The sequence below is a fragment of the Uranotaenia lowii genome, chromosome 3 (assembly GCF_029784155.1).
Source record: "Uranotaenia lowii strain MFRU-FL chromosome 3, ASM2978415v1, whole genome shotgun sequence".
Classification (NCBI taxonomy): domain Eukaryota; kingdom Metazoa; phylum Arthropoda; class Insecta; order Diptera; family Culicidae; genus Uranotaenia; species Uranotaenia lowii.
Genome location: NC_073693.1, coordinates 142,941,509 through 143,011,701, shown reverse-complemented (window position 1 = coordinate 143,011,701; position 70,193 = coordinate 142,941,509). Strand labels below are relative to the sequence as shown.

At 39.0% G+C, this 70,193-nt stretch overlaps 7 protein-coding genes, 4 long non-coding RNA genes and 1 other non-coding gene across 13 annotated transcripts in view; 7 read left to right on the top strand and 5 right to left on the bottom strand.

Annotated features, from left to right (window-relative positions):
• Positions 1-4,197, top strand: part of LOC129751831 (uncharacterized protein K02A2.6-like) — a 7,726-nt gene extending 3,529 nt beyond the window's left edge. Inside the window, exons 1-2 of one of the 2 annotated variants that reach the window (XM_055747566.1) lie at positions 1-1,141; positions 3,826-4,197. The exon at positions 1-1,141 is cut by the window's left edge and continues 3,529 nt beyond it. In XM_055747566.1, coding sequence (XP_055603541.1) covers positions 1-501 — 501 coding nt within the window. In that variant the 3' untranslated portion in view covers positions 502-1,141; positions 3,826-4,197. The other variant, XM_055747567.1, reaches the window with a different exon arrangement.
• The window catches only part of LOC129751848 (uncharacterized), a 39,438-nt gene extending 33,250 nt beyond the window's left edge, over positions 1-6,188 (bottom strand). Inside the window, exons 1-3 of the mRNA XM_055747599.1 lie at positions 6,032-6,188; positions 5,732-5,972; positions 5,487-5,668 (exon numbers count right to left, since the gene is read on the bottom strand). Of these exons, the coding sequence (XP_055603574.1) occupies positions 5,492-5,668; positions 5,732-5,972; positions 6,032-6,051 (438 nt within the window). The 5' untranslated portion in view covers positions 6,052-6,188 and the 3' untranslated portion in view covers positions 5,487-5,491. The remainder of the gene's footprint in view (positions 1-5,486; positions 5,669-5,731; positions 5,973-6,031) is intronic.
• LOC129751840 (major royal jelly protein 5-like) lies at positions 2,827-5,215 on the top strand. Its single transcript, XM_055747591.1, has 3 exons — positions 2,827-4,020; positions 4,082-4,693; positions 4,818-5,215. The coding sequence occupies exons 1-3, from the start codon at positions 3,637-3,639 to the stop codon at positions 4,956-4,958; spliced, it is 1,137 nt and encodes a 378-aa protein (XP_055603566.1). The 5' UTR covers positions 2,827-3,636; the 3' UTR covers positions 4,959-5,215.
• Positions 6,189-6,645: 457 nt separating the features above from the next.
• LOC129751839 (FGGY carbohydrate kinase domain-containing protein) lies at positions 6,646-8,992 on the top strand. The gene is made up of 5 exons (XM_055747590.1): positions 6,646-7,001; positions 7,083-8,099; positions 8,174-8,248; positions 8,371-8,589; positions 8,650-8,992. The coding sequence occupies exons 1-5, from the start codon at positions 6,819-6,821 to the stop codon at positions 8,794-8,796; spliced, it is 1,641 nt and encodes a 546-aa protein (XP_055603565.1). The 5' UTR covers positions 6,646-6,818; the 3' UTR covers positions 8,797-8,992.
• LOC129751843 (mitochondrial E3 ubiquitin protein ligase 1) lies at positions 8,228-10,213 on the bottom strand. Its single transcript, XM_055747594.1, has 3 exons — positions 9,990-10,213; positions 9,757-9,923; positions 8,228-9,687 (listed from the first exon to the last, which is right to left on the bottom strand). The coding sequence occupies exons 1-3, from the start codon at positions 10,092-10,094 to the stop codon at positions 8,946-8,948; spliced, it is 1,014 nt and encodes a 337-aa protein (XP_055603569.1). The 5' UTR covers positions 10,095-10,213; the 3' UTR covers positions 8,228-8,945.
• Positions 10,214-11,649: 1,436 nt separating this feature from the next.
• LOC129751845 (ubiquitin-conjugating enzyme E2 J2) lies at positions 11,650-13,772 on the top strand. Its single transcript, XM_055747596.1, has 4 exons — positions 11,650-11,854; positions 11,934-12,052; positions 12,122-12,385; positions 12,452-13,772. The coding sequence occupies exons 2-4, from the start codon at positions 11,983-11,985 to the stop codon at positions 12,883-12,885; spliced, it is 768 nt and encodes a 255-aa protein (XP_055603571.1). The 5' UTR covers positions 11,650-11,854; positions 11,934-11,982; the 3' UTR covers positions 12,886-13,772.
• An 818-nt stretch (positions 13,773-14,590) lies between these two features.
• Positions 14,591-36,594, bottom strand: LOC129751834 (calcium homeostasis endoplasmic reticulum protein). Its single transcript, XM_055747574.1, has 10 exons — positions 36,410-36,594; positions 35,675-35,845; positions 35,317-35,588; positions 29,675-29,837; positions 29,183-29,255; positions 28,859-28,933; positions 16,576-16,652; positions 16,303-16,501; positions 15,833-16,235; positions 14,591-15,768 (listed from the first exon to the last, which is right to left on the bottom strand). The coding sequence occupies exons 1-10, from the start codon at positions 36,432-36,434 to the stop codon at positions 14,659-14,661; spliced, it is 2,568 nt and encodes an 855-aa protein (XP_055603549.1). The 5' UTR covers positions 36,435-36,594; the 3' UTR covers positions 14,591-14,658.
• Positions 36,595-38,209: 1,615 nt separating this feature from the next.
• On the bottom strand, positions 38,210-38,835 carry LOC129751856 (uncharacterized). Its single transcript, XR_008738812.1, has 3 exons — positions 38,652-38,835; positions 38,460-38,587; positions 38,210-38,366 (listed from the first exon to the last, which is right to left on the bottom strand). It is a non-coding gene; the product is annotated as an uncharacterized LOC129751856 (long non-coding RNA).
• A 1,399-nt stretch (positions 38,836-40,234) lies between these two features.
• LOC129751852 (uncharacterized) lies at positions 40,235-40,776 on the top strand. The gene is made up of 2 exons (XR_008738807.1): positions 40,235-40,436; positions 40,530-40,776. It is a non-coding gene; the product is annotated as an uncharacterized LOC129751852 (long non-coding RNA).
• Positions 40,777-41,705: 929 nt separating this feature from the next.
• LOC129751851 (uncharacterized) lies at positions 41,706-42,248 on the top strand. Its single transcript, XR_008738806.1, has 2 exons — positions 41,706-41,907; positions 42,002-42,248. It is a non-coding gene; the product is annotated as an uncharacterized LOC129751851 (long non-coding RNA).
• Positions 42,249-48,081: 5,833 nt separating this feature from the next.
• On the top strand, positions 48,082-49,849 carry LOC129756076 (uncharacterized). The gene is made up of 3 exons (XR_008739388.1): positions 48,082-48,403; positions 48,469-48,613; positions 48,672-49,849. It is a non-coding gene; the product is annotated as an uncharacterized LOC129756076 (long non-coding RNA).
• Positions 49,850-55,190: 5,341 nt separating this feature from the next.
• Trnak-cuu (transfer RNA lysine (anticodon CUU)) lies at positions 55,191-55,263 on the bottom strand. Its single transcript has one exon. It is a non-coding gene; the product is annotated as a tRNA-Lys (tRNA).
• Positions 55,264-70,193: the final 14,930 nt, after the last annotated feature.

Here is a 70,193-nt window from a genome sequence, read left to right as displayed (position 1 = left end):
ATCGTTCACCTCAAGACAGCACCATTCCACCCGCAATCCAATGGATTAGCAGAGAGGTTTGTCGACACTTTTAAACGGTCGCTCAAGAAAATCACCGCAGGGGGGGAAACCCTCGACGAAGCCATCGACACTTTTCTGCTGTGCTACAGGACCACACCGTGTCGCAGCGCTCCTGGCGGGAAATCTCCTGCCGAGATGATGTACAACCGGAACATCCGTACGTCCCTGGAATTACTTCGCCCGCCTACGCCGTGTCACAAATTGCCAAGTACCGACCAGGAAGAACAATTCAATCGCAAACACGGCGCGAAAGCTCGCATCTACGATCCTCAAGATCTCGTCTGGGCTAAGGTCTACGCCTTCAACAAATGGACCTGGCAGCCTGGAATGGTCATCGAGCGCATCGGTCGGGTGATGTATAACATCTGGCTACCATCCAAACAAAACCTTATCCGATCCCACTGCAACCAACTGCGGACTCGGTACGAAGCTGAAAAGTAAGTAAATTCGGAAGCAATACCGGAAACAACTCAAGTACCGTTGTCTATTCTCCTGGACAGTTGGGGTCTTCGTCCTACACCTGAGCCGGAAGTCGAACTGCCGGCCCAACTCCAAGAAATGCTACAACCATCGAATGATCGTCGACGTCAACGAACTCCCCTTAGCAACCAACGTCAAGAACCGATTCTTACTCGCCAGTCTTCGAGAATGCGAAGACAGCCAGCGAGGTATGATCCGTACCATCTTTATTAAAACGGGGGAGGTGTTGGGAGGACAACTCACCAACCGTCAAATGACGGCACAATTTACCAGTGGGCCTCTACAGCTGACGGCTGTCAGCCTGACAGATGCCGCCTGATCGTGTGTCATCATCTCCGTGATTCAGCATATCTTCAGTTCAACTCCAAAAGTAATTGCGATCAGCAGCTCGTGCTTAAAGTTTTATTATATGTAGTCTTATCGTTAAATACAAGTTTTATGTACACTACTCGCGAGTTGCTCATTCATTCCCCAAACCACATATCGCAACAGAAATCAAAAACTGAAATCTGAAATTTCATAATCTTAAGATTTCCCTGCTAAAAACGGCATCACTTGTCATGGATAAAGCCGATAAATTAAATAACAAACATACGTTACGGTGATTAATCTCTTCATAGAATCTTAAATCTAAATCTGAATCTGAAATCTAGATCTTAAATCTAAATCTGTAATCTCAATCTGAAATCTGAATCTACCATCTGAATCTTAAATCTGAATCTGAAATCTGAATCTGAAATCTGAATCTGAAATCTGAATCTGAAATCTGAATCTGAAATCTGAATCTGAAATCTGAATCTGAAATCTGAATCTGAAATCTGAATCTGAAATCTGAATCTGAAATCTGAATCTGAAATCTGAATCTGAAATCTGAATCTGAAATCTGAATCTGAAATCTGAATCTGAAATCTGAATCTGAAATCTGAATCTGAAATCTGAATCTGGAATCTGAAATCTCAATCTTTTTTTTTCTTTTTTTTTTAGTACGTTTTATTTAAAGAGGGATTAATAAAAATCTGAATCTGAATCTGAAATCTGAATCTGTAATCTGAATCTGAAATTTGAATATAAATTTGAATCTGAAATCTAGATCTAAAATCTAAATCTGAAATCTGAATGTTAAAATTGGAATCTAGGATCTGAATCTGATATCTAAAATCTGTAATCCGTATCTGAAATCTAAATCTCAAATCTGAATCTGAAATCAGTAACTGGAATCTTAATCTAAAATTTTTATATGTGAATTGAATCTGAATCTGAAACCTTAAATCTGAAAATAGGAATCATGAATATGTAATCTGAATCTGAAAAAATGAGAATGAAAGAGAAGGAAGATCATAAGCCGTAAATATCACGAATCTTTCGAAAAAGATACAACGGCTCATCGCCAGGACTTGAACCCGCAATCTCCGCTTCAAGTTCAAGTCCTGACGGTGAGCCGTTGTATCTTTTTCGAAAGATTCATGACGGCTTATGTTTTTCCTTCTCTTTGATCCTCGTGTTTCTCTTAAATTATCCATCATCTTGAAAATTTTACTGGAATCTGGAATCTGAATATTAAATATGATATTTAAAATCTGTAAACTGAATCTGAAATATGATTCCAAAATCCAAGGTTGCTAGCGATTTGAAGTTTTTAAGTTCCAAAGTTTTCCCAGATATTTTTCCCGGTTGAAATGATGATTTTCCTACTATTTATTATAATTGAATTTAAATTAATGTAAAGCCCTTAAGTTTCTAACAATTGTTTCCCAAAACGTCGTTTTACACGTAGGCTTTTCGCTTCAAATTCACAGGTTTTCATAATTTTTCGGAACGAATGTAACGAAATTGGCATTTATCTATTGTTTTGCTCCACAATTTCAACAACAATTATGCAAAAACAAAATCCGGTTACGTGATTTTGAAATTTCAATAAATTTTAATGTTTTTTTTTGGTCTTTTGAGCCTAAGGTTTTTTTAGGTCTTTTGTAAAAATTTCGATTCTTCTGAAACAAATTCTGTGGTTTTGGAAAAAAAATGTATACCTGACCCGGCAAACTGTGTTGAGCCTTTGAATTTTCACAAAAATAATGTTCATGTAAGTACCTATTTATGTTCATGAAACTGGATTTGTACTGAAAAACGGGGTGGATCCGGTAAAGTTTCCGGATTATTTTTGTAATATTCTTGCGAAATTACATAACAAATTATATAACAAAACTTAGCAAAACTCAATCATGTTTTTACAATAAATTTGTAAGAGCAATTTTTGTTCACTCCCCAAAGTGGGGAAGATAGAGACAGTGGCTTAACAATTAAGGAATAGGTTTATTTGGGTTTATTTGAGCTTCGATCATATCGAACGCGGATCAATGCGTTGTTTATCTCTCGAAATTTTTTTATCCTTTAATATAGAGACTTTCAGCCTCGGACTGGTTCGTCTCTTTACCTCTCTCGAAAATATTTTATTGTTAATTCCAATTTTTGTAATCACTTTTTTCATCACTCGAAGAATTAGTAATGGTGATGCCTACCACCAAGGGAAAAATTATCGTAGAAATTTATGTATCTTTATTTCTTGTTGAAATATGTAGAAAATACATCGAAGTGTATAATGGCAAATCAGCTTGTTAACTTGAATGGGGATTTGTCTTATAAAACTAAAAATCAGCAGATAGCAGGAAAGTATTCAGCTATTTTATAAGTACAGTTATATTTTTTTGTACAAATTTAAAGACATGTTTTAGAAAAATAAAAACTTTTTTTTAATACAAAACTATAAATAACTTTTAATTCATAAGCACATTTTAAACCTTAACTGAACTCTAGAAGCTTGGAATTGAAAACAACCTGCTTAAGTAAAATTATTTACATTTTCTTAGCCCTAACACGGTAGCGGATGTCATACAAAAGCATTTCACTGCCAGGGTCATTGGTAGCTTGAAAACGGCCGGTAGTTGGTTGACTAAAATAAAAGATTGTTATTATTTTCGACAAAACACGGTTACAGCAGAAAGCATTGCAGCTTATAAAATCATTAGTTCTCGCAATTATCACCTCAGTCTAGAGTTACTATAGTTCTGGTGAGGCGGAGTTCATTGTTCCGAGCTAAACATGTGGTTAAAGATTCTTTCTTTGACCGTGGTCGTTGCACTAAGTCAAGCTGACAAAGCGTGCGAATATTCCGACAAAATCTATCGAATTAATGGAAACTCGATAGACTTTCCTTGCGAATCGACCAAGAATATCTTCATCACCACGGAACGTTTCAAGCCTAGTGCCATTATTCCGTTGCGTTTCCAGATCGATAAAAAGCATGATCGAGCGTTGATTGTGTTGCCGCGACTTCGCGTCGGAATTCCCATCACTTTTGGCGTGATAGACCTGAAGAAACCGAATTGCTACACACACATTAAACCCTATCCTTGCTGGCCGTATCAGGAGGAAGGCAATTGCAATTCGTTCCAGTCGACTGTGGATGCTTTCATTGATATTAGAGTAAGTAAATTGATTTGATTTTTTTTTAATTTACTTATAATATTATTTTCTTACAATATAGAACAACATCTGGACGTTGGACACTGGTATCACCAACTATCTCGAGCAGCCCATTAAACGTTGTGCACCCAAAGTCGTTGCTTTCTCCCTGGATAATGATAAGACCGTTAAAACCGTTGATCTTAGTGACATTGTTAAACCATCGTCAAGGCTTCAATACATCATTACTGATTATTCGAAGAACGGTAATCCCTACGTGTACATTGCCGATGCTGAAGGTGCAATCATTGTACTAGACATACATAATAGCAAGAGTTATCGAGTGGTATTGCCCCGGGCCATCGCTGCCGGTTGCGGAGAATCTGACGTGCTATACCTACTGTTGGTCCGAAGACCAAACAATCAAAACACGGTCATCTTCTCGTATCTGTGCGGTCAGAAGGTGTATTCGATAAAATCCGAGTACCTTCGTACCGGACGAGGTTCCAGTGCCATTGTTGAATTGGGAAGCAAACACAAACACTCGGTACTCCTCGGAACCGACGGTGGCAAGAACGTTATTCTGCGATACCGTGGTGAAAGCGAGCTTTACCTTTGGGACACCGATCAGCCCTATAGGGAGTGCAACTTTGTGCTGGTTCAAAACTCGGAAGAATGTCGGTTGAGCACGCATGTGAGTACTAAATTTTTCCAATTATAATTCAGAGGGTCAGAGGATAAAATAAGAAATAACGTTTCTCGGTCATTTATACATAATTTTCGAAAATATTAATAACTCTTTATTATTGCTGTTACAGGTTTCCCCTGGAGGTAAGGATGAGCTGCTTTATTCGCTCTCATCGAACATTGCCGACTACTTGAACAACACCAGTGGCGCTGGAGGAGCATCCGCTAGACTCAAGTTTATTAGCAAAGAGTGTGATGACGACTGTTTCTAAGGAATATAACCTTCTCACTAACTTTTAAGTCCGACAACTATTTATGAACGAAACAACAACTGACGACTATTTGAACGAAATTGACTAAAAGACTTGCCTATACTAGAGATTTATTACAAAGTTAGAAGCGATATTTTTGTGAAACCTTTTTTAGCAATTTATAAAATAAACTATTAGATGTTACACGTTTAAAAAAAAACGTCTAAAGTGCCTGAAATCACCTCTTCTATGAATATTATGAGTCCAAATCTCACGATGCAGGTAGATTTTTTTTTTGTTACAATAAAAAACTTGTTATTTAAAAAAAGACTGTAGTGGTTTTGATTTTTGGGATTACATAATAATCAAAATACTGAATTTTATCATAAAAAGAAACTTTCCAATTTAAGAAAATGACTATGTGATATGAAGAAAGCACATAAGTGTAGAAACTTCCTCATTGAATGTGAAAAAGTTTATTGTACTGATTACGGAAGAAGTTCAATATTTTTGTTTCTTGTAAAGTGATCAATTGAAAGATAAACTTACCTTCTTCAACTAGGATTTATCTTGGTAACTTTCTCGACGAAAAGCTTTTTCTGTACCTCACCTTTATAATTACCAATGTTTTTGTTCACAAAATTCTGTTGATACTTGACGATGAACTTTTGGCACTGTTGCAGCGTTGCTCCAACATAAAGCGTCCGGTATCGCACCGGTTCAGTTCCGGCCTGAAAAAATAAAACGCGTGTTACTGAATGTTTCAATATATTGTTTTTATGAGGATCACCTACCACGGTGAGTAACGGGAGCATGCTCGTCACAAACCGATGCGGTCCATGACGGGTCTGGATGACAAATAGCCGGGTCTTTTCGTTGAAATACATCACATGCAACCGTACGGTGCTAGCTAACCCAAACTCACCATAATATTTCTCGATCTTGGACCGTAACAGTTCGGCCAGCTTGCTAGACGTGAAGGAGAAACCCCCTTCTCCTGAGTTATTGTTGCAAACTATTTGCACCAAGATGTATCTGGAAAAGATTAAAGGTCGCATTTCTTGTGAGCTGAATTTAATGTTCGCATCTTTTACCTGTTTTTCACTCGAACCATCCTTTTAATAGCTATTTAGTTTATAACAAAACCTTATGTAAATAAAGAATCAAGCATCGTCCGCAAATCGCTGCAGATCCTGCATGCAGACGGCTGCTGCAGGTCTTTTTGTTTATGTTCAAAATAACCCTGCTGCCAGCATACCAAAAAGATGCGAGATGTACTAAATTCTAGGCTAGAATTATCCTTACATGATTCCAATAAGATTTAGATGTGTAGCAAGCATTGGAAAATATGAACTACCTACTCCGCCTAAGCATATATAGAAATCATAAGGATTTTGGATTATGTATGTATTATTAGGAGGATTTATAGGCTGTACAAAAGTTAATGATGCAAAGATGATTTAATTAAAAAAGCATGTTTTTTTAATCAAATATTTAAAGCTGAATCTCTTTGACAAACCTTTATCGGTAAATTCAATACCGATTATTTAGATTTAAAAAAGTTATAATTCTTGTATGGATGTATGTAGGTATTTCTATGAAACAAATCTTCAATGAAGGTACTCACAAAAGAGTTTTACTTATGTACATACATACAAGCATATATACACACACATGCATACATTGAGTTTTAATAATTAAATACTCGGACTATCTTATCATTATCATTAAAAGCAATAAACAATAAACAGCTTAGTCGCGTAATTTACATTCTCTCGAAGGCAAAAGATGCTTCGCGTAAAAAACTGTGCTCCACTTTAGTGTCAGCCGAGCTTCGAGAAGTGATAGGTCCTGCTAGGAAGCGCACAAGACTTGTACAACATGACACAAAATTATCTTATCGGAGTGGATGTTGGAACGGGAAGTGTCCGGGCTGCTTTGATCACCAGCAAGGGCCAGGTAGTCCAGTCGTTTGTGAAGCCAACGAAAACCTGGAATCCGCTACCAAATCATTACGAACAATCTTCCGATAACATATGGAGCGCAGTATGCGATTGTGTTCGTGTAAGTTTCCTTATTGCGCAAGTGTAATTCCTCTTTAAAATTATTTTAGTTGTAACATGTTTAATATCACTTTTTCTTTAGAATGTGTCGGCTCACTGTGGCAAAGATGAAATCAAGGGCATCGGCTTCGATGCCACCTGTTCACTCGTCGTTATAGACAAACAAGGACACCCACTAACAGTTAGCACAACTGGACAAAATGAACAAAACATCATACTTTGGATGGACCATCGCGCGCAGGCCGAAGCAGATTTTATAAATTCTACAAAGCACGATCTTCTCAACTATGTTGGGGGAACCGTCTCGCTTGAAATGGAATGTCCCAAATTGCTTTGGCTAAAAAACAATATGAAACAAACTTGGTCCAAGGCTGGAGCGTTTTTTGATCTCCCAGATTTTCTAACGTACAAAGCCACCGGAAGCATGACACGATCCATATGTTCAACCGTTTGCAAATGGAATTTTGATGCCGTGAAAAATTCCTGGTCAACGAGTTTCCTTAAAGCGGTTGATTTAATGGAGTTAGCCAATGATAATTTTAAGTTAATTGGAGAAACGCTTGGTAATCCGGGTAATCGTATAGCGCAGGGACTTTCACAAGAGGCCGCCGATGCTATGGGGCTCAAAATAGGAACTGCAGTAGCGATTTCAATGATAGATGCCCATGCAGGAGCTTTGGCTCTTCTTGGATGTCGATCGTCTCACACTAACCTCCCTGAAAGTCTGACCTCAAAAATGGCAATTATTTGTGGAACGTCTTCGTGTCATATGACTCTCACCGAGGCTCCAATTATGGCACCTGGCATTTGGGGACCGTATAAAAACGCCATTATTCCAAACCTCTATCTTAATGAAGCTGGTCAAAGTGCCACTGGTGTTCTGATGGATTTCGTTGTCCAAACACATCCATGCTATGATCAGTTAGTAGAGCAACATGGGAGCATGAGTAATATATATAAATTTCTCAACAAACATCTAGATGACTTGAAACAGAAGAAACAACAAAAATCAGTGCATCAGCTAACTGCATCGCTACACATGTGGCCGGATTACCACGGTAATCGTTCACCTTTGGCAGATCCCAATCTAAAAGGAATGGTACTGCGACAAACAGAAAACAATAAAAAAACAATAACGCTACGATTATCTATGTTTTATTTGATTTTTCTTAGATATCTGGCTTATCAATGACCAGAGATGTGGATAATTTGGCACACTTATACCTAGCCCTAATGCAAGCTTTGGCTGTAAGTATTTTTTTAAATTGTCAAAAATTCATTTTTTTCAAATCGTATTCTCATTTTGATACTGTAATACTTAGAATCAAAAAAAGTACTATTGTTAAAGGTTTTTTTTTTCTTCCTTCAAGTATGGTACCCGCCACATCCTGGATGTTCTGGCCCGATCTGGACGGGAACCGATCCGTTCTATACTGCTGTGCGGAGGTCTGAGTAAGAACAATCTTTTTGTTCAAACCCACGCGGACATTTGCGCCGTCCCTGTGTTGCTTCCGTATGAAACCGAGGCAGTTTTGCTCGGATCAGCCATGATGGGAGCATGTGCTGCCGGTATTTACCCAAATTTACAGGTAAAGTGTCCGTAAACCATATTCCAAGAAATGTTTTTAGACTGAACATCTATTTTATAGTCAGCAGCTCTAGCAATGGGTGGAACGGCCGAAGTGGTGAAACCTGACCCAAGTGAAATGAACCGAGATTATCATGAACGTAAATATCGCGTCTTTTTGAAAATGGTGGAAGATCAACGGAAGTACAATGAAATTATGACCGGGTGATCAATTTCAGGAATTTTCTCTATTCAGGATACACGCATTTCCTTTTTAATTCAATGTTTGCGTTCAATTGTTTCCAAATTTGTTTACATTAGGTAACAGTTGTGATCGTTAAAATAACTATCAATTTTAAATACTTGAAGCATTAACATTTAAGTAATAAATGCAGCTGCTTTTGTTTCAATTTTCGCTCGACAAACAGGGCAGTTGACTTTTATCTTTTCAGCACAGTTTTCACATAAGCAGACATGACCGCAAGGTAGACAAATAACTTCCTTTGGATTATCCACACAAACCACACATCGTTGTTCATCACTAACTACTGGTTGTCTACCCAGAGCTCGTCTTTGGGCTCGAGATTTGTCTAGCTTATCTCGTAATTTTTTCGCATCCCATTCAGCCTTTTTACGTTTGTAGATTTTCCTAGTGATAACGCCAATCAAAACTGCAGCTACCGTTCCACAGACGATTACTTTAAATAACATAGAGGATTTAGCTTCTCCGTATCTTTTTAGTAAAGTATTTTTGGTGGCAGTTGTCAGAAACATCGGAGCAACCGAGGAGGGTTGCAATCGTACATTGTCGCCATCTAGTTCAAGCTCACCAACCGCCGTTATGAAACTTCCATCCCGTAGCACTTCCTCCGTTGTTTGTAAACCCTTTTGACGGACGCCAGAAAAAAATCCAAATATGTGATCAAACATCGATAAGCTGCTTGGTTCGTAGTTGTCATAAACCGTATCCAAATCCAAGAATTCGGATGACAAACCGTCAATAATCTCAACGCCAAATTTTCCATTCACCAATTTGAATGGCACCTCATTGCACGAAACGTGTATAGTTTTACGTTGCTCTGCCCAAAAACCGTAAAATCCACGAGCCACACAATGCTCACTGAAAAAGAAAATATTTAAAACATTCTTTAGCTAAGATTGGGAATCGTAAGATAACTTTATTACTCACTTGAGTTTCATCACCTGCAAAACACCGGTCACTGTCGGAGACATCACACAATTCAACGGTTGTCCAATCGGAGTAACCGTCCCTCGAATGACAGCATACTTAATTTTACCATCATTTTTTCTAAGTCGATCATTGAGATTTTCGTCCACTGATATTTGAGGAGCTTCCTGAAAACAGAAAGTAGATTCGAAACTTTTGTTTATTCGAATGACATAACGCAGCACCTATCTTACCTTCAAAGCGGAAGCTATTTTTTTAAACCTATAGTACTCCCAGTAGCACACGCCCAACAGCAAAACATCCACTCCAAGGACAACAACATCTTGAATGAAGTCCATCAATCGACCGAAAAAATGAAAACTGAATCTTCAGCCCAAATTAATGAGGGAAGAATCACTCGCGATTGCACAGCACAAGATTACTATTATGCTTATGCATATGAATTGGATTTCGAGACTCAAGCATAGTTTCCAATAAGAAATACAATTGACGGTTCTTGTTTTTATTATTTTTAGTACAGCTCACTGCATTTTAGCACTTTACACTGCGAAAAATTCGCTTTTAAATAATAATAATAAAGTTCGAAATATTGCCCGCTAAATGATTTTAAGGTCCCCATTACATTACACAAAAGCGTGTGCAAATTCGATGATTTTATGACGCCTGTTAGCATCTAAGCTCACGCAAACATGATACAAACATATTTCTCGCAAACGAAAATTATCGCTGGCAAATACAGCCACTAAAAAAAACATCGTACTACGCGTAGTTGGCGCGGAGAATATGGCCTTGAAATTTGTTCAAACAGCACTGAATTCGATTCCGAGCGATGAAGTCAAAGAATATGCTGTATTCACTGACTCAGCAAGCGCATTGAAAGCTTTCGAAACCGGCCGATCATCCTTGGTTAAAAGAACTCGAGCTGAAGGACCTTTCTAAAATTACATTTATCTGGATTCCGGGACACAATGGGATTGAGGGCAACGAAGAAGCAAATAAACTGATTGGAATTGGGCATAGTATGAGTTTCTGGAGAACTAATATCCGCGGAGAAGACCTGAAACTATGGATCGAAAAAATGGTAAAACTTTCTTGGGAATCTTGCTGGAACCGGGAGAGAAAGACCGAGACAAATGAAATGAACAGCGTGTGCTTTCCAGGATACGTGTCGGCCATACAAGAATAACCCACAGTCACTATACAGGCGAAGGACCAAACCAACGACCCGAGTGTGATAATTGTGGAACTTATTTAACAATCGAGCACATTCTAACGGAATGTCCAACCTACGAGCAACAGCGTATAGCGAACGACTTACCCAACGGAGTGCGAAATATCCTGGCAAATGAAGAAGCAACCGAAGACAAATTATAAGACTTCTTAAGAGTAACGGAACTTTTTAACCAGATTTAAGTAACTTGTATTGTATTATATCTTATCTCTTCTTTTTCTTTTATCTACAAGAGGCGAATGAATTGTAAATTTAATGCCTCTATAAACTAAATAAAACAAACAACAAACAAAATTTGATTGTTCTAATTTTAATTTTATCGCATAATATCAGCAAATTATAATTCTCAGTGGAGATTTTAAAGACAGAAGTTGATAGGTGGAATCAATGCTATAGCGCTTTGGGTATTATAGAAGAAATCGATAGGTGATGCGCTAGAAAATTCGAACTGCACGATAGACGTACCCCATGTTACTTGCAATCACAGAATTTCATCGTTAGCGATTTAAAAAAGGGCAAACGAGTATTTCTCGAAACGTCATAAATGAACATAGATCTTTTTCACGTGTTGCTACTGATCTGATATTGCTAGAATTTTTCTTTAGTTGAACATACATTTTTATTTCAGTGTTTACCAAATCACAAAAACAACAAAGATTATTTTGATGTCAAATTGCTTTTCCAATTTCGACTCATCCCAACTTTCACGTATGCGCTGCAACGTTAGTTATTCCAAAAAATACTCAAATTTCGATTTTTGAGGGCGATAATTCTTGTTTCAAGCGTGAGAAAATAAGCTGTGCTAGGGAAACCGCATAATCAACGATACCCCGAACAGCCTGGACTACTTTAAATCTGGATTCAAGGGTAAACTTTAATCGGTACGCAAGTGGTGAAAATGGCAATTACGTGTACTTTTTTTTACTGTTTATTTGCAAATCACAAGGAGCGACGAAACACTTCAACCGCTGTAAGTGATCAGCTGCTTCGATATAATGACCAATCAGAAACCAACGGCTACCTCTCGTTTGAAGCAGGATTATATGAGATTGAAGCGAGATCCAGGTATGTACATTTGTATTTGATGAAACAAACCTTGAAAATATGTTATGCCTTTTCCTTCCATGGTACCAGTGCCCTACATAACAGCGGAACCTCTACCATCAAACATACTGGAATGGCACTACGTCATCAAAGGACCCGAAGATTCGCCGTATCACGGAGGCTACTATCATGGCACGCTGCTGTTCACCAAGGAATTTCCTTTTAAGCCGCCATCGATCTATATGATTACTCCAAATGGGCGGTTTAAAACGAACAAGCGCCTTTGTCTGAGTATATCTGATTTTCATCCTGACACGTGGAACCCAGCATGGTCAGTGGCCACTATATTGACCGGTAAGTGCCCTGTACCATTTTATTGAAATATAATATCGCATTACAATGTTTTCCTAATATTACCAGGACTATTAAGCTTTATGCTGGAAACTACACCTACACTTGGGTCCTGCGAATCGACAACCTATGAGAAGCGCAAATACGCACGCCAGTCTCTTGAATTCAATATGAAAAATGAAGTTTTTTGTGAACTCTTCCCGGAAGTTTGCGAAGAAATCAACGAACGACTTGCAAAAATTGAAGAACATCGGAAACAGAACATTGTCAACAACAACAGTTCTGGGACAGCCACCACGAACGGAACAGTACCAAATGGTAGTATCAGTCCATCGGGCGATGGTTTGGACACCGATCACGTTGACGGAGGTCCGAACACTGTTTCGAATCCGGAAGACAGTAACATATGGCATTCCTTGTACACCAATGCAATCGTTCTGATTGGATTCGTTATTTTTGCACTTATAGTGCATTATGTGATCAAGAGCATGAACATTGAATGATCGTAAGTTGAAACAGTGTTTAAAATCTGATTGGTTGCACTGTTGTATAATAAGTCGTTTCGTTCGGTATGCTTTTAAAATGACCGTATCAAAACTATAAAAAATCTTTTGTTACACAAGCTATCAAGCTGTTCAGTTTTTTAATGTTTATTACGAAGGTAATTATACAAATATTTGTTTCTAATGCTTAGCTATAATCAGCCTGTAGTGCTTCGATTCATATCAAGGATATGTTCTTTGACATTTCAATGTTATAACGGAACTTCTTCAAGCACATTTCTATACGTTATCAATCGGATTTGAGAAAACTGGCAAAGCGCGGGTCGTCGAAATGTGTAGATATATTTGTTAGAATACATTACACGGTATTTCTTAAAAACAAGTACAGCAATTTTAATAGCGCCGGAACATTGAACCCATTGATTCAGACACTCGGAGTATCATATACTACTCCATTAATGCACGCAATACAAAAAGTAACCAGATTGAATCTACATTATTATAGAAACCAATCAAAGAGTGTAGATGTTCATCTTTCTTGTCCCTGATTAAATGTCAAAAAATACTAAAACTTAACAAATTATTTAAGAAATGTTTATTCAAATAGACCTGGGTTATCTAAGGAACATAAACTCCGATTGGCAAAGGTATCGTGATGGGTGTTTTAAGTGTGTACGAAAAAAAAAAGACATGCTGGATACTGCTGGAAGCAGGAATAACACTTCGATAACGAGCCCCGCTAGTAAGTGGGGTTTCGAATGATTGTACAAGTAAAATTGAAGAAATTACATTGAGATGATAATGCAGTATTTATTGTGAAGAAAAATGTAAGTTCAGAATCAAAAATTATACAAATAAAGCAAAATTACCAAGCCACACTATGAAAAGGGTTGTTTTTCAATAACGTAAGTATATCACTAAAAAGTCCTATTTCAGGGAAATTTGACAAATGGTGCCCCACTTCAAATAATGAACATTTAATCATTTGTCTCAAAATAATTTGGTTAGTAAATTACTCGGAAATATCTTTTTTATACTATCTTTTTTATAGAGATTTTCAGCTTTCAGCTGGTTTATCTCTTGGAAAAACTAATAAACGTAAGATTATTTACCATTGATCAGGTACCCTGCAAACATGAAATCGCTTCAGAAATGATCAATGTTAATTCGAATCGCAATTCTTACCAATTAAGTACCGTCGATCGTAAAAATAGTTATTAAAGTCGGTATAAACCGGATATAATAAAAAAAACGCCATGTTTACAAATTTCTTCTCCCGCTTAGGATTCAAGTGATAAAACAATCTTGTTATTCTCTCTGGGAAAAATGTACAATGAGAGAAGCAGCAAATATTGTCGCTGGCAATGGTTTGCATGCCATGAGAGCAAAACTTGCGCTCTCTCGCATACTTTCAAGATTACTTTTTTTGTACGGGATTTTCAATCTCTGGGATGGTTCATCCGTAATATTTCAGGACGACGAATGAAGTGTTGAATATCGTCCAATTTGTATAATTCTTATCGCCAGAAGTTAAAAATATCTTTGGATATTGCCTCCACTTCGGTAGGTAAATGCTATTTTTTCGAGTTTTATGCGATGATTCGATAATGTATATGAAACGTATTACAAAGTTTGTTATTAAATATGCATAATGTTAGCAGGAATCCTGTAAGTCGGATTGTCATCTCAAAGAAATCAACCCCTCTTTCATCACAAAATGTTTTATGATCTTCTTTGATTCAATATATTGATTCTTGAGTAATCAATCCATTTTTATCTGTCATCAGATCTAGCTTTCATGCGTGTTATAAATGCTGCTCCTTTATTTTTTCGGAAACTTTCATACGGATCTGAGTTTCTTGCACCAAACGATCCCAAGCCTTCTCGATCATGTCCACCCCAAACTTCTCCACCGGTGCCTTGGGTTGCCGCACTTACTACCCCACTAATAGGCATGATGTTGTCTTCGGCAAACGGATTCACTACCATTTTACTACCGAATCCGCTGCCTCCAAAACTTGGTGGGGTAGGAGACCGTCTGGGTTCTCTCGATCGGTCGCGATCCCTCCGTATCGGTGAACGACTTCTGCCTCGGCTACCGCCAGACGTTCGTCTTGGTGACCTAGACCTTGATCTCGAGCGAGATCTTGAACGTGACCGAGAGCGAGTTCTATTTCGACCATGCCTTGGGGAGCGGGAACGCGATCGATCTCGGGATCTAGATCGACTGCGACTGCGTGACCGGTAAACTCGTTTTTTCTGTTTTTTGGTAGCCTTCAACCAATCAGGATCGATAGGCGTTGGGGATCTAGAACGCTCCCGAAGGCCATTGGCGAGTTCTTCTTCCTTCTGCTTGCGTGAAGCATTTTTAACTTTAAAGTATTCGTATAGTGCTAACTTCTCCCATCCTTCTCCATCACGGGGTCTTTCATGACTGGGTGGTGCATAGAAGGCTTCTACAGCTGAGAGCAAACGATCGTTTGGCGGTGCTGGTGGCGGCAGTCGTATATCGTCCGGTTCCAAGGCGTGATAATTGAAATCCTCTAAACGAATCAATGGAACCATTAACCCTGCAGGTAGTTCGAAGTATGGAATAGAAGGTGTTAATTGCTGAGGAGCTTCTTCGGGTGGTTCTTCCTCGGGATATTCTTGATCGTCACGAGCGTCTAATTCCTGATCGTCACGGTCATCATCCTGCGGAGGCGGATCGTCGAAATCATCTCCTCTGCCGTCATAGTTGTTGTTATCATCATCCTCCCTAGGGTTGAAAGGCATTTGATGCATCCCTGGAGGTGGTCTGGACATATCTGGGATGGGGAAGTTTGGAGGTGGCAGAGAATAATCTCCATTTTTGTTACCACTGGTACTTTCATCGGAAGAATGCTTAAAAAATAAAATAAATACTTGAAAACAAAATTTTGAGTCAGATTTCGGCATTTTATCCTACCGAATAGTTATTCCCGACTCTGTTGTCACCGAGCAAGTTGTTCCTACCTCCGTCGTCGTTTCCCCTGTTGTTCTGTGCGGTTAAACTTTGTAGGTTTTGTATTGCACCGGACAATAGATTAAAATTGATGTTTTGGTCTAACAACGATGGAATTGATACGTCACGATCATTTGGTCGATTTCCGGCCACGAGAGGGTTGTTATGACCAAGACCGTTGTTACTCGAACCAGATCCTAACTCTGGCAGAAGTGGCAATGGCTGCTGAAGCTGCTGCTGTTGTTGTTGTTGTTGAACGACCAAGGCAGCCTTTATGGCTTGTTGTTCGATTTGTTGTTTTTGCTTTTCAAGTAGAGTCATTTGCTGACTAGCATGCTGAACGAATGCTTGATGTTGCTGCTGGTAACTAAAACAAATTCAATATGAACTATTAATTCTGCATATATTAATGTAGTTACAAAAAATTAACTCACTTGTCCAACGTTGCCTTTGTTGCTTGGGTGATTTGTTGAACGATGGCCGAGTATTGAGTGAGCAATGAGTTCTGATACTCTTGTAGGGACGACGGAGGCGATTTGAGTTTTGATATCACGCATGCATCGAAAAAGTTACCCTTTGATTCCCACAACGAAAGCAATTTCGATAGCTTAGCGCGCTGTTCCTCGGTGGCCGCTTTTCATGCGAACAAGTGTATGTTGTTTCAACTTTAACATTAGTTACTTCATTATGAAAATAATTATACTTACTTATCTGCGCGTTGCAGAACATTGGTATGACTGAGTTTTCTAAACTTTTCTTGAGGTCGTCATTACGTTTCCGAATGCTGAAAAACGATAATCTTTTAAAAACAGGAACAGGATACGCAGTCTAAAATTCCATTCTGTGGTTAATATTTTGAAAATAATTTGCGGAATTCATGAAAAAACATACTATATTTAACGGTGTAGATATAATGCGCAGTTCTTGCCAAAATATATATAAGGTACACCGGGGCAAGTGCAAACGGTTTTCACCATAGTTCAACTTTCACATGTCCTAGAAAAATATGTAAATCTTCAAAAATTATCAATTCTCGTTCGTTGCATCATTAAAATGGTTCTCAACAAATTCCCGTAGAAAGTGAAAATTTAAAAAATGTTGGTAAAAAGTAACGGCACTTTTGTGAAAAAATTTCTAAGTTTGCACTTGCCCCGTTTATGGGGGCAAGTGCAAACGCAATGTTTTTTCCAAACTTATTCAAAGATGCGTCAGTGTATCGTTACTAAAACGAATTTAATACATGTTCCGGTATGTTTTATCAACTTTTTTTGATGTATTTGCTGTTTTTCTGCTATATTAATTACTTTTTGGAACTTCAGTTTTGCTGACTGTTGTTTGAAGCAAAAGACCTTCATTTGCCAAGGCAATACGGAATTTTGAATACCCGCTTCAGATACAACACTTTGGATACCCTTTCTGACCACTCTAATATAATGCTGAACCATTTTTAGATGATTTTTTTTTTAATGTCTGATGTTACATGGCTTAAAGGTGCGTTTGCACTTACCCCGGTAGTGTCGTTTGCACTTGCCCCGCAGTGTGGGTTGACAGGAGTGAATATTGTTTTCACAATTTTTAGGGTCTACTGAAAATTTATCATAAATTTTCTGCTTTCACCTGAATATCAGTCCCAAACACTCACCTTTCGACGAAAAATCGGATTTGAATGCCCTTTTTTGTAGCCAAAAAAAGCAAAACAAAAACACACTTTTCATGTCTAGTACGTACTTGAATTCGTGTGTAATCAAACAGTGCCGTGTTTTTAGTGAATAATTGAAAGAAAGTTTAGTTTATCTATGTCAGATTGTTGGTTTGGACAACAACAACAACTTCTAGAAGAAGAAATATTTTTTAATTTTTTTGTAACAGAGGAAAGTTGATCGTTTGCACTTGCCCCGAGTTTGCACTTGCCCCGGTGTACCTTATGCAAAAATACTAGGATGTGCACAGGGCTTAAAGCACAACGGTGCTAAATGTAAAGTCAATTTTATACTTTTTTCAAGAAGGTTTGCTAAAAAAATACAGGTGCGTCCTACAAACGGGGCATCCTGTACACCGTTAAATACGATAATTTGATTTCAATGTATTTTCGCGTTAGTTATTGTTAGAAATTATCTAATCTGAAGAAATAACCGCGATTTCCCAAAAACTACTTTTTTCGATAAAATTTATAATTTAGATTTTTGTTGTTTTCCAGCATACTTTCTTCGATATCTCATTTTCACATTGTTGAAATATCGTAATACAATTACGATGGATCTATTTATTTTAATTTTAAGAATATTTTTTGTTAAACTGAAAAATAACCACGCGTTTTCGAAATATTGGAATTTAAATTAGTGTTGTTTTAAAACAACATTATGCATTAAAGGGTTAACAAATAAATCTCATTGAATGAGATGTAACATTAAACTGAGTCGATTTGGGGTTATTTTTGAATTTCTCAAACCCCGGGGTCTAAAAAGCCTAGTTTTGATTCAAAATTCATCAATGATTTTTTGCAGAACTGAATTTGAAGTTTTATGTTTGTATGGGAAAATTGAATATTTTTGTTTTTGTTTTTTTTTGTTCATGGGTTTATGAGCGCCTGGCTGACCCGGAAAGGAAAAACAGAACGGGGGACAGAAGAGGAAAATTTTAAATGAGAGTAGTATAGCTTAGAAAAGGATAGCGGGCCAGTTTAGGGGAAGCGTTAAGATAGTGCTCGACGGACTAGGACGGTTGGTGGGCCCCATATGAACTTCGAGTTAACCCAACCTTCAATTCAACCGAGCAATAGCAGTATGGTATCAAATAATATGATATCATATGCTAACGCCTCGATATCGTTGTCAGAAGGGTTCACTATCTTACCGTAGTTGAATTTTCCCTACCTGTCACCCAACCTTACTCGTTTCCATAAATTTGGATTCTTGCTAGTTTGATTTAAAAATAATCATAGATTTGCTAAGTAAAAGATATATTCAAGTGATTGATTCTACGCGACTACACGGTTATTCAATAACTCAATTAGGATATCATAAAACAGAATCTAGAAAAGGTGTCTCTTAAACTCATCAACAATGAACTGTAAGCTTAAATAGCAATAGCTTTATTGCTATCGTCAACTTATCAACGGAACAGGAAAATAACAGTGCTGTTCTTTAAAACCTTATCACTAATTGTGGTCAACTTCTCAAACAAACTTTAATACTCAATCTACACGATAGGGGTTCAATTCAAATAAACCGTGTGCTTGTTTTTAAATGCCCGAAATAAATGATCTGAACTATCTACTCATACTTGCTTATCGAAATCATTTTTTCTATTTTAAACTTCGATTTATGAATTTCAATCCTAACCGAAAAATGTATAGATCTACCAAAAGTAAATAAATAAATAAAATCAAATGTCGAAAGTGTATTACAAACTGAAATATCATATTTGTCAAAACAGCATTCCCGTCCAATGAGCCCCTAGTTCTTGTAAAATGCTAGATTTAAGAATAAGCCAACGAAATTCATAAACCGCAAATGCACACTTTCTAGAGCATTGGGGAGGCGAATACCATTACCTATACCTAACCTAGCAATACTTGAAACATCCTAATTCTATGAAACTAAACTAGCTAACTACCTTACCAAACAGATTATGCCCTATTGAAAAGTATCACTTTATGTCGGTAAAATGTGATATTTTCACTACAAAATTTTCCCATTGTTCAACGGAAGGGAGGGCAAGTGTTTCAACTCCCATTCATCTTATCAGCATGGATCATGAAAATTTGGGACACCATTGAGCCTACCGCTAATTTAATTTAAATAAAGGTGTCCAGCGCGCCTTCTAATTTGAGTCATATTATGATCCATGCTTGACAAGATGTGTGCAACGACCCTCTCAGGACAATGATAGTAAACCATCATTATCACAAGCATGCACACCGCCGCCGTGACCCATGGGAACGGGAACCCAGGGTACGGGGGAAAATTGAATATTTTGTACTGAAAAATCCACATCGTTTTTGTTTCTTCTGTGGAGCCAAGCCTGATAATGGTTTTTGTGCGCATTTATAAATTCTCTAAAGGAAATTTTCCGTTAACAACTTTGTCGAAGACTGCAACTTCGTATATTATTAAACAAATAAGTTATAAGGTGTTGATTGGGTTCATGTCTTTTGGAATTGAAAAACAATAAATTCAATTGAAATCACTGCTGGTAACAAGCTATGTATTGCACGTTGCACGACTACTTTCCATCAGAGATGTTAAAATCGCGAGTCTATACATACTCGCACTTTGCCCTTCTTTGCAGAACGATTTTATTTCGTTAAAATCAATCTGCGATGATGCTATCTAAAGTTCAACTCGGAAAGCATCAGGAAGTAAGCTTCGGGTAAACTCGGCAGGAGTAAACAGCAATCGGGGGGGAAACATCAGCGAAGCAAACGAACAGTTCTGCGAATTAAAAAAAAATCGTATTCGTTCGGCAGCCGAACACATCAATCGGACAACGCATGGGGGCGTGGCTTAAATTGATAGGTACAAGGGAACGGGAAACGAGCGAGAGAAGGGTGCGAGGAATGTTAACTCGGTCCGTCGGGCAACGATCGCTCGTGAGCAGAGATGCCAATATGCCTGATTTTTCAGGGATTGCCTGATTTTTCGAGGCTCTGCCTGACAACCTGAAAAGCCATTGAATTTCGCTGATTTTTCAAAAAATGCCTGATTTAGCCTGATTTTTGCGAATGTGATGAAAAATGGGTAGTAAGGAACTAAATTAGGTACCATTACTGAAGTTAAAAAGCGAAAATGTGGCTGAATGAAACCAATCGAAAGATTCCCATTAATTCATATCTTAAAAAGGGAATGAAAAGGAATCTTTCGGCTTTGATTCAGTAGAATTATGCAACCAAGTAGGCCCACAACACAGTACAAATGTAGAGTGATGACCAAAAAAAAAGGTCATCACTTTTAGAGGAATTTCCGTTACTTATGTAGCCTGATTTTGCCTGATTTTTATTTCACCAGTTCCCTGATTTTTGAAAATATATGTTGGCAACCCTGCTCGTGAGCATTCGTGTACGGTAAGCTTCGTTCTGTTGTTTCGTTGGTATGATTTTATTCCTGCGAGGCATGGAAAACATCAATACGGAAATGTTCTCTTCGTTTTGTGTGCAATCGCGTCATGATTGGAACGAAGATAAAATCAATCTGCACACAACAAGTTAAACTCGGAAAAAATCAGCCGAATGATTCTTTCCGAAGCGAGTCTACACACCGCTGCTTTCCATGCAATACCTCGCGAGGCACCAGCAGTGATGTCAATTGAATTTATTGTTTTCAATGCCAAAAGCCATATTCCTGTAAACAGCCAATAACTTTAGCCAATAATATATTTACTAAGGCAAATCACTTCTTAAAAGTATAACATTGCCGTGGGTCAATTTTGGTTTTAAAACTAGGTGGAGGTTGGGGAAGAATTTTGGATGAGGAGTATGGTGATTACTTGTGATCACGTCAGCATGATCATCAGAATTGTAATATTTTAAAGTAGGCTTTTTAGTGAAAATAGATTCTTGGATTATACATCAAACTGTAAAGACGTGTTTTATTGTTAGTAGAAATTCCGGAAATACCACATCTGGCGACGAGTGAAAAGAAGAATAATTTTAGTTTCCAAGGATTATAAGAATTCATTTTATTACATGTAAGTCATTTTTGTTCTTTATTAGTCTTTTAATCAATCTTATAAAACAATCGCACTGTTTTAGAGATTGTAAAAAATCATTCCAGTGACTAAAAAAAAAATTTAAATTTTTTTTTTTTGGCTTCGAGCTTGAAAAACGGTTGGCTTCGAGCTTGAAATACCGTTGGCTTCGGCCGGAAAAATGATTGGCTTCGAGCTTGAAAAAAAAAACGGTTGGCTTCGAGCTTGAAATACCGTTGGCTTCGAGCCGGAAAAATGATTGGCTTCGAGCTTGAAAAAAAAAACGGTTGGCTTCGAGCTTGAAATACCGTTGGCTTCGAGCCAGAAAAATGATTGGCTTCGAGCTTGAAAAAAAAAACGGTTGGCTTCGAGCTTGAAATACCGTTGGCTTCGAGCCAGAAAAATGATTGGCTTCGAGCTTGAATACTGAAAATTTTTCAAATTTTCGTTGCTCAATTTTTTTTTTCACTACAATAAATTTTAAATACGTTACCATGACATCACTTGTGAAAATGTAATCAATTATATTGATGATATTTTCGTTTATGGTGAAACTCAAGAAGAACATGACCGAAGTTTGTCACAAATATTAGCTGTCTTAAAAAGTCGTAACATTCTCCTCAATAATCAAAAATGCATCTTCAAAGTACGCGAGATAGAATTTCTAGGACATAAGATTTCTGCTGAAGGAGTTCGACCAATGGAGAACAAAATAGGCTGTCTGCAAAAATTTCGCAAACCTAGAACTTCGGAAGAAGTTCGAAGTTTTCTTGGACTTGTAACGTATATTGGCAAATTTATACCGAATTTAGCAACTATAACAGCACCTTTACGAGAACTTATTTGCAAAAATATTAGATTCAAATGGGAAGCGAAGCATGAAGAAAGTTTTCAACATCTGAAACAAGCTATTTCAAATGTCCGAACTCTATCGTTTTTTGATAACAATCTCCGAACTAGAGTAGTCGCCGATGCGTCTCCAGTTGCTCTAGGAGCTGTTTTAATTCAGTTTATTGATCACACCGATAATGAACCTCGAGTCATTCGCTATGCAAGCAAAAGTTTATCTAAAACAGAAAGTCGTTATTGTCAGACGGAAAAAGAAGCATTGGCTTTAGTCTGGGCGGTTGAGAAATTTTCAATTTATTTGATTGGTCGTGAATTTGAACTTGAAACTGATCATAAGCCTTTGGAAATTATTTTTGCTCCTACATCGACACCATGTGCACGAATTGAACGTTGGGTTCTACGATTGCAGTCTTTCCGGTTCGTTGTGAAGTACCGAAAAGGTTCAGGAAACATAGCAGATTCTCTTTCACGGTTAGTCGAGCAAGAACCTTCTGGAGATTTCGAACAAGATAATAAATTTTTGGTGCTCGCTGTCAAAGAGTCCGTTGCTATTGATATTCAAGAACTAGAAGAAGCAACACTTTCCGATCTGGAGTTAAAGACTGTGAAAGATTGTTTGCGTACAGGAATATGGTCAAGTTCTTTAGTTAAACATTATGAACCATTTGCAAATGAACTTGGAATTCTTAGCGATATGGTTGTGCGTTGCAACAAACTGGTCGTTCCAAAAATTTTACGGCATCGAATGTTAGAACTGGGACATGAAGGTCATCCAGGCGAATCTGTGATGAAGAAGCGATTGCGAGAAAGGGCTTGGTGGCCTATGATGGATAAGGATATCAAGAAATATGTTCTTGATTGTGAGGGATGTAGACTAACTGGACTTCCCAGCAAGCCAATTCCGATGGCACGACGAGAGTTACCGTTGAAACCTTGGATTGATATAGCAATCGATTTCATGGGACCTCTTCCATCGGGAGAATATTTATTGGTTGTGATAGATTATTTCAGTCGATACAAAGAAGTAGAAATCATGAATCGCATTACATCACGTGACACGGTTGATAAGTTGAACCAAATTTTCACAAGACTTGGATATCCAAGAACGATAACTCTTGATAATGCTAAACAATTTGTAGGGAAAGAATTTGAGGAATTCTGTAAAGTACATGGAATAACGCTTAATCACACAGCACCATATTGGCCTCAAGAAAATGGTCTTGTTGAAAGGCAAAATCGATCTTTATTGAAGAGACTTCAAATTAGCCATGCCTTCGGTAGAGATTGGAAGAAAGATCTTAAAGATTATCTTATGATGTACTATACAACTCCACATTCGACTACAGGAAAAACACCTACTGAGTTGTGTTATGGAAGAACAATTCGTTCAAAATTGCCAACTATCGAAGATTTGGAAACTACACCAACATCAACTGATTATCGTGATCAAGACCGCATGAGGAAGCATAAAGGTAAAGAAACAGAAGACATTCGTCGTGGAGCTGAGACATCAAAAATTCAACAGGGGGATAAAGTTTTAATGGAAAATCTAGTTCCATCGAATAAATTATCAACTAAGTTTGGGAAAACACAGTTTACCGTTACAGAAAGAGTGGGTCCAAGAGCGGTAGTGGAGGATGATTCAGGGAGATCATTCGAACGAAATGTAGCTCATTTGAAGCGAATACCTTTAGAACAGGAATCTAGTTCTGAAATTGAAGATCTCGATGAAGCCACGCTCATGAATGCACCGATAACGATTGACGATGAAGTATCAGCAAATGAACAAGAACCTGCTATCAATAATACATTAATATCATCAAACGTTGCTGAAGTCCGGGGAAGGTTGTCAGCTAATCGCGAACGTCGAAAGCCTTCAAGATTCCAGGATTATGTCATGAAAGTTCAACAAACCTCAAACTTTGCTTAAACTAAACGAGATATGGTGATTACTTGTGATCACGTCAGCATGATCATCAGAATTGTAATATTTTAAAGTAGGCTTTTTAGTGAAAATAGATTCTTGGATTATACATCAAACTGTAAAGACGTGTTTTATTGTTAGTAGAAATTCCGGAAATACCACAAGGAGGAAGGGTTTTGGGAAGGAACACGGTTTATTGCACTGTTCAGATTCCGAGTCTCGGAATTGATAAGTGTATCGGTTTTTTGTTGTGGGTCATCTTCAGCCTCGTCACCTGAGGCGATTGGCGAAGCTTGAGGGATTGATCTTTTGTGTGATGTGAGTGATGTTCTGCTCGGTTTTTACTTTCAGTAAAGCTGTTTCGTATGCAGCTGTTTTCGGGTGTCCATACTTTAAACAGTGTCGGCATATTAAGGCTGTGGTGTCCTTAAACGAAGCCAAAATTTATGAATTCCGACACTACAGTCTAATTAATGGTGAGCAACGAGTTTCAACGAGTCCTGTCGATGTTTTTTTTTCATGATCCGTCTAACAGCTATGATTTTTTTGTGATGATAGCTCTTTCATGAATTCTTCACCGGACATACCTTCGACTTCGTTACATCGTACCACAAACTTTCTGCTGTTCAACTCGGGGTGGCGGCCAACTTCGATTGACGTGCCATCGAGAAATTTTGTAAGGGTAAAAATTTTACGAGCTTGTTCTATGCTGCGAATACTCAACACATACCAACTTTTATTGTATGTATGTATGTATGTATGGTTTAGTGAACCTTCATATAAGAGAAGCGACATCTGATCCCTCTTAAAATAAAATATGTGGCAACATCGCCGAAATCTTGGAAAAAAAATCCCCAGCACTGTTTTCTGGCTCAATGTTCAAGCTCTAAAGTGAACGCTCCTTCAATCCAACAAAACAACATTGAACTCGATGCCCGAAGGATCGCGATAAACGGTATGAATGACTTGAATTTCGTTAATAATCAGTTTTCTAACTAGAAACACGATTCACCAAAGCATTGAAAAAAATTGCACCTAATCATAAATTCATATGACCATCTAAAAAATTATCTGTTTGAACTATAACAACAATCACAATACCTTCCTTGGTTGAGTATTTAATAAGAAAGGTAAAAGCTCTGCGACAAGATGCTCGGATCGATTGGAATTGATTTTGACAGTTCTTTTGCTCGATTGGAATTTTGTGTTTCAGATGTCACTTCTCTTTATATACAGGTTCACTAGTATGGTTCCCCCATCGGTAGCAAGGTCCTGCCTATGTCTGTGTGGCTCGGCCTTCGAAATATTTCTAGGGCTTCCACGGCCGATGGTTCGTCGAAGGAAGGCATCCAACCCTCAGAAACCTACAATGGTTGGCAACCCACTCCGCTTGCAAAAGTTTCTTCAGGTTATCCCCAGATGCATTCCTTCTAGAAATATATAAAAATTATATAGTGACAGTAAGGAAAATTACATAAATACAATGCTTTAAAATAAAAAAGTAATATTTAATATATGAAAAATAGATATGATTAACAATTAACAATAATATTACAATATTTTGTTTAAAAGGATACGAATCTGAAACGGTCAAATTGATTGATTAAGATGGGCATGGTTTAATTCAACAGGTAATAATAAATATCGAAATCTGTACCAATAAAGTTGTTTTCTAAACTTGATTCAGGAGTTCTTTCCAAAACGTGATTATAAAGAACGTACTTAAAAAAAGTTGCAAATTTTGAATATTTCTTAGCAATGATGGATGAGGCTTCTAAATAAATTATCACGGGGGTACTGAGAAGGCCGTTAAAAATTTTAGACAATGAAATCAAAGCGAATAAAAAAAAGAAAAATGATTTTAGAAAACTGAATCGTAAATTGCTAGATGAATGTTTTTTTAGTTGTTTGTAGTTGTTTTCTGAGCAATACTATATTTAACAGTATTCATCACTGTTATACATATTTTACTTGCAGTGAGATTTGACTGCTGCTGATGGCATACAGGCATGCCTCCCGCCACGCACACGCCGCCACACTCCAACAACCTCAACCTCTCTCGAAGTGGAGAAGGTTCAGTGCCAGAACGCATACGCGCAAAACGCGGCAGTATATCATCAGTCTCAGGTCAACTGATAAAACGAAAGAAATAAGATTGATGGAGTTCCTCATTCTATATAAATAAGTCGAGTCGATGTCGAGTCAACACATGTGGTACCTGGTTTTGGCCAACCCCATTAATTAAATAAATCATGTTACAACATTCAATATTAAAAGAAAACAGATAACATGGGTTGATCTCACCAAATTTGTTCCTCCTTAATCACTCCTTCCGTCTCCTGCTCTTGCTTAGGTCAAACTCTCTCACCGTAGCATTGGACATTCATCGACTACTAACGCTGCTAACGGTTGCTCTCACTTCCTAAACTATTGCAATTATCACACCCACACAGAGATAGAGCTCCAATAAGCTTCAACTCCTTGATATCATAACATCACCACCAAGCCCCTATTCGCATTTCAAAACTTTGCCGACGCCATTTTTTCTATATTCGAATCGAATTAAAAAATCACTTCCATAACTTTTTTTCGAGCTGTCACTCTGTAATCCATTTTCGGACATATCACTATTAAATTCGTTGTTTTTTCATTTTCGCAATCACATAGCTTTGAGCACGAAACTAGCACACCAACTCCGCACTTTTCAAGCAAATCCCTCATCAACAACGCAATTGCTATCGACGATGGTGAGACACGCGCACGGAGCACTTAAGCAAATGAACTGTTCCGCTCGGCTGTTCACAGACGACTCACTCAACACATACCAACTTTTATTCCTCACAAAGTAGCAACTTTCTTATCTTTCCCGTGACCTGCTCGATCTATCTTTCTATATGACAAATGGATTTTTTGGAAGTTCGAATCCATTTCTAGCTTTCAAAACCAGGAAATACAAACTTCCATATGTACACTTTCAGGATCCATCTATGCTGGCATGATCCTATCCGGATGATCTCCGGGAAAAGGACTCATCCCGCCGGCAACACACTAGTGAACGTTTTTTTCATCGAAGGGAAAAAATAGCCTATCAATTGAGCACGAGCGCGTTGTAGTACGCCTAATTCCACTGAAGACTGACGATAAACTGAGTCGACAAAGTTGTTCAGCGGAAAATTTCCTTTAGAGACTTTATAAATTGACAGGAAACCCATTAACAGGATCAGCTCCACAGAAGAAACAAAAACAATGTTGATTTTTCAGTACAAAATATTTAATTTTCCCATACAAACATAAAACTTCAAATTTACTCATGCAAGGCACACCGGGGTAAGTGTGGAAGGCGAACGGTTTTTCGTATAGTTCAACTTAAAAAGAATCATTTAAAAAATCAGCAGTGGATCAATTTTGATAAAATTACGTTCAATGTGATGCAGATCATGTTGTTTACAAACGCTGAAGAGATCAGTTTGATAGGTGAAAGCAAGAAAAGTTATCACGGAAATTGTTATGGACTGCTGTCTTCACTCACCCCGCTTTTTGGGGTAAAGTGTGGACTTCAGATTTCCCCTTTGATTTCTTCGGAAACTTTCAACAAATTTGTATCTTCTTGGTTGAATACGTTACTTTATTGCTCGAACCACCAAAAATTTTGAAAAAAGTTCATGGTAGGTACTTTTAATAAGGCATTTTTCAATAACGTGTGTAATTTATGTTGCAACACACGAGATCCGAATTTATCGAAAATATATACCTATTGCAGAACAAACAAGTACTTCACCTAAATTTTCATGATCCGAATGCTAAATATAGCTAAATTGTATTGGATGAAGGAGAGAAAATATGTAAACATCAAGTCTGTTCTCACTTACCCCAGGTAGGGTTTGGAGCCAACATTTGTTTTTTTTTGTAAATTAACTCTTTCTTCATTTTTAACCGCTGCTTCTTTTTCTAGCTGGTTGTTTCGAATGTAAGGATTGTTTCAATGTAGAGCTTTTCGTCAAGAACCAGCTAGTTTACGAGAAATTTGCAATTTAAAAAGATGCACATCAACTCGACAAATTATTTAAAAATAGAAAATTAACAAAAAGCCGCTGTAAACATCCGGTATTTTATCGGAATCGTATCTCTTTTACAGTTATTGGAATTCTGCGAAAAATCATTGATGATTTTTGAACCAAAATGAAGCTTTTTAGACCCCAGGGTTTGAGAAATTCAAAAACGACCCCAAATCGACTCAGTCTTATGTAACAAGCCTTTTTAAAAAAAGTAAATTCCTGATTGCTGAAACAAGGATCACTCAATTAAGACTAGCTTGGATAAGGTTTACCCAGCTCTAGATTTCCAAGCTGCTCAAATCTTAATGAACATCCGTCATTAAACCGGGAAAGTCAACTGTTTGCTTATGTCAAGCAATCAGACAGCAATTTTTTTTAAATTATTTTAAAGTTCTTGATAATATCACACTAACTAATTCTCTATTCTTCGTTAAAACTACTTAACTGATATTAGATTTAAAAAAAAACATAACTTACCAGTGATGGATTACATCGTTAACTAAATAAATCAGATGTAATTTCTGCGTGAACATCACTCCCGCCATCAGCGTCCTATAAGTAGAATAGAATCGAAAAACAAAAGTTCGGATCGCTATTCCCAACACTACCGTTTGCCTAAGTCACTGTGTTTAAAAACTTGACAAGTTCAACTAAGAACCTCATGGTACAATTCAATGAATGGGTTTCTTCAGATATAAGAATTTGGAATAAGGTTGGTCTGAGGAACTCTGTTAAACAAACTGTCTCGTCAATTAACATAGTAATAAGCATATAATAATGTTAGGAACGCTTTCTAATTACTTTCTCAAAAGATACTGCGAAATAATTTGAGATTTTCCCGAATCGGTACAATACTGTAAAATCCAGCTTTTTCCTAAAATTGTAATCAACAAAAAAATACATGTAGATTGAGATTTGTACTTATTAGTTTTGGTTCTTAACGCTAGATATTTTCTTATCGTGAAATCATAATTTGGAAAATTTGATGTAACGTAACAGTGGAATATGTAAATGTATGCGGGAGAATATAGGTTATCTTGTTGATAGTGTAGTTTAACGGATATAAGAGGAGCATAGGAACGTCGGAAAGAAAAGGTTTTAAGCAACGTAATCGGCTTTGGAAAGGAAACTGTATTGCTAACACCTTTTCTAGAAGTCTTTGGATGAAACCGATTAACAGATAGAATAAAACGAAATAGTAACATATTCCAGAAAAAATAAACGTAATGGGACTAAGCGCATGACATGAATGTCGCTCTGTTAGTTTCAGAAATTGTTTGAAACGGTACGTACCATTAGAGATGCTATCTTTGGTGCAAGAATCGATAATTGGTTGTAGTTTAGCATCGAACTCGTTTAGCAGTATTTTGTGCTCGTCTGCCTGCTTAACCAGCGCATCATTCTGTGCGCGGGTCACCGATTCGTCGATTTGCGCTTGCTGTTGCTGGAGCAGAACCTGAAATGAGGATTTTTATAATTGTATTGTTAGTTCTAATTTATCAGAACTGTTAAAAAAAACTATAAATTCAACTATGCAACGTTTCGTAACTCAGCTCAGCAGATTAACGCAAGAATATCAAATCTGCATCTTTTTAATAAGTCATGACGAATACTGGAAATCTTCCAGTGTATATTTTTCGTATTATTAACGTGATGGAAATAAAAATCACAAAAATTTGTAATATTATTTTTTAAGTTGATTTTAATGTTTTTATAAAATTGTTGAACACGCAGGTTTCAAAGTTCAGAGGAGGATTAGACTAAATCTTTATTCAGTTTGTTTGTTTTGTTGTTTTATTTGGGATTTTAAGCCTCTAGGGTTTATTCATCCCATCTCTTTTATTCAGTTTCGTTCGTCTAGTCACTATAATATCATAGTTCTCATTACATTAGCGATAGCTATTTGTCTCTTTCCACTTTTCATATTCTTTAACCGGAAAAGTACTCATTTCATAATGAGTATTCCGATAAATCTACTCATTCTTATCTGCCGACACTGCAGTGTTACTGTTAACCACACACGGAAAATAATACAAAAGTAAAATTTACCGAGATAGCAAGGTGAACGCTTCAGAAAACGGAGATGGTTCACTCAGAAATGAAAATAATATAAAAATAATTAGTTTTTAGGTATTCGGTTATTTTTCTGACGATAATAAACTGAAAGCATTTAAAAATAACTCACGATCATTTCTAGCCAAGAAACGATCCAATGCATACACGCTCGGCCATATTGAACCATTAATGCTTGAAAAATAACCATAATCGAAGTTTTGTGGGTTAAGTCGTTTTATGAGTTTTCAGGGAAAACTCATAAAATGAGATTTCGAGAAGAACTTGGATTATGGTTATTTTTCAGGCATAATAAAAAAAAGTGAAAATGAGCAGAAATTCAGGGAAAATTGATCTAAATGAATATAGAACGACGAGCCAAATATGAATTTAATAAATGGAAGCTTTATTTAAGTATTTACATGTTTACCAATGTGATACAATTATGACCGTCCATCCAAAAATCATTGTAGAATTTGGTCTGGTTGCCTCGTCTACCTCTGTTGCCGCCATGAACGGATGAAGCCTTGCTGCTTTCCGGTGACTAAGGAGCACCCGATTCGGGGGGCTGCTACTCCCATCGTGCTGGATACTTAACTTGCAGCTTTTCGAACCAGATAGGCCCACTGAGCAAAGGGAAGTGTTTATCTCATCATTGCTGTAATGAAAAAAAATACTGACAACTGTTAGTTCTATCGAAATTTTGAGAAATCCATTATAACATGAAAACTTACCTTGTGGAAAATGCCCCAACCTATGCAGACTGGTCTCAAGCAAAACAACCGTCGTTTTCATATCCCCTTCGGTGTTTAGATGATCCCGGATGGAAGTTCAGGACCATCTCCCTATTGGAATTAGAAACGCCCTTGTCGGAAGATTTGTCTCCTTCCGCATCGCTGTCGTTGGTTTTGCTGTTGCCTGTGTCTGCAGGTTTCAACTGGAAGCTCCTCATCCGGATCCATATGTAGCAGTCGGTTTCCATTTGTACAAAGGTGGACAGTTTTTTCATTGTTCTGTTTGAGAAAAAAATAGTTAAATTTGAAGGATGACACAAAGATGATTTTGTTCAATCGAGCAGATAAATACTTACCAGCTCTATGATCAAGTAATTCCCCCGGAGTGAAAAAAATATCTAAAACAATCAGTCGATGTGACGCACAGCAGTTAAAAACAAACAAGTTTTCTGCGCGTCCAAAGATGGCAACTGTTTTTATCACATATTTGTGTTTGAAATTCAACCATTTTCCACATCTTTCGTCAGAACTTCGAGAATGCTTGATATTCAACCGTACACTATGTTTAAAAAACAACAATAATCGCAGTTCTATCGGAAATCTCATAAAATGGTTCAAGAAAAGTCATTAATGGTTAAAAAAATATGAGCGTGTAAAACCAAGCTAACATCAGCTTGGTTGCATGTTGCTTTCATCCTGACTTCAATTATTTTAAATTTGAACAACATTGGTTTTCATTCTGCTTCAAGCGTTTGTGAGTCCCTGCTAAAACATTTTTCTTACCACTAGATGTCACTTCCGTTACATACACTCAGAAATGAAAATAATACAAAAATTATTAGTTTTCAGGTATTCGGTTATTTCTCTGACGATAATAAACTGAAATCACTAAAAAATAATGACTCACGATCATTTCTAGCCAAGAAACGATCCAATGCATAAAATTTAATAACCGCGAGATATTTCTTTCCAAAACAAACGCTTTGTCTTTTGTCGTTTGAGTCTCTGCTAACCAGTTTGTGAGTACGTGCTAGATTTGTCAGTTGCTACATGGTCTTCAACTTGACTGCATGTTGGTTCCATCCTTTGTGGAAATGTTTTTAAATAATATTTTATAAGCATGGAATCAGCAGCAAGTCATGATAAACAGGAAAAATATGCCTGTTTTGCAAGCTATGGTCAATAATGCACATTGACCATAGACCTTGTACGAAAATCAAATGATTTTCGTTTGATTTTGTTTGGCTAGTTCTGCTTTAAGCGTTTGTTATAAGCTCCGGCTAAACTTTTTTCCCCAACCACCAGATGTCACTTCCGAATAGTCCCAATGCATAAAATTTAATAACCGAGATATTTCTCGGCGAGAAATATCCAACCTAATTACACCCAGAGAAATAACTCTGTGAGTGGGCACGGTAAAGCGTGGAAATACATGAAAAATAATATTTTTATATTTTTTTTCATTTCTGAGTGTACATTCTCTAAAGGGTAATTATAACACTGATGAGCAATCAGCTGTTCGTCTGACAAGTGGGGAAATGCCTTATTGGGTCTTATTTATGCAAGAATTGGACGATCAAAATTAGTCTGATCCAGTGAAAAAAAATGGGCCAACTCCACCCGTATTAACTGTCAAATTAGGTCCAATTTGCCTCACTTAGGACCAATTCTTTACACCAGTTTATAAAAAAGATAATTTGGAACTGGTTTAGACTCCCGGTGCTAAGTGTATGTTACACTCAGAAAAGAAAAAAAAATAAAAATATTATTTTCATGTATTTCCACGCTTTACCGTGCCCACTCACAGAGTTATTTCTCTGGGTGTAATTACTGGAATATTTCTCGCCGAGAAATATCTCGGTTATTAAATTTTATGCGTTGGGACTTTTCGGAAGTGACATCTGGTGGTTGGGGAAAAAAGTTTAGCCGAAGCTTATAACAAACGCTTAAAGCAGAACTAACTGATTCCTATAGGAACACTAAGAATGCATTTATTCCTCTCGGGATAATGAACTTTCGAATCACAGGGAAATTGCACAGAGGTCGCGAAATTCGAAAGGAACTTCATCCGAATTACGGGACACTTCGTTTTCCCTGAAATCCAGGATGGGATTAAAACGAGTGCTCAGGTACTCGAACCCTCGGCCTTAATTCAGGACAGCTATCTCCTGAATCACGTGAGATTCATCTAGAATCGCGCGTTTTTTTGTTGGTGTGTGAGTGAGCAACCGTTGTGTATCCTTTTCTACCGCGTGTGTGTGTAATGTAGCGATAATTTTTTGTCAGTTTGGTTTCGGTCAGACAGTAATAAGCTCCTATGCTATCAAGACAAAGCTCATCGAAACAGTTTGTCTTCTGGTAAGTTGAGATTGCTAATTTGGTAGTTCCTAATAAAAATTCTCGAAATGGTTTCCCCCTTCCAGATATCTTCGTTGGCAAACGCGACAGATCCTCCGGTTTTCTCACCACCCGCCCTATAGGTTCAGAAGAATGCCCAGTCAGCACCGATTATGACAACAGTTCAGCGCTTTGAACAACAGAATCTTCTTTTCGGGAATCACCAAACAACCAACGGCACTTCTTCCCAACCCGAGCCAATAACCATTTTGTAAAATGGCCCAGCAAAACTTAGGAAAACCAATCATCCAGCCGAGTGAAGTGAATTAGTAAGTAAAATTGTGTTGTGTTAAAAAAAAAGGTAAACAAATTTGTGTTAATAAATTGATTTATTTGTCCATAAATAGGTGTTTTTATTTGAAAACCATAAATTTTACACGTTTGAGATTGATTAGAAAAAAGGAACCAGGGGAAACAAAATTTAGAATTCCCCTGAAAACCTCGAAAGGAAACCTTCTCGAGTTCACAGGAAAACTCCGTTTCGACACTACAGGTGAATTTGACAGTTGTTTTCCTGAGCTGTTTTTCTGTCCCGAGATCGTCCTGTAATTTCAGCTGTTGAAAATACAGGACGAAACCGACCCGACCACAGGAGAAAAGATTAAGTGTGTATACCTTTTGTAACATGATCAAATCCCATATTTACAAAAGGTGGAATCAACATGTAGTCAAGTTGAAGACCGTCTCGTTACTGAAAATCTAGCACGTTATTTTATGCATTTTATTGCATGCATCTAGCATTAAATTTTATGCATTGGGGTTCTTACGGAAGCGACATCTGGTGGTTGGGGAAAAAAAGTTGCAAACGCTTGAATCAGAAATAAAGAAAAAATAAAGAAACGAAAATCGTTGTATTTTCGTATAAATTCTATGGTTAACATGATTGACCATAGTATACAAAGCAGGTACACTTGTCCTGATAAGAATAACTTGCTGCTACGGATTCCATTCTTTTTAAATACATTTTCAAAGAGTATGGAATTATAATGTCTTATAATTATAAGTCAAGTTAAGGGGCATTTTGCAACCGAAGTATCAAGAACGTGCTCTCCCTGTTTAGCTGCGACTCAAACGTATTCAAGACAAAGCGTTTGTTTGAGAAAAAAATATCGCGGTTATTAAATGTTATGCATTGCTTCATTTCTCGCCAAGAAATGATTGTGAGTTATTATTTTTTAATGATTCCTGTTTATTTTTGTCAGAGAAATAACCGAATGCCTGAAAACTAATTATTTTAATATTTTATTCATTTCTGAGTGTGAGTTATTATTTTTTAATGGTTTTAGTTTAATATCGTCAAAGAAATACCAAATATCTGAAAACTAATAATTTTTATATTATATTCATTTCTGAGTGAATATAAAAAATATTATTTGAAATAAAAATTTTCGAGTTTTGTTTTGAAACTAAATGCAAGAATCATTTTTAAATACAATGAAACAATAGGATAACTTGACTAAATATGTTTGAAATACGATTCCGATAATTACTGAAATCTGTTGATTCTTTGGATGAGAATATACATTTTCAAAGCATTACTTATTATAGGTGTAAAGTGTCACTAAAAATACAAAGCATTATACTTATTGAAAATTCTGTATATCTATAGATAATGCATAAGATACTTCTCTCTCCAATTAAAATAAAGTAGATTTAGAATAAAATGTATGTGTCCGATATAGAACCTGAACTTGTTTTGAAAAACGTTAGATATCGTATTGAGAACGCAAATTAAAAAAATGTAACACTTACTCCATGCTGGGCTTGAAGGTTTAGCTCCGATTGGCGGATCTGTTCGCGCAAAGCGTTCTGCTGGGTGTTTATTGCTTCGATCTGTGCCGCAATCTGTGCGCTAATCACAGCTGCCTGAGCCTGTGGCGGTGGCGCAGCCGGAGGTGTCGGTTGTGCCGGCGGCGGGGGATTAGACCAAATCTGGGGCATCGGATTGTTATTGTTATTTGATTGTGCATTCGACTGGGACGAGCCCATCAATGGTGGCGGATGACCAGCTTGCTGTTTCATCACTGCAAGGAAGATCAACATGATTAGATTTTCTGAATAATATCAATTAACAACTAAGCCTGTAATAAATGTGAGGGGAAATACTTACTCGCTTGCTTACTGCTGACCCGGTATTGATAGTAGTTGTAGTATTCGCCACCGAATAGAAAGGAGAACTTGGGATTTCCTTTCTGTTTGGACTTGGTCATCGATTCAAACTCCGGACCGTTGCGAGCAACAAATTCCGCAAGCTTGTCGATGATGTTTTTCAGTTCGATATCTGGAACAAAAATAAACCATTTTGTTCAATTTAGAAAATAAAACTAAAACCTTCCAGAATCATTTTGGAAAATCTTTTAACGTTTTCTATGCTCTACCTCGTACAACGGCGAGTTACATGTAACTTGAAGCGACTTTCAATAAATAAATTAAATTAAAATGTTATTTTCTCGGCTAAGGTGGAGTACAGCAGAGAAATATAAAAATAAAAATATTATTTATTTACAAATTACAAAAAAAAGGAAAAAAGCCACAGATTATTTTGTCTGAAATAAAACTGGAATTCGGATGTACCGCCGATTGTAACCAGAACTGTAGGAGGTATTGTTTAGCATAAATCATCCAAAATGGTACAATTAATTCAAAAAATTAACCGCAGAAGCCGTTTCCCAAAGAATTTCTGGATAATTTTGGCTTTACAACAATTATCTGTTATTAAATTTAGAAAATAAATCTTGATATATTTCAAGAGCATTTCGCCCCACAGTACCCTTTTAAACAAAACTAGAATTTGATCGATTATTCGACATGATGTGCGATGATGGCTTTTCGCAAAAACACTTACCATTGGGAGGAGGTGGAATATCCATCTTCCGAGGATAAACAAAAAGTAAAAAACTTAAAAGAACACCTCAAAGAAGCAAAATTCATCCAGTTTGGTCACCGAGAAACGGTATTTCTTGATTAAATTTCACGTTTTTCACCAAGCCGCTGCACTATTTTCGAGAGAAACCAGACGCCATCAGGATCGAACGTTTTTGACAACTCTTTGAAACATCGCATCATCGAAAAAGATTAAGCACAAGCTACACTGACTGAAACGCTCGAAATTATGTAATCAATGTGTTATTTTTAAACCAATTGTGTTCTTTTAATCTTTTTTCATGTTTAATGTTTAATGTTTATTGTTAGGAGTATATACGTGAGCCTGTCAGTTATAAACAGTTCAGGTTAAGGATATGTAACATAAGGATTTCACTATTTGATGTTCGAATGGAGATGAAATAAAGCCTAGATCTAATCTAAATACAAATATCTCTAGAGTACACTATTCAGTGCTTCCTTAAAACTACGTAGGTTACTTGACTCTTTCACGGAAATTGGCAGACTGTTCCAGTAGGAGGCACCGTACAGAAGAATACTCTTCTTACAGCTGGTTGTATGGTGTGGCAAGATAAAACATTTAGTTCTGCTGTTTCTGGCATGTTGAAGATGTTCAGTGAGATAGTCAGGAAGTTGGTTGCAGAAACCTTGTCGCATAAAGCATCCAATGCGAAGATGATAGTTGTCTAAAAGATCTCGACCTAAGATGCTTTTTCTCACCGCGCTGGTACTTTCCCTTCTTTTAAGATTATAGATGAACCTGGAGGCAGATTTAAAGCAGCGCAGCAGTTGGTCTTTGAGTGCTGCCGATAGACCAGGGAAGTAGATGACATCTCCGTACAAGAAAATTGGAATAATTACTGCCGGGACTAGCTTCAGCCGAATCGGAGTTGAAAGTACTGATTAGAATCGACGGAACGTTTTCAATGTAAAGTATACTTTGGATACAATATCGTTGGTTTGGTTTTTCCATGTAAGATGGCTATCCATTATGAGGCCGAGGTTTTTAACTTTTTCTTGAATTGGCAATGTTTGATTGCAGAAGGTAATTCTATCGCGTGGAATCAATGTGCCACTCTTTGAAAACACAATCGCTTGTGTTTTGTTTGGGTTGGGTGACAAATGATTGTGATAGCTCCATTCTTCGATAGCGGTAAGGTCGTTATTGATCTGTCTGACTAGAGAGTCGATGTTAGATTTAGGACCACTGACATGTTTCAATGTTTCACATGTTTCAATGATTCAAAAATATTATTGTCCGTTGCGTTGAAAGTTTAATTTCATGCATTGTTTCGCTGTTAAAGCTGACCGTTGAAAGTAAGCGTCCAAAAGTTATCTCAATCTCAAGCTTTATTTTAGCGGATAATTCTGGTGCCAAGAAAACCCGCATACTAAAAAACTATAGCTTAAACAGTCTAAACCAAACATCAACAGTTCTAGAAATAGTGATGGTCTCTGTAAAAGTAGCTGCACGCAGGGCCACATTAAACCATTAATGTTTGAAAAATAACCATAATGGCAGTTTTGTGGGTTAAGTCATTTTATGAGTTTTCTGCGAAAACTCATAAAATGAGATTTTACGGAGAACTTGGATTATGGTTATTTTTCAACCGTTTGCTTGTATTGTATAATGGTTATTAAATAACCGTTTTCCGAACAAATAAAAATGTTTTTTTCTTCAAAAGAATTGAAAAGAAGTTTTCGGAAAGGATTTAAATATTCTAATCAAAATCATCATATATTTTTCTTTTTCATATATGGGATATATTTTAAATATCAAAACGTCTGTATTTGCATTCCGTATCAAACTATAAGCTCGCGCTCGGGAGATGCCGAATTGGGAGGAAAGTATTTGGAACAATTGTTCCGGATCAATCGTACGACGGCACTTCTTTCCAATAGGTATTGTCCCTCAGTACCTGTAGAGGATAGAAAAAAATGTTTTGGAAAAATGGTCATTTGCTAGTCAATTTTCATAAAATTCAGAAGGCACTGATTTGAGAACAACTCACCTTGATATTATGGAAGCAACTTTAAAATTGGGGCCCACATCCGGATCCCTCTTGTCCATATTCGGGTCAGTCTATCGTTGCTTTTTCCTTAGCAGAAACATTTTGCGACACCCGGTTGATCTGCTAACCTAGAAATGGTGAAAAAAAATCAATTTTGGAATCAACTTTTTTAATACCGGGGGCATTACTCACCTTTGTTCCGATGCTGCTTATGGCCTTTAAAATCTCCCAGTCCAGTTCTCCGATAGAAGTTTGTTCCCAGCCAGCGGAGGTACAAAATAAATCCGATGCGGAACAAAACAGTTAACACTGGCGCTTGCACCCGACAACTGTTCTTCCGTATTCACGGTTGAATTTTAACCATTTTTTGGTTTTGAATTCGAACTTCAGAAACGGTTGAAATTCAAACATTCATTTTGATTGAAAAATAACAAATATTGGAGTTCTTCTAGAAATCCCAGAAAATGTTTCAATAAAAGTCATTTTTGGTTATAAAAATATGAGCGTGTGTAATATTAAACTTTACTTCGACAACATTAAAAACGAAAAATGAACGTTTGTGTGGAAAAGTGATGGTATTTGGAAAGGTGAACGAATGGTATGCACGATTAACTTAAAATTTTCTTGAATCGTCAAAATTATACCGAACCGTTACCCATAGCGTCCATGTCTTCTGTCAAACCCACGTCAAAAATGGCTGAAATGCGAATCAAAGATGCCAGATGATTTTGCAAGAAATCAGTACACATTTATTAAATCTTTAATTTTTTTTCATATACTTTTACAACTGTTTAGAATAGATCTATATTAGAAAAAAAAGAAGTTTCTTTTTTCTTCATCGCCTACATGCAGCCAGATGGTTTTGTACACAAAATTAGTACAGATTGATGAAAACAGTTTTATTTTTATATTCTGATACTGCTCAAGAGTAGTTTCAATGACAATGATTGAACTTGGATGCTACATATTACATCACACTAAAAGAGGTTCCGCACTTGATTTACAAAATGCTTTAAACAAACGCTTTAATGACATTATTCAAGATAATTATAATATGAAAGTTTCTTTGCGAATTAATGGACTTAATTAAAATTTGTTACATGCTTGTTAAAAAGCCTTATGCGGTACATTCCATGAAACATCAATTGCAGTAAATGCCATTCTCTACATAATCCACATTATTCCACATTTTATTTAGTATATCATATGTAAATAAAACAACGAGTCAAAAGGAATCATATTGGAAGGTAACCCTGCTGGGGCTGAATAAATGGCTTATATTTTGTACAAGCAGCACCATACACCATGCCACAGAGAGTCGTTTGTACAACATATTTCGATCCCGAACGATTTTATTCAAACCGTTTGCGCGGTCATTCAAGCAGTGCCATACACGACGCAAATCGTGTTCACAGCGACAAAATTTCATCGAATTACATCGCATTTGTACAAATGTTGTGTAGTCAGTGGCCCGCTTTAGGGGTAGAGCTTAAAGTTTCGATGGTGTAAAAACAACAATTACTACTGTTTTCGCCAGCAATCGTTTTTTAAGACGAATACGAGAACTATGGTTATTTTTTAATTTAGGCTAGAAAACATGCAATCAGGTGACATAAAATCATCGATTTTGTGTAATAGTTTTGCTAATGAATGATGAATGAATTTATTATAATTTACGACGAAACAACATTTAATTTAGTTGACTTAAATGTTTAACATTTTCTAAATTGTTTAAGTTCAGTGCATTTGGCATCCCTGGTCGTTTTTGTCCGGTTGTTTATTTCTTGCGCCGAAAATTTGGAAGCTCGTCGCGTTTTGTTTTTAAAACTTATCTTTACGGTTATTTACTGGATTCGGTTTCGGGACTCCCGGTGTTGTGATGCCCACCCGTTCCGAGCAGGGCTTATTCAGTTGCGGCAGCATGATACAACACCGGGAATTGGATTTTCTGCTTACTGAAATTCGTGCGCTTTTCAGGTAGGTGAAAATTTGTGTTTTGTTCTTCTTATTGCTCAATTTAAAAAAAAAACTAAATGCACCTTCTAATAAATAATTTTATTTCTATTCTAGCGCCTGAATTTCATCTCCCACAAATAAGGCAGCGGTTTCCGTACAGCAGCAACGTTATGTTGCGTGAGAACGGCGCACTCGATTAGGTTATTTCCAGGGTCCTGGTCCGCCGGCTAAACCGTTCACCAGACTTTCGGTGGCTTCCCTGCATGCCGTAGCCCTGGAGCTACGGAAAATTTTGGTGTACAGTTTCGCTTTTCACCCCTGTGTAAGTATCTAATAAAATTTCAATGAAGATGAGTTGAAAGATTGAATTTATAAAATAATGAAAATCCGAAAATCCCCAAAATATTTTCATCTATGTGTGGGTGAGGGTAGAAAAAAGCTTTGAGGTTATCGTCTCTTAGCAGTTTTACGATAGAATCTTATAGTTTTTTTCAATGTTTATGTTATATGAGGCCATCGAAAATACAGTAATCTTAATTCAAACGGTTCGTATACCTATTTCCGTAACAGTTCGGTTAACGATATGATAAATCGTTTAAAATATGCCTACACATGTTCATTCTAGAAACAGTTCAATGCGCTGAAAACGTTATTCATAAGCGTTTTATAAACCATACCCTAACTGTTCCTAGAACAGTGTCTCCATATATAGGTTTTAATAGTTTTAAACAGTAACATAACTTAACGCCATATTCAACAGACCGTCGTTTTGGAATTCAAGATAAGTGCAATGTTTTTTATTGTTTCAGATATCATTTTCTAAACGTTTTTTTACGCTGTCTCTAATCGTTTTATAACTACTACAGGAACCGTTATGTAACAATATTTTCGTATTCGGGGTGCCATACACGACGCAAATCGTGTTCACAGCGACAAAATTTCATCGAATTACATCGCATTTGTACAAATGTTGTGTAGTCAGTGGCCCGCTTTAGGGGTAGAGCTTAAAGTTTCGATGGTGTAAAAACAACAATTACTACTGTTTTCGCCAGCAATCGTTTTTTAAGACGAATACGAGAACTATGGTTATTTTTTAATTTAGGCTAGAAAACATGCAATCAGGTGACATAAAATCATCGATTTTGTGTAATAGTTTTGCTAATGAATGATGAATGAATTTATTATAATTTACGACGAAACAACATTTAATTTAGTTGACTTAAATGTTTAACATTTTCTAAATTGTTTAAGTTCAGTGCATTTGGCATCCCTGGTCGTTTTTGTCCGGTTGTTTATTTCTTGCGCCGAAAATTTGGAAGCTCGTCGCGTTTTGTTTTTAAAACTTATCTTTACGGTTATTTACTGGATTCGGTTTCGGGACTCCCGGTGTTGTGATGCCCACCCGTTCCGAGCAGGGCTTATTCAGTTGCGGCAGCATGATACAACACCGGGAATTGGATTTTCTGCTTACTGAAATTCGTGCGCTTTTCAGGTAGGTGAAAATTTGTGTTTTGTTCTTCTTATTGCTCAATTTAAAAAAAAAAACTAAATGCACCTTCTAATAAATAATTTTATTTCTATTCTAGCGCCTGAATTTCATCTCCCACAAATAAGGCAGCGGTTTCCGTACAGCAGCAACGTTATGTTGCGTGAGAACGGCGCACTCGATTAGGTTATTTCCAGGGTCCTGGTCCGCCGGCTAAACCGTTCACCAGACTTTCGGTGGCTTCCCTGCATGCCGTAGCCCTGGAGCTACGGAAAATTTTGGTGTACAGTTTCGCTTTTCACCCCTGTGTAAGTATCTAATAAAATTTCAATGAAGATGAGTTGAAAGATTGAATTTATAAAATAATGAAAATCCGAAAATCCCCAAAATATTTTCATCTATGTGTGGGTGAGGGTAGAAAAAAGCTTTGAGGTTATCGTCTCTTAGCAGTTTTACGATAGAATCTTATAGTTTTTTTCAATGTTTATGTTATATGAGGCCATCGAAAATACAGTAATCTTAATTCAAACGGTTCGTATACCTATTTCCGTAACAGTTCGGTTAACGGTATGATAAATCGTTTAAAATATGCCTACACATGTTCATTCTAGAAACAGTTCAATGCGCTGAAAACGTTATTCATAAGCGTTTTATAAACCATACCCTAACTGTTCCTAGAACAGTGTCTCCATATATAGGTTTTAATAGTTTTAAACAGTAACATAACTTAACGCCATATTCAACAGACCGTCGTTTTGGAATTCAAGATAAGTGCAATGTTTTTTATTGTTTCAGATATCATTTTCTAAACGTTTTTTTACGCTGTCTCTAATCGTTTTATAACTACTACAGGAACCGTTATGTAACAATATTTTCGTATTCGGGAAGGCGTTAAACCAGCGTGCAGCTGGTGGTAAGAGGTGTGTTCAACGAAACCCAATCGAAATCAATTGAAATGGATTGACAGTTGATCAGCTGTTTTTCCAATTGACTTCGATCGATTTCTATTAGGCTGTTGATTGAACAGCCATTCACTAATACACGCAGAAAAAGAATGGGGTATAGTTTCAACAAAACGTTTTGTTATTTTATTTTGTATTTTAAAAGCAGATTTTTGAACAGCTTTCACAAAAATTTGGAATATAAATAATCGAAGAATTTTGTTATTTTTACACACTCATTTTTTATTACATGCATTCAAATTTTGGTTTAGTTTGAAACCAATATTGGTTTTATGCGATGAACATGTAACTAAAAAACGATCAGTCGAAAAAAGAAAAAAAATTAATGAGTTTTCAGCATCGTCCGAACAACAACAGTCACAAGAGGTCACCGTCACAGTAACACTGCTGCCCGTACAGTGCTATAAGGCCGGAATAGGATGGACGTAAGCCCGGGTCCTCAGTGCCTCGTTCTAATGAACAAATTAGACACGGTGCAGGTGCCACCCATCCTGAAGACGGTAAGGACCCGAAAAAGAACATCAAGGGCCGGTAGGGCATCATTCCGGCCAAGACGAAGCTTGCCATCGTGCCTACTCCAGTCATGCAACAGTTATGCAGCAGTCGGAGATGGTCGATTACTGCAGCATCCGGAAGCAGAAAGTGATTAAAAGTGCGAGTCGGGCTCTTTATCCTGCATCAAGAAAAAACGGAAGCAGTCTCCAATGCCGGCCGGAATTCCGGAATGGTAATTGTTTTAATGTTCCATTAGTGTTTAAAGAAATATGCGAATAAAGAAAATATATCATAAATGTTTTTTTTTAGATTGTATTAATAAATCCGAAAATTCCTCAGACCAACATATTTTTAAATTTAAAGCAAAAACAAAATAGTTCCAGCACAAAGTTTTCTCATTTTGAACCCCCTAATGAAACATTTTTCCAAAAATAAAATTTTTGTAGTTCTCAAATCAATTCTATTTTATTGTTTTGACAGAAATTTCGATTCATTTTTGAAAAAGGTGTATTTTTGTTTCAATCAAACGATAAGTTTAAATCGAATCGATATTTTTTGTCAGTGTTATCAAAAATATATTTGTGCATTTTCCCAACCAAAATTTTTATTATTTTTGGCCGAAATCTTATTATTTTTAAAATATATTTTTCTGCGTGTACTAACGCACTGGCGCAGTGTTTTCAGATGTAATTTTCTTTATCAGCTTCGTTGAGAATTCGAAAAGGCGGTTTATATACTCAAGGCAAATTGTAATGAATCCATCATTTTGGCCATATCTCAACAGCAATTCTTTCCCGTATACAAGCTGTCCGAAAAATTTCAGATTAGAAAGTTTGTTGTTCAACTCGAACTATATTAGAATACTAAAAAGGAATTTGTTTAGAATAATGAGCAATTTTGAGGGAAAAGAAAAGCACAAAAGCGAAAAATTGCTGCTATAGGAAAATAATTATTATTTTTAAAACATACCATCATGAGATTATGAAATAAAATACAGAGGATCGATAAATTTTATATTTTATTTAACATTTTATCGTATTTCACAACATAGAACAAATTTCACTTCCTATTTATTCACATAGTACCCGCATAATTAAAAACAGTTGGGGATATAGTACTAACTATTAACTTAATATATTGGTAGCAGTACCAGTATGAAATATCTTCCAAGTATCATTTCATTATACATGTTCAAAATTTTATTACCTCAATAAATTATGACAGGATCGTATCAGTGACAGTGACAATATGATATATGATTTAGTAAGTATAGTATAATAAGAGAATAAAAATTTGCAACCTTTGAATATTGTCTCTGGACCTTATCCAGGACTCTAAGGGCAGAAACACAGTGCACGCGAGCGAGCGAGCGAGCGATTCGCGCGAAGAATCGCGCCTCATTTGAACACGTTGAAAACTGTGAGACCGCCCGAATAGAATTGCACCGTGAAAAAACCATGAGTTCCATATTCACAGACCGCAATTTAAATGGTTTACACAATGATTATCATCGTCCTCAATACCGTGAATGCACGTTGGAATTCATAGTTTTCGACCATACATTTCATAGTTTTGACGAAAATAACCATGAAAAAGGGGTATTGTTATGCAGCGTGACCATGAAAAAAATTGCGATTTTCCATACATTCGGAAGCCAAAAAATATAAAGTTCATGGTTATAACAGCTTCCAGTTTTTCAAAGTAAAACCATGAAAATACGACGATTTACATTGTTTACCCACTGAAATAAAAATCTTTGCTTATGGGGGGATTTTTTTATTTGTTTTTGGTTGTCATCATTTTGTACATTAATTTTATTAAAATTTAAAACTTATTACTTACTTTGAAGTCATTTATTTTAAGAAAGGATTTAAAAAACACTGATACACGCAAACTTTTTTTTCATCTTTCTTGATTGTCGGCGGCAAGGCGGTCCGCATCCTGTGCAATCATTCACCACATCTTATAGTCCCAGCACCGGATGTACGAGAGCATAAGCTTGGTTTGTGCTCCGGACTTATGTCCGGTCCCAGTCAGCCACATTAAGAGGGCCACGTCTGAAACCCCGAAGCCAACGGTAAAAATTTTCTATCCTTAGATTCTGAAAAGAAGCAATTTTCAATTAGTTTTTTTGTTTAATATGGTTACCAAAATCACTTACCATCATTACCAGCGTTTGTGCCATCGTCTTCCGGTTCAATCTCGACTACTTATTATGCAGCACAAGTAAAAACTTGTCGGGATAAGCTGCTTGCAATCGCGCGAAAATAAAACACCAAAAATCGACCGAGAAAATGGCGTCCGTTGATGAAAATTTTTCTCTACACGAAAAAATTAAAATAGGTAAAAAGAGCAAAAATTTACTAATGTTGATTTTGGTTTGGATTATGATGTAACCATGAATATCGCTGTTACATTTAAATTCACAATAAAATTACAGTGACACCATGCTTTTGATATTTTCGTCAACTATGAAATATTTTGAATTAACAATATACTTCATAGTGACTTTAAAAATTATGGTGCTTTCAGAATTAAAAACCATTGATAAATATTTAGATTCCACGATGAAGTTGATTGTTAAATTGAAAATCATTGTTCGTTTATATTAATACCATGGTCTTTGCTATTCGGGCGTTCACAGTGCAAGCGACGCGATTCGTACTACTCGCGCGAAATACCATTCGGAAAATTATCCGTCGCAGCAGTCGCGTGAATACTTTGTTTTGGTTCACCCAAACTTCATATGAACCTGCACTGAGATTATTTATTGGCAGTTTTATTTGAAAATATATCGCGTTATTTTTAAATAATAAAAAAAAAACGATTTTCCTCGACTAACTTTTTAAATAAATTCGAAGCAGAGGTCAATTTCAATTATGACAAAGTTTTTCCAGCAAATACCTGTCGTTTGTCCAGTATATGGACGAAATGGTGACCAGCAAATTCTGAAGAGAAATTCGTATTATTCTGCGGCACGGTGAATTTGAAATTTTTTTTTGTTTCGATTATAGTCGTTTTACCATCTTTATGGCATTCGCGACTTTATCAACGTTACAGTTGGCGGATCGTTATTGAAAAACTTATCCGGTACAACTGTGTTCGATGTTTACTCTTGGGCTCGAACTCGCGGACATCGGCTCAGGAGACAACAGACTTGCCAACTGAGCTATATCACAAGGCCGTGTAGGTGAATTTGAAATGATGAATGCTATTTGTGCTGTAAAAAACACATGACTTCGGAGGAAAATTTAAACATTGTGAATTTATTTTTTTCGCCAAGCTGCATAAGATGCATATTCCATATACCGGCGCGCGTTTTTTTTTCTCTAATTATTTGAAACCTTTGGAGATTCCGATGACAAATTGCGTGGTCATCAGGTCTCGCACGATCCAATTTTTTTTCATTCCATTTTTAATTGCTTGAATAATTTAAGAACGTTAAGTTTTGATGCCAAAATAAATAAGATGGTTTATAAAAAATAATTTTCTTCGAAAAACAATACTTCTTTTCTTTAAGAACAAATAAAATAACTTCTCCTAGAGAAATTGATATATGGATATTGTTTTAAATTTTTAAAATAAGAGTAGATTAGCTGAAAAATATTTGGAGTACTAGCAGCAAAAATGGTTATTTATCATTTCCCTTCATCTTAAATTACTATTATCATTATTATACAGTTCAAAATATGTCGACTGGAAAAGAAACGCAGCTGCCAGATCAAAATCAGTTGCTTGGACTCACAATGAAAACTCCTAGAAAAATTTGTAGCATCCTAACATCTGTAACCAAAGAAAACACTCAACTGCTGAGCATAGAACGTTTACATATATCCAGAAAAAAGTAAATTTTACTTGTTCAATCTGTAACATGAGCAAGGACAACGATAAAATTAAATAATAAATATGACTCTAGAACATATTTATCTTACATTAAAGTGCTTCTGAAATAAAATCTTTGGTGCTTATTCTGCGAGTCACGTGACGTGGATTTGTCGGGTCAACATGATTTGACGTCAGTGAAAGTCGCCGGCGCTGATAGCGATGAAAACTCCGGTTTGTGGATTCGGCAATAAAAATAATTGAATGGTTTTATGACGCTGTTAAAAATTTTAATTGAATGTCACATACGAATTATTTCATAATGATTTAAACAAAAAATAACCTCTAAAAATTATTCTTTCAATTCCCTATAAATTGATTTACATAAATATTATTTTCTTTTCTATCCATAAAGTTTTTTCTCAGTGTAAATCGCATCCCGTTCGTCGCGTGCACTGTGAACGATCCTGAAAAATGTTCGCGCGAAATTCATTTCAGGTTCATTCAAAAATCGCTCGCTCGCTCGCTCGCGTGCACTGTGTTTCTGCCCTAACAGTGTACGACAAAGTTTCCTTATATTTTCTTAGCATTAGACATTAAATTAAAAAAAAAACAACATTGACAACATTGTATGAGTTAGACAAGTCGTTATCATTTCACCTCTTGCGGATAATAACTAATATTGTTATTTTAAGATGTAGTTGTGAGCTTATGCATTTTTTCGCTCTTGGGTTCAGCATCTGCTAATTTTCACTTCACTTCGTTAAAATTTGTGTCGGCAACCCCACGCCAGGTTCGGAACTGAAAACTGTGTTCAAAATGGCTCCGAAAAAAAAGAATCACGCTGAGAAAAACACACAGAACGCGAAAAGTAAGTAAAACTATATTATATTATGTTACATTTAATATTTTTCGTCATTATTCAGATACGATATTCGAGCGAAGTCGCAAACTATTTAGAATTTACCCATTTCCCCATAAACAATAAGAAGCGTGCAATCAAGATTTGAACGAATTCACACACCCCTGGCCAAAGATAAACAAACAAATCAGAAAAGGATTCGGAACGTGAAAAATTGGCATCCGTGGACAGAAAAATAGACGCTTGAAAGTTGGCAACATTTGTGCTGTCAAGTTCTTGCTTCCGTGAGAAGAAGAGTAAAAAAAAAAAGTGGTGGTGGAAAAAACGGCTGCAACTTCCGCGCTGATCGGCTACGCCGAAGGTAAGCCAAATTTATAAAAACAAAACCCCCCGTGATTGAAATTAATCACCGCCCCCACTGAACAGATTTTGCTCCATCAGCAAGCGGCACGATCCCGGCAATACTGGCACTCGAAAGTGCTCAATTCGGCCGCCGAAAAGGAACAAAGCTGCTAGGAGGCAACTCGTGGGCAGGCGATCTCTTCGAGCGTGAGAAGAAGCCGGAAGCAAGGTAAATTGAATTAAAAACCGCTATCCACTGATTGCTTACCCAAGGTCAACCTTCACAGATAACGCTCACCGGAACACCGAGCCAGCACCCGGTTACGGTGTGACCTGTTTGCCAAGCCATTAGCAAACACGAAGAAAAGGGGTCAAAGCGACCTTTTTTTTGTTACGGAAGATATTGTTCCGGGCTTACGTTTATCGGCCAATAGTTTACCGCCATTTGAGGCAGGTTTGAAGCCCGTTCCGGAAAGTCCGGTTTGAGCCTCTTGTTACGGCTTTGAGTGCTAAAGGCCACGTTTTGTGGAAGTTTGTCATTTCTTCGGAACGTTTTCGCAGCGACACACTGGCCAGCTCCTGAATATTATTTGGACCTTGCCACATCAGAGCTTGGTTCGGAAAGTACCGATTTCACCGCATCCTCGGCGGTCAGCGGAAAAGGAAAGTGCACTGTTGGTTTCCCGGAAGGTTTCCCGGAAGTGCGCCTGTGTGGCCCCATCGGCTCGGCGTTCCTTTGGCCTTGATGACCATTAGTGCACGAGGAACAAACGTGGTTCTGCTACGGAAATCGAAGCTCGGCATTGATTGCTGGGTTATTTGTCGTGTGTCGGAGTTGTGCGAGGATCCTGCGAGAAGAAGGAACAGGAAAGGAAGGCAAAGAGTGCTCTGTCCTCATCGACAGCCGAAAGTGCACCCACAGGGCGACCTGCTCTGTCCTCATCGACTGCCGGAAGTGCACTTACAGAGCGTTTCGCGCTGTTCTCATCGCCAGCAGAAAATTGGAACGATTTCAACAACAGTTCAACGGAAGCACGCAGAAAAGTGCAACACATTGGTCGACCGATTGCAGCAAGTGAATAGCGGGTGGTGCGGATCCTGCTGTGCGCCTCAAGCGTGCACCGGGGCAAGGTGCATTCATGCATCTTCCAAGCATCCGTTCCAAGAGAATTTCCGATCAGGTCGGAGTGGAACACACGGGAATCAGTTCGACGGTTCGAGGCGGAGAAAACAGGGACATGAAATTCAACTCGCCACTGCCAACCTGCATGCATCGAAGCCAACGAGATCAACGAAGCAACACAGCACGTAAGTCGCTTTAAATTATTGTTTTTATGGGGGGAAAATAACAAAATGGGTCATCCAAAATTATGCAACCACTATTGATGTTGCTTTGTTTATGTTTGCGAATTTTTATCAGCTTTATCTGGTGGCATCGTCCCCAGTAGTAAAGCCTCCATAATAAATGGCGCCCAACTAAATCGAACCTAATTAGTTGTGCTTGTTCGATAAATTCTAAATGAGCTAGTCACAAATGTCGTTATTATTTGTGTAAATGCTTATAGTTATTATGATTATGATGATTGTTATTATTAATCAGTAATCATCATTATTAGTTGAATATTATTACCGCTCTTTTTCAAAATATCGTATCATTCTTCGTTAGACCATAGTTGTAACACTTAATTACTGGTTGGTTATTGATCCATTCAAAATGAATTCTAAAATAGAATTATTTCACCTCAATGATGAGGAAATTGCATACGAACTGGCCTTGCGCCATGTGACAAATTTGGCTTCTAGCACCAGACGTGCTAAAGTTGTTAAATTGAAGGCACTAGTCCAAGAGGACATATTAAGAGAAACCAATTACGTTAGCTCTGAATACGCGATGTCTCCGGAATCAAATATTGAAGCCTGTCAGATGGCGCTTCAGGAATTGAAAAGTTTTGTAGATTCGGCAATACAGAATGGCAACTCGGAGCAAATGGCTTGCACTCGGTCGAGATTGTTACATTACCGGCAACGTTTGTCAATAATACCTCCGGTCTCTTCGGTAAAAGAAGCGCAGAAGATTTTGAGCGATTTGGTCGAGATGTTAATTTCCGAAATAAACAGTGCTGTCAACAAGGTGGTGCGCAGTGATTCGGGAAACTTAAGTGGCAGATTGAGTGAGCCTAGCAGTGAAATAGCGGAAGGCAGAGATGAAGACGACAATCCTAGCTGGGGTCAAGCGGTTCCAAATCGGCGTAGAGGTGCCACAGGTCAACAAAATCCAGCACGAGAGCAGGTCGAAGGGTTAGCTGGAAGGCAGCAAGCGCAGGAGGACGTCCGGAGTCCAACGAACTTCAACATTGAAGCGGAAGTGGGTTTGAGATCCGTAGACGTTATCGACGAGCTGCGTGTGGATCTTCAACATCGGCAGAGGAGGCAGCGAAATTTGGGTGGCAGTTCTCCACACTCCAGCAGAAGCTTCGGTTATGAGGAGCAGCGAATGGTGAAGGCGATTCACAACTGGCCGTTCAAGTTCCGGGGTGAAAAGGACACGACGTCACTCAACATCTTCCTCGACAGGGTCGAGACGTTTGCCAGATCCGAAGGGCTTAGCGATCGAACTATTCTTGCTTCAGTAAAACACCTTCTTTTGGAAGACGCACTTGATTGGTACTCCAGAGCGTTAGCCCTAGGTCTTCTTCTTTCGTGGTCAGCATTCAAGCGAGAGATTCGTCGTGAGTTCTTGCCGAGTGGATATGCACAAATACTGCGTCAAGAAGCTAGTTTCCGATATCAAGGTCCCGATGAACCTTTTGGCAAATTCTACCGAGACATCTCAACACTATTTCGGTTTATCGAGCCACCGCTTACCGAAGAGGAAATGATGTTCATGGTTAAGAAGAACATGAACATGGAGTACGCTACCATTGTTACAGCACGGCAACCGAGAACACTGGTGGAGTTATTGGATGTATGCAGCAACTTCGATGAAACCAGGCTATTGTTAAGCAGACAGCGCAGGATTCCAATACCCCATACAGCTCTATTAGAACCAAACTTCGCTACACCCGCGCCAGGTCGTGCGCAAGCGACGCAGCATCAACAGCAGCGTTTCAACAGGGTTCACGCAGTGGAAGCCGATAATCAAGAACGAGTGGTAATGGAGCAGCCGACTACGTCCTATCACCAAGCAGAGGAGCACACGACTTCACAAGATTTCGTCGATTGGCAGGAGAAATACGAACAGTTGTACGAGCAAGTTTGTGCCATGAAGCTTCAACTGGAGCGCAGACCGAATCGTTTCGTTACAGGGCTACAGCAGCAAAACTCTCTACAGCGACCGGATCAGCGTCTGCAACCGCCTACAACTTCGGCAGGTCAGAACAACATGATGAATCGGCAAGGCAGTCAAGCGGAGAACTATCGAATACAACATCCGTTGCAACAGCAAGCTAAATGGGCGCCGCGGCAGCAGCAGCAACAACAGCAGCAGCAACAACAGCAGCAGCCTCAACAGCCGCAGCCTCAACAGCAACAGCTTCAACGGCAATTCCAACAGCACTATCAACCACAGCTCCAGAACCAGCAGATTCAGCAAGCAGGCAGCAACATGTACGATCTAGATCCTGTTCAGCATACAGCGTACCGTCCAGCGCTTTGCTGGAACTGCGATGAGGAGGGACATAGGTTTCCGGATTGCACGAAGGCACAGGCAATTCTCTTTTGCTACAGATGCGGTCGAAAAGGTTACACGTTACGCAGCTGTCGTGTTTGTAACAGCGAAGCGGAAAACGCTGCAGCGAGGAAGTGGTAGATGAAGGGCCAGATTCTTCGCAACACATCAATCAACCTTCAATACCTCCCGATTTTCAAAACATCAACTCTATTATAATTAATCCCGGACATGACAATCGTCCACACGCCGTTCTGGACATCTTAGGAAAGAAAATCACAGCTTTGTTGGACAGTGGTGCGAACTGTTCTTTGTTAGGTGGCAGTAAAGCACAGATTGTAGAAGAGCTTGGACTGCGAAAAGAAGCACTGAATGGTGGGATCAAGACAGCGGATGGAACTCCACACAAAATCAATCACTTCACACGTCTACCGATATCATACAATAATCGGAATGAAATTTTACCAGTCCTTCTTGTGCCAAGTCTGCCTGACTGCGCCATCATGGGCATGAACTTTTGGCAAACGTTCGGAGTCAAAGCAGTATGCTGTTCAATGATTACTGAGCAAGAATTTGAAGCAGAGCCGATGAAGGAACTATCGGTAGAACAACGCCAGATACTGAACAAGACAATTAAGCTATTCCCGAAAGCCGAGGAGGGGAAATTGGGAAGAACGGAGCTTTATGAACACCGTATAGATGTGGGCAACGCCACGCCACGCAAGCAGCGATATTATCCAATGTCTCAATCACCCTTATTCTTGTTTACGGCGTATCTGTCGTTCGATCAAACGGATACTTTCGATCGAGTTCGAAAAAGCTATTCTTGTTTTCGTTCGAATGCGATACGTTCGATATTGGTGTTGCCCGATCAAATTCGAAATTTTTGAGCAGCAAGCCACGTCAAAATGACATTTGTTGTCATGTATTTTCCGGGTTTTCGGGTCTCGAAAAATTCATACGTCGGTCAGTGGCGGAAATACTTCCGAAAAAATGGTTTTAGGTCGTGTGCTGAGGGTCGTGCAACTGAGGGACATCGGAAAGCGGGATAAAGTGTTGAAATCAGCAGCCGAGAGACTGAGAGCAGCAGCCGAGAGACAGCTAGCAACTTTCGAATTTTCAGATCTGGTCCGACATCGAATCTGTTCATTCAGGAGCTGTTCGCACCTGTTCGTTTCCGAACGGAAGAAGCTATTCCAATGCCTATCGGTGATGGTGTTTAAAAATCTGATACTACCGTCGGAAGTGCTCCTCCCCGCTGGGTCTCGGTCGTCATCAGGAAGGGATAAATTTGAAAGGCTACAATGTTTACATTCGAATTTTGCTTTGAAATGATGAATAAAAATCTCATTTATTCAATATCAAAATAAATTGTTATTTGAAGTTTTATTATTATAAGCCACATATCAATTTCTGATTCGCCCAACATCGCAAACTTTTTCATTGAACGTCCAAGATTCGCAACATAAAACTTACGCTTTTTTCAACTAATAATAAAATTTGGTCTTTTAAATCTCGTTATTTAGCAGCATACAATTTCGCAGGTTTGAATCCAATCTTATTTCAATCGACTTTTGAATTCCACAATCAATATTAAACTTCACTAATTGCTCTAAACGATCATGGTTCGCAGCATGAGACTCGCGTTTGACAGTCCGTAGAAAAAATACGTTCGATCGAAAACGGGAATACAATGTTTTGTTCGTACGAACGATGTTCGAAAGATCGAACTGTTCTCATTCGTTCGAACGAAAACAAGAATACGAAATTGCAAAACTTTCGAACGAATGCTATTCGATCGAAAACGAGAATAAGGGTGAATATGTCCTGGAGGAGGTTAACCGTGAAGTAGACAGGATGATCTCGCTGGATGTGATCGAGGAGGCAGTTTTCTCGCCATGGAACAACCCTCTTGTGGCAGTCAAGAAGAAAAACGGGAACTACCGCGTCTGCTTGGATGCAAGGCATCTGAATTCCATTATGGTCAACGAGGGCTACCCAATCCCACAGATTTCTTCGATTATCAACAATCTAGGAGGATGTTCATTCATATCGTCGATAGATCTCAAAGATGCTTTTTGGCAAATGCCGCTTCACAAGGAATCGAGGCCACTGACGGCATTTACTGTACCTTCCCGAGGGCACTTTCAATTTAAGGTGGTCCCTTTTGGGCTCTGCACAGCCAGCCAAGGTCTTGCGAGGATTATGACTCACTTGTTCGCGGACATGGAGCCGTACGTCTTCCATTATTTAGACGACATCATCATATGTTCGAAATCGTTTGAGGAACACATCTCAGCTCTTAAGGAAGTCGCAGCCAGACTACACAGAGCTAAGCTTACTATTGTAACGAGTAAGTTCGATTGGGGTTCAAGATTGTGGGAGGCCTTTGTCCGAATTGTCAAAGGTGACCAAGAGGGTGTTTAACCGTACCAAAAAAGACTTCTCACAATCAACCAACAAACAGACGACAGCACACAACTCCATAAAAACCATCGCGTGCCCGCCTACTATCGGAGAACACCAAAACTACAACTCCACAACTAGATGGCGAATAACTGAGATTGAGCCGCGATGATGGCGGCGATGACAGGTCACGATGGGGGGGAAAGGATGAGGAAAAATAAGGGTCCGGAATAAGGGGCACATGAACGGATGGAAAAGACGCCATTGTGCGAAATATACCAGAGTGAGAGTGAAGTGCTTCCGTTGCTGATGTTGCTTGGTGATTCTTCCAGAATAAGTGTAAAATCAGATCACCCAGAACCCCTTAAGTTTTGGCTTGAGTTCAAACTACGACCTTCACCCGGATTAAGAGTTCTGCAACACCCTGTTCTACGTTAGTAGGAAGGCCTTCCTGCTGTGAACGCAACCATCACCACAACCTGTGTACACGCCTAGGACGGCCGTGAGCTGTGTGAGCCCGTCAAAGGTAGGACAGTTACCGTTTTCTTATGTTGGTTGGGTAATGCTGGGCAGGAACCATATCAGCTCATAGTTCGGGGTTGAAGTGGGGAGTTTATTTGGGAAAGATAAATATTTTCTTGGCTACTGACGCGGTAGATTGGAGCCGACCCTGAGGTTTGATTCAGGGAGTCTTCTCTGCTTGGATCCTGGTCGGACCATCCTTACACTTTGGCGCCCAACGTGGGGCACGAACCCACGACCCTGAGATTAAGAGTCTCATGCTCTACCGACTGAGCTAGCCGGGCTAAGCCGGTGAACATTAGACTGCAATTAACGTTTCTTTGCAGAAGTCTCTGGGAAAACGCCCAGGTCTTGTTTGAACATTGATTGCCTCACACCACACTTTGCGATTTAACGATTTTGTAGTAGATTCGTTAATGTTCGAGGGGTTTTGGACTCTGTGACGTTTAAAATAACTACCACTACCGTGAAAGAATCATACGTACAATTTAAAATAGGATTATTAAACTAAAATTTTCGCAATAAATTCCGGAAAATTTTCTTCTGTGGCAGTGGGTAGTTAGGAAGTAAAACACAAAAAAATATTTTTCTGTATTTCGGGGATTCTCAACAATAAGCACATACAATTTTGAACTGGTCAAACGAGTCGTTCCGATTATTGTAACAATTATATGTCTGCAGTGTAAAATATCTCTTGAAAGATTGTGGTTCCCTAGTTTATAAGAATAAACGATAATTGATCCCACATATTTTTCTAATTGTAATATGTAAAAGTGTTTAGTTAAACCTTACTTTAAAAAAAAAATCATTTATAGATACATTATCAGTTTTAGGTTAGTATAGTTAGGGTTAAAAAAAAATTATTTTAAAATAGTTTAGTATCGATTAATAAGCAGACCTTGAGTCTTTAAAGTTTTAATTATCCTGTCAACTGCGTCATTTTAACAGGTGATTTTATTTGAGAAAGTGGTTATAGTACGAGAGTTGTGAATACCATTGTATATTAAAAAAATATGTTATGGTTGTTATATTGATTAGATAACACGGACGTTTCATTCCTCTATTAGTGAACATTTGATGTGTACAATTGAATCGCACAAATCTCGCGGAGTGAGTATTACAGTGAACTTTAATATATTACTAGCCATTTTAAAACGTTTTTCTTAATACAGTGTGAGTGTGAATTATACAATTTAAAAAAATTTGGTGTTGAGTTGATTTTGTGTTTTAGTGATTAAAATACATATACAATTTAAATCGTAATTCGTGAAGAGTTCAGTCATATCAGATAGTTACATTAACCTGAAGTGTTCTTTTTGAGTTTTCATTTTGGTTTTTTGAAAAATATTTGGTGGAATTTCTTCTACACAATGGAAATGGCACACCTACTGCTGCAATATCATTCCATGAATCCAGCACATCTTACTGATGACGAGCTTGAACATGAGTTGTCCGTTCGAAAGATGGTGCTGGACATGACTCGTGCACAACTGGAACGATCTTTGCGAGCTCAACTGAAAGAAGAAAAAAATCTAATTAGTGGTGAATTCGATTTGTCAGATATATCGGTTGATGAGGAGTTAGGAATGTGTTGGGAAAAACTGTCAGCGATTCGGAAATGTTTGGAGGGTCGAAGCTCAAGGAGTGTCCCACAACAGAGCTTGAAGACAAGATTACTTCATATCATTTTTCGTATGGAACGACTTAAAAGAATAGTCACGGAAGAGTCAGACCCAAACAGTCTTGCTTCGATAGCTGGTGGTTGCCTAAAATTGTTAGGAGTGTACTTTTCGATTGCTTCAAGCCTGCCAAGAATTCGAGAAGCCGAATTGAGGGCGGTTAACGAAAGTATAAATCAACTAAGGGATAATATTAATTTACCGGAAGAACAAGGAAAAGATTGTGATGACATCGACGAACCCGAGTTGGCACTGCCGGGAGGCGAGGTGGAGACAATCGCTGAACAAGATGGTGTTAGAATCGAAACAAATGCTGTTGAGGAAAATGAGGTAGCAGATAAGGTGGAAACGTTAACAGCACAAAACGCGCTTTTGTTGGATGCTATCAGTCATTTGGTACAACGTATCCAGGTGCTTGAATCTAAACTGACGGAGAAACCTGCATCCAAAACTGCTACTAAGACCTCTAATAGTACACAAATTGGTGACAGCTCGAGCCAAAAGGGCTCCATTGCTGGCGGAGCGGATCAACCGGAAAACTTTCTAAAATGGCTTTCTGATAGGAAGAATGTAGCTGAAAGTGTGGGAAGCTTAGAACAACAAAAGCCTACCGAACCTTTTTGTCAACCGCCAACGGAAGAGAGGTTCAAAAGTGGACGTCTACCGGTCCATAAGTGGAATCTACGCTACGACGGAGCAGACAACGGTCGGAAACTAATTGAGTTCCTTAAGGACGTTGAATTTAACGCTCGTTCTGAAGGCTATTCTAACCATGAACTCTTTCAATCAGCGCACTATCTGTTCACTAATAAGGCCAGAGCGTGGTTTATGGAGGTGAATGGGGAAAATGAATTGGGATCGTGGGAGGAACTTGTTAAAGAGCTGAAGAACGAGTTCTTACCTGTAGACATTGATTACGTATACGAACGTCAGGCGTACAACCGGAAACAGGGTGCTCGTGAAAAATTCCAGGACTTTTACCTGGACATGGTCCGTATTTTTCGCAGCATGTCAAACCCCTGGGATGAACGGAGAAAATTCGATGTGCTATTCCGGAACACCCGTGACGACGTCCGCATTGCTATGCTAGCCGCAAACGTTGAAGACATTCCTAAAATGAAAAGTTTTGGGAAAAGGTTTGATTCGATAAGCTGGCAGTTATATCAGAAAAGAACAGATCGATTTCCACCACGTCCAATACAGGTAGAAGAAATTCGTGAGAAACCATATAGGACAAACCAAGGTTGGAAAAATCGGCAACAGACCGAGAAACAAGGAAACCACGATTATAATCGAAAATTCGTTTCGAACTCTTGGAACAACCGTGATAAAGGGCCAAGATCTCCTTTGTTCGAGAATGACTCGAATTCAAGATACCTTACCGGTGAAAAGGGCGAACCCTCTGCTAAATTTCGATACAATCAGAGACAGGCACCTTCTGTCCCATGTACCAGTGGAACCAATGCTCTCGATAGGATCGTTAAGGCGTATATTCCTGTAAAAAGAAATTTATGTTTTAATTGCCATGAAGAGGGCCATGGTTTTACTGAATGTACACAGGAATTGAAGATATTCTGTAGACGTTGTGGGTTCCCAGGATTTGAGACTCAAGATTGTCCATTTTGTCAACTAAAAAACTTGAAAGAGACGACTCAATGAGGCGAGATCGTCTAGACCCTCACTCCAAAAGTCCTCAGAACAAAACTTTTGCTTCCCCAGCTAAAATACTACCTCAAATTGGATACTCGCGAGTTAATGGAGAAATTACAACGAATGTCGAGATTGCCTCTGTGCTCGTCAACCTGAGTAACGACCCTAGACCGTTTGCGGAAGTTGAGATGATGGGGATACCATTGATCGGTTTATTGGATAGTGGTGCTGAAAGAACAATAATCGGAGTAGGGGCTAGTAAGCTTATTTCAGATCTTCGTTTAAAATTGAGACCTTCTACAACCTCACTGAAAACCGCCGCAGGACGGAAACTGGAAGTAATCGGGAGTGTCGATATTCCAATTTCATTCAACGGGAAAACTAAAATACTTCCCGTACTAGTGGCTCCACAATTGAATCGAAGATGTATTCTGGGCTACGACTTTTGGATGGAATTTGGAATCCAGCCAACTATACTGCAATCAGTCGACGCCGTCGACGTACAGACGGGCTTGCGATCTGATAAGGAAATGGAGGAACTAAATGAGGTGCAGAAGAAAGAGTTGGATGAAATAAAGAAACTGTTCCTAGTAGCTAAGCCGGGAAGTCTCGGAGAAACTCACTTAATTGAACACAAGATAGAAATTCTCCCGGAATTTCAAAACTCACCCCCTATTAGAAAAAACCCATACCCGTGGAGCCCAGAGATTCACAAAAAGATCCATCGAGCCGTAGACGAAATGCTACAGGCCGGAATAATCGAACCTTCAACATCAGACTGGGCGTTGCCAGTCGTACCGGTAAAAAAGCGCAACAGTGACGAGGTCAGACTATGTCTCGATGCTCGCAAACTAAACGAGCGAACTAGAAGGGATGCTTACCCACTTCCCCATCAGAACCGGATACTAAGCCATCTTGGTCCCTTCAAATTCCTCTCTACGATTGACCTAACACAGGCGTTTCTGCAGATGCCACTGGAACAAGAATCACGCAAATACACCGCATTCTCGGTTCCAGGAATGGGTCTGTTCAACTACCGAAGGTGTCCTTTTGGGGTCGTCAACGCTCCAGCCAGCCTTTGTCGGCTCCTCGACGTGGTACTAGGTCATGGAGAGCTAGAACCATACATCTTCGTATACCTAGACGATATCGTTGTCATAAGTCAAACGTTTGAGGAACACATTGAAAGGTTGAAGGAACTCGCAAAACGATTGAAGGATGCTAATTTATCCATAAACCTTAGCAAGTCTAACTTCTGCTGCCATGAACTGCCTTATTTAGGTTATATTTTATCACGAGAGGGGCTGCGGCCTAATCCAGATCGAGTCCAGGCGATCCTTGGATATGAGGCCCCCTCCTCAGTTAGATCATTAAGAAGATTCCTCGGTATGGTGAACTACTACCGTAGGTTCATCAATAAATTCAGCGAACTCACCGCCCCCCTAACCGATCTGTTGAAGAACAAACCGAAACGGGTGCGGTGGAGTGAATCAGCAGAAGCAGCTTTTAGAGCAATTAAGGAGAGGCTCATAACGGCCCCGGTCATGGCCAACCCGGATTTTAATGTTCCATTTTACATTCAGACTGACGCCAGTGACACAGCACTGGCGGGAGTTTTGACTCAAATTATAGAGGGAGAAGAAAGAGTGATTGCTTACCACTCAGAAAAACTAAAAGGAGCAGAGTTAAGCTACCATGCTGCAGAGAAGGAGGGACTTGCAGCACTTCGTTGTATCGAAAAATTTCGCTGCTACGTGGAAGGAACCAGGTTCACCTTAATCACGGATTCCTCAGCCCTGTCATTCATCATGAGGGCAAAATGGAAGTCCTCATCACGTCTTAGTCGGTGGAGCATAGTTCTCCAGCAGTTCGACATGGAGATCAAACATAGGCGTGGCAAAGACAACGTAGTGCCTGATGCTTTGTCGCGATCTATCGAATCTCTGGATGTTTCGCTTGATGACGTTTGGTATAAAAACCTGATAAAATCTGTGGATCAAGACCCCGAAAAGTACATAGATTTTAAAGTTCACAACGGATGCCTTTACAAGCTCGTTCCTTCAAAATCAGACGTACTAGACTACTCATTCCAGTGGAAACAATGCATTCCCAAATCCCTACGATTGCAAATTATGACGGAACAACACGATAATTCAATGCACATAGGATTTGGGAAATGCATAGAGCGCATGAAGTTACGATACTACTGGCCGCGAATGAACACCGATCTAAAAAAACACATTTCTAAATGCCAGTCGTGTAAAGAAAACAAGCATTCAACGCAATCAACCGCCCCCGAGATGGGTAAACAACGCATAACGGATCGCCCATTTCAAATTATATGCATTGATTATATTCAAAGCCTGCCCCGAAGTAAACAAGGTAACGCGCACTTGCTGGTTATTCTCGACATATTCTCGAAGCTTTGCCGTCTCGTCCCTGTAAAGAAGATCTCATCGCATAGCCTGTGTATAACAATGGAAGAAAACTGGTTCAGAGAGCATGGGGTACCACAATTTATAATATCCGATAACGCATCAACTTTTCTTTCAAAAGAATTTCAATCGCTGCTCTTGAAATACGAGGTACAGCATTGGGCAAACGCTCGGCATAGAAGCCAAGCGAACCCTGCTGAACGCCTTAACCGCACTATCAACGCGATGATGCGCTCCTACGCAAGAGATAATCAACGCACATGGGATTCAAAAATTTCAGAGATTGAGTTCGTGTTGAATAACACTACTCACTCTTCAACCTGCTTCACACCTCACCGAATCATTTTCGGTAGTGAGATAATCACACGCGGGTCCGACCACACGCACGAACCTGGTAAGGTATGGACCGAGAAAGAACGAGACGAAAGGATGAAGGTTGTACACCACCAAGTGTGGGAGTTAGTTCGTAGAAACTTAGCGAAAACCCACGAAACCACTAAGAGGACGTATGACCTGCGTCACCGTAGATATTCACCTACTTTTGACGTGGGCCAACGAGTATTCAAACGAACATTCCGTCAATCTTCTGCTGGCAACGCGTTCAACGCCAAACTAGGACCTGTCTATACACCATGCGTGATAACGGCTCGAAAAGGTACCAGTTCGTACGCCGTAGAGGATTTACAAGGCAAGCAATTGGGAGTATTTTCTGCCGCAGATTTAAGACCATAATTTAAAAAAAAAAATTCTTCAAACTAATCAACTTTCCTGAAGCGAACGGCCACTTATCCGGTTAGGCATGTTCGGTCAAGGCCCCGATGAAAAAAAGAACGCAATAAATATCCTAATTTTTACAACAGTATCTCCAGGGAATCTTGAATAATAATAAGGGGTAATCATAAGCATTGAATGAGAGCTAGATGTAAGTTAAACCCGCCAGAAGTTTCCAGTTCACCGAAATCCAGATTTTAATCTTACACTCAGTTTAACCAGGAATCTAGAAAAAACCAAAAAAATTGGTTTCTGGGAAACGGATAGCCGAAAAACAGCGAAAACACGCTCCTGAATCAATTACGATTAATTTTCAACAAAATAAAACCCTGAAAGGAACCTACAATCTTTCTTTGGATAACTTTATCAAATAACACTTACCGGTATTATCGAGGGGGGCATCTCGGCCATAAATGTGATCATAATGTCAGCAGAGGCCACCACGGTCATCTTACACCAAAAACTGCATTCATGATTTGCACCGGTTGACCCGCCGTGAAAAAAAAAAACATACCGAACATGTAATCAGCGAGATGAGTAACATATCTCCCGCCTTACTAGTCATCGCCAACCCCTACAAAAAAAAACAACAACATCCCGATAGGAAATACACCCTACTATTCATCATACTTAGTCGGCTCGCGAAGGGTGCGTCGGCCGATTTTCGATCATACTAATCGGCCTATTGTTGCAACGTCGCTTATCAGAGTTTTTGCTGGGCATCAGCCGATTAGTAAGCCGATTTCGTAGGCCTATCAAATAGGGTGATGAGTAGCATGATTGTGTAGGAACCGACTTAATCGCCTGATTAGTAGGTCGATAAAGTTGATGAGATTTTCGACGTTCAGCTATTTAATAGGGGTATCAAACGAGCTATTTAGTATTAACCACCCGACTCAATCCGACTGAATAGCAGAATTGATTGGCCTCAAAAATCGATGTTTTTCCTACCACCCTACCCAATCGTACTAAATAGCCGGATTGATTGACAGCAAAAATAGATTTTTCTTTGTACCACCCAACTCAATCCGACTAAATAGCAGAATTGATTGACCACAAAAATCGACTGTTTTTCTACCACCCTACCAAATCGTACTAAATAGACGGATTGATTGACCGTTAAAATGGATTTTTCTCCCTACCACCCTACGCAATCCGACTAAATAGCTGAATTGATTGACCGCCAATATCGATTTTTTTCTTACCACCCTACCCAATCGTACTTAATAGCCGGATTGATTGACCTTAAAAATTGATTTTTCTTCCTACCACCCAACTCAATCCGACTAAATAGCCGGATTGATTGACCGCAAAAGTTCCATCCGACTAAATAGGGCGATTTATGTAAATGGTTCATTTTCGTATCTCTGAGCAAGTCCAGTAGAGGTATTTTTATTTTTCTGTAGTAAAAATGTAGGTGGTTGGCGAAGTAAATTTTTGGCAGGTAGCCTGATGGTGGAGGCACGAACCTGAAAACTGGCTCATTCGGCAATGAGGATGCCGGAATCTTTGACCTAGCATCCTACAGTAGCCGGTCGGGAAATGACATGTCCTGTGGAGAAGCTTGCCATCCAAGCACTGCAAAACTCCAACGATCTACCAAGGCTTCCGTTAACTTCTGACTCAACAGCAGCTCGCACCTGAAAGTGGAAATCCGTTCCAGCTCCTTCACCCAACCGGTACAAACGGATTTCGAGAGCTGAATGTTTTTCTATTGAAATAAGAAGAAAACAATCAAACTATTTTCCAAAATAAATTTTTATTCCATCAACTCACCTCCGGCACCTCATCCAGAAACTGGACAACGGTGAGGGCGTCGTCAGCGATGCCTCCATCGGAATCATGAACACCTTCGATTACGGCTTCAGGCATGCCCGGCAAACGTCCGGGAGCTTGGTCAGGTTGACGTCGTCATGACGGAACCGATAGAAACCCGCTCGCCACTCGAACAAACTGCTGATGAGCACTGACGAATCATGAGCCAAGCTTTCCCTTCGATGAACTCCATCACACAACACATGTCAAAAACTAATTCAGTTATGACCATTCCATACTAAATAGGCTTAAAGTTTGCCAACTAAATAGAGTCCTACGAAAACCTACTAAATTGACCTATCCCCCCCGATTACGTCGATCAACTTATTGTGCTACCAAATCATGCGTAATTGTGTGAGCCTACTCATCAGCCGATTTAGTATGGCACCTATTTCATATTCAAGCGTAGCCCGATTAATCGGCATACTAAATAGGGTCATTGATTTAGTAGGGTGATTCGTAGCCAGACTAAATCGGCACCCAACTAAATATGTGAACGGCGAAATTTTTCAACTGTCAAATTTCCTATCGGGATTAAACTCGAAGGCATCAAAACAAAAGAGAGAACATTCCACTGCCCGATAGGAAATACACCCTACTATTCATCATACTTAGTCGGCTCGCGAAGGGTGCGTCGGCCGATTTTCGATCATACTAATCGGCCTATTGTTGCAACGTCGCTTATCAGAGTTTTTGCTGGGCATCAGCCGATTAGTAAGCCGATTTCGTAGGCCTATCAAATAGGGTGATGAGTAGCATGATTGTGTAGGAACCGACTTAATCGCCTGATTAGTAGGTCGATAAAGTTGATGAGATTTTCGACGTTCAGCTATTTAATAGGGGTATCAAACGAGCTATTTAGTATTAACCACCCGACTCAATCCGACTGAATAGCAGAATTGATTGGCCTCAAAAATCGATGTTTTTCCTACCACCCTACCCAATCGTACTAAATAGCCGGATTGATTGACAGCAAAAATAGATTTTTCTTTGTACCACCCAACTCAATCCGACTAAATAGCAGAATTGATTGACCACAAAAATCGACTGTTTTTCTACCACCCTACCAAATCGTACTAAATAGACGGATTGATTGACCGTTAAAATGGATTTTTCTCCCTACCACCCTACGCAATCCGACTAAATAGCTGAATTGATTGACCGCCAATATCGATTTTTTTCTTACCACCCTACCCAATCGTACTTAATAGCCGGATTGATTGACCTTAAAAATTGATTTTTCTTCCTACCACCCAACTCAATCCGACTAAATAGCCGGATTGATTGACCGCAAAAGTTCCATCTGACTAAATAGGGCGATTTATGTAAATGGTTCATTTTCGTATCTCTGAGCAAGTCCAGTAGAGGTATTTTTATTTTTCTGTAGTAAAAATGTAGGTGGTTGGCGAAGTAAATTTTTGGCAGGTAGCCTGATGGTGGAGGCACGAACCTGAAAACTGGCTCATTCGGCAATGAGGATGCCGGAATCTTTGACCTAGCATCCTACAGTAGCCGGTCGGGAAATGACATGTCCTGTGGAGAAGCTTGCCATCCAAGCACTGCAAAACTCCAACGATCTACCAAGGCTTCCGTTAACTTCTGACTCAACAGCAGCTCGCACCTGAAAGTGGAAATCCGTTCCAGCTCCTTCACCCAACCGGTACAAACGGATTTCGAGAGCTGAATGTTTTTCTATTGAAATAAGAAGAAAACAATCAAACTATTTTCCAAAATAAATTTTTATTCCATCAACTCACCTCCGGCACCTCATCCAGAAACTGGACAACGGTGAGGGCGTCGTCAGCGATGCCTCCATCGGAATCATGAACACCTTCGATTACGGCTTCAGGCATGCCCGGCAAACGTCCGGGAGCTTGGTCAGGTTGACGTCGTCATGACGGAACCGATAGAAACCCGCTCGCCACTCGAACAAACTGCTGATGAGCACTGACGAATCATGAGCCAAGCTTTCCCTTCGATGAACTCCATCACACAACACATGTCAAAAACTAATTCAGTTATGACCATTCCATACTAAATAGGCTTAAAGTTTGCCAACTAAATAGAGTCCTACGAAAACCTACTAAATTGACCTATCCCCCCCGATTACGTCGATCAACTTATTGTGCTACCAAATCATGCGTAATTGTGTGAGCCTACTCATCAGCCGATTTAGTATGGCACCTATTTCATATTCAAGCGTAGCCCGATTAATCGGCATACTAAATAGGGTCATTGATTTAGTAGGGTGATTCGTAGCCAGACTAAATCGGCACCCAACTAAATATGTGAACGGCGAAATTTTTCAACTGTCAAATTTCCTATCGGGTGGAGTGATTTATTGACCAAACAGTCTTCAATGCAATGTTACACAATTTTACGGCATACTTCACTTCAAAAGGACTGAAATCTCTCCGAAAGTTTGATGATTTATCCAGTTCTTACCACATTGCTTACAATTTCCTGATAGTTCAGACATCCTAGTTCGGTATATGCGCATGCACTATGTTTGACAGTTCCAACCCACACCCACCAAAACAGAAGAAAATATATCGTTAAAACGATCAGTTGAACGTTGTTAAAAAAAGGGAATCTGAACGCACCCCGTCGTACAGTAAAGTCACGTTATGTCGAAAATTAAAGGTTCCGGAGTTAAATAAATTAATATAATTCCCCAATTGTACGTTTATTTATTTACTGTGAGTATGATAAAAAGTTGCTATGAATAGAGTAGTTCATTTTTTTACAGTAGGGGGACTGAAATTTGAACTGTAAGATCGCTGGAGACCGGAATCGAAAGATGTTGATGGTCAGTAGAAGGAAAAACCCTTAAGACAGCGCGGAGTTGCTTTTAGCAATGATGAAGCCATATGACCCCGACTTACGATAGTTCCTTTTGAGTGTGATTATTCGGATCAGAGACGGAATTCTTAGAGCATTGCGGGTCAAACCATATTTTTAAATTGCGCTGTGTCCCAGTGTGGTGTCGATTTCATTCAAGACGGTTCAGAGGACGCGTTACGTTAATTGGGTCGGTGTGGTAATGTAGAAAAAATGGTAGCTACTACCATTTTTTCACCCGTGCTGTGGGAGAGTGTAACGAGTAAGTTCGATTGGGGTTCAAGATTGTGGGAGGCCTTTGTCCGAATTGTCAAAGGTGACCAAGAGGGTGTTTAACCCTTTCCTTCCCATGGTAGCACAGGTGATCCACAACTTTGCACAGCTCGCACTTGAACTGAGCGCTTTGGATCAACACCATTTTTTCACCGAATGTGTAGATATGAGTGAAGAAACATTGCACGAAATTTGAAGAAATTCGGTTCGCTAGGTTTTGCTTGGCAGATCGAAAGCTGCAAAAAAGTCGGATTTTTTTCGAATTTAAATCAAGTCGTCATTTGTTGTTCAATAACTTGACAAGTTTTTATAATTTCCCTCAAATAAAAATACTGACGTGCAGAAGGTTGCATATGCAAGCAGAATCAATTGATGGTTTACTTAGATTTCAACTAAAACATATAAATTTTTGAGTAAGTAAAGTGGATCCCTGGTGATACACTGGGAACAAAACGTACTTTTCTTCTTGTGATGCTTCTCATCAATACTCATGAAAATCTTTTCATCAACCAAAAAAATCGCTTCAGGATAGTGATTTCATCTTCTTAAATGACCACATGTCTCCAAATATTTGTAAAAGTTCGTGATTTTCTCGAAAAACTGCATGTTTTGTTTTCCTTGCGAAAAGTGTCATGGCGGCCATTGTTCAAGGCAAAAATGAAAATTTCAAATATTTCAATAAATAGACTTTCGAGGGATGCGTACACCAAAGAAGATTTTTATCAAATAGGATCATTTTAGTTTGTGATCAATGAAGTGATGAAATTCAATGTTTTTTTGCAATTGTTTCCGGTTTTTCATTTGCACACTATGTGTTGTTATCTTCCCAATGGAGCACATATGATCCACCTCAAAACCCAAATTTATCAATTGGATCATTAAAGTAAGCTTAAATTATGCATCTTTTGTTCTAGAACTTCAGCTGTAAATCAATATTTCTATTTTTAAAACTTGAAAAACCTCGTGGGAAGGAAAGGGTTAACCGTACCAAAAAAGACTTCTCACAATCAACCAACAAACAGACGACAGCACACAACTCCATAAAAACCATCGCGTGCCCGCCTACTATCGGAGAACACCAAAACTACAACTCCACAACTAGATGGCGAATAACTGAGATTGAGCCGCGATGATGGCGGCGATGACAGGTCACGATGGGGGGGAAAGGATGAGGAAAAATAAGGGTCCGGAATAAGGGGCACATGAACGGATGGAAAAGACGCCATTGTGCGAAATATACCAGAGTGAGAGTGAAGTGCTTCCGTTGCTGATGTTGCTTGGTGATTCTTCCAGAATAAGTGTAAAATCAGATCACCCAGAACCCCTTAAGTTTTGGCTTGAGTTCAAACTACGACCTTCACCCGGATTAAGAGTTCTGCAACACCCTGTTCTACGTTAGTAGGAAGGCCTTCCTGCTGTGAACGCAACCATCACCACAACCTGTGTACACGCCTAGGACGGCCGTGAGCTGTGTGAGCCCGTCAAAGGTAGGACAGTTACCGTTTTCTTATGTTGGTTGGGTAATGCTGGGCAGGAACCATATCAGCTCATAGTTCGGGGTTGAAGTGGGGAGTTTATTTGGGAAAGATAAATATTTTCTTGGCTACTGACGCGGTAGATTGGAGCCGACCCTGAGGTTTGATTCAGGGAGTCTTCTCTGCTTGGATCCTGGTCGGACCATCCTTACACTATTTCGGCCGAGAAGTCCAAGTTTTGTCGCCAGCAGATAAAGTATCTCGGTTATATTCTCAGCGAAGGAGGCTGGAAGGTGGACGACGAGAAAGTAGAGTGTATTGTCAAATTCCCCGTACCTACAACCAGAAAGGAAGTCCAACGGTTTCTGGGAATGTGTGGGTGGTACCGTCGTTTCATCTCCGATTTCTCCCGTATTGCCGCTCCCATCACCGAGCTTACGAAAACCAAAACGAAGTTTCGTTGGACAGCAGCAGCCGAGGAATCTTTTCTAAAACTCAAGTCAGCCCTAGTAACAGCTCCGGTCTTAGCCATGCCGGACTATACGAAGACATTTTCTATCTCTTGCGATGCCAGCGATATGGCAATTGGAGCCGTGTTGACGCAGACAATCGACGGAGACGAACATCCAATCTGCTATTTTTCACAAAAACTCTCTTCATCGGAAAGGAAATACACCGTAACGGAGAAGGAATGCCTGGCCGTGATACGAGCAATTGAGAAGTTCCGTGGCTACGTCGAAGGAGTACGCTTTGTGGTCTACTGTGACCATTCCGCCCTCAGTTACCTGAAGACCTTGAAGAATCCTACGGCCCTCATGAGCAGGTGGTTGTTGAGGCTCAACGCGTTCGATTTTGAGATACGATACAGGAAAGGCAGCTGTAACATCGTTCCAGACGCACTGTCCAGGATAGTTTGTTCATTGGTCTTCTCAATCACGCAAGTACACGATCCATGGTACAAAAACCTCATCACGCAGGTGCAGAATCAAGGCGGAAAGTATCCAGACTTCCGAATAGCAAACGAAGAACTCTACAAGAATTGCCAAGTCAAAGACGAAATGGGTGTCATCAGTCATCGTTGGAAGAAGATCGTTCCAGAGGAAGAGCGAGCAGAATTGATTCGTCGTTTTCACGATTCGCCATCAGCCGCGCACTTAGGTTTCTACAAAACATGGCACAAACTTCAACAACACTATTATTGGCCGAAAATGCAGGACACCGTCGCTCGTTACGTGAAGGCTTGCGCTACGTGCAAAGCCAGCAAAGCTCCCAACAAGCAAATGATGCCGCAGATGGGGAAACTTAAGCCAGCAAAGCTGCCGTGGGAGTTAATATCCATCGACTTCGTCGGACCGCTGACAAGATCCAAGAAGGGCAACACAGTTCTTCTGGTCATCGTCGACTGGATAACCAAATACGTCATTGCCCACCCGATGCGGGCAGCCGATTCAACCAAGATGGTCGAATTTCTCGAGGAAAAGGTCTTCCTGAAATTCTCTAGGCCGAGGATAGTACTGTCGGATAACGGGAAGCAGTTCGAGTCACAAGTCTTTCGAGCGCTGCTTAGCCGTCACAACATCATCCACATGAAGACAGCATTCTACGCACCGCAGGTCAACAACGCCGAGCGGGTAAACAGAGTTCTCATTACATGTATTCGTTCCTTGCTGGAGGAAGATCACCGCGAATGGGACAAAAATCTGGCAGCCATCACCGCCGCTATCAACAGTGCGAAGCACGAATCCACTGGGGTCAGCCCACACTTCGCCAACTTCGGCCGGGAACTTTTGCTGCATACGGATCTATACACTCAGCAAGACTTAAACGTGTCAGATGATCCAAAGGTCGCGCAGGAGATGCGGTTGTCCACGATCAACAGGATTCACAAGTTCATCCAGCAGCGAATCAAGAAGAACCACGAGAAAACGAAGGAACGCTACGATCTACGAAAGCGGATTGTCTCGTTCCAACCAGGCGAGCTAGTATGGCGTCGTTCGTTTGTACTATCGTCGAAGGCGGACCATATAAACAAGAAGCTGGATCCGAAGTTCATCGCTGCCATCGTGAAGGAGAAACTGGGAGCGAATTTGTACATGTTAGAGGATGTCGTCACAGGAAAGCGTGGGCGCTACCATGTGAAGGACATCAAACATGATTAAACATTCAAGCTATGTAAGCCACAACGCTGACCACAAGCTCACTTGGAGTACAAAATACGAAATGGAGAAGGCTGAAGGACCAACATCATCTTTGAAACCTCGCCCCCAACAACTCG

Coding starts and splice junctions, on each gene's coding strand:
- LOC129751839 (XM_055747590.1), top strand. CDS start 6,819: ATGACACAAAATTATCTTATCGGAGTGGATGTTGGAACGGGAAGTGTC. Junction 7,002..7,082: donor CAGTATGCGATTGTGTTCGT/GTAAGTTTCCTT, acceptor CTTTTTCTTTAG/AATGTGTCGGCTCACTGTGG. Junction 8,100..8,173: donor ATCCCAATCTAAAAGGAATG/GTACTGCGACAA, acceptor GATTTTTCTTAG/ATATCTGGCTTATCAATGAC.
- LOC129751834 (XM_055747574.1), bottom strand. CDS start 36,434: ATGGATATTCCACCTCCTCCCAATG. Junction 35,846..36,409: donor TATTCCACCTCCTCCCAATG/GTAAGTGTTTTT, acceptor TTTTTGTTCCAG/ATATCGAACTGAAAAACATC. Junction 16,502..16,575: donor GTTCTGCAACGCGCAGATAA/GTAAGTATAATT, acceptor TCGCATGAAAAG/CGGCCACCGAGGAACAGCGC.
- LOC129751845 (XM_055747596.1), top strand. CDS start 11,983: ATGACCAATCAGAAACCAACGGCTACCTCTCGTTTGAAGCAGGATTAT. Junction 12,053..12,121: donor GAGATTGAAGCGAGATCCAG/GTATGTACATTT, acceptor CCATGGTACCAG/TGCCCTACATAACAGCGGAA. Junction 12,386..12,451: donor AGTGGCCACTATATTGACCG/GTAAGTGCCCTG, acceptor TAATATTACCAG/GACTATTAAGCTTTATGCTG.
- LOC129751843 (XM_055747594.1), bottom strand. CDS start 10,094: ATGGACTTCATTCAAGATGTTGTTGTCCTTGGAGTGGATGTTTTGCTG. Junction 9,924..9,989: donor AAATAGCTTCCGCTTTGAAG/GTAAGATAGGTG, acceptor TTCTGTTTTCAG/GAAGCTCCTCAAATATCAGT. Junction 9,688..9,756: donor TTGCAGGTGATGAAACTCAA/GTGAGTAATAAA, acceptor TTTCTTTTTCAG/TGAGCATTGTGTGGCTCGTG.
- LOC129751840 (XM_055747591.1), top strand. CDS start 3,637: ATGTGGTTAAAGATTCTTTCTTTGACCGTGGTCGTTGCACTAAGTCAA. Junction 4,021..4,081: donor ATGCTTTCATTGATATTAGA/GTAAGTAAATTG, acceptor CTTACAATATAG/AACAACATCTGGACGTTGGA. Junction 4,694..4,817: donor AATGTCGGTTGAGCACGCAT/GTGAGTACTAAA, acceptor TTGCTGTTACAG/GTTTCCCCTGGAGGTAAGGA.